This window comes from Neomonachus schauinslandi, chromosome 4 (assembly GCF_002201575.2).
Source record: "Neomonachus schauinslandi chromosome 4, ASM220157v2, whole genome shotgun sequence".
NCBI lineage: Eukaryota > Metazoa > Chordata > Mammalia > Carnivora > Phocidae > Neomonachus > Neomonachus schauinslandi.
In genome coordinates this window covers 178,753,963-178,807,709 of record NC_058406.1, presented here as the reverse complement: position 1 = coordinate 178,807,709, position 53,747 = coordinate 178,753,963, and the positions used below count along the sequence as shown (strand labels likewise).

Sequence of the window (53,747 nt, the reverse complement as noted above, 5' to 3'; positions counted from 1 at the left end):
TGGATATATTTTAAATTTGTAATTGAGAAAGTAAATTTATATGTTCATGAGAACTGCAATTTGAAATCTGCCTGGTGGTAGGCTATTTTTACCGAAACACTGCTTGTGCTACTTGGGAATGTCCAGGCTGACAGCATCTACTAAAGACTGTCAGCCTTCACTATGACCACCTCTCAATGGTTCGAGGTGTTGCACAAAAGACCAACACCAATCCCCAGGTATTGCTTGAAACTTGATGAAGAGGGCGATGTGTGTTAGATGACAAAACTACAAATACACTTACTTAGAGGGCTCTGCAACCCAATCTTTTTTTTCTGATTTCTTAGTCAAATAATTCGCTTGCATTGTTTATTTTGATGACAAATCAATTACGTAAATCCAGCTTTCCCAAATAAAATGTTGTTCTTATTTACAGAACAAGATTATTTGGATGCACTCAGCCAGACAATGGGAAATAATACAAAATCGTACACGCAGACACAACCTCGGTGGTCACTCATTCCAGTCTCCTCCTTCAGTCCTAAATCTCTGTGTCATTCAGTAAACAAGTCTGACTGGTGCAATTAGTAGATGCCATCTGTTGTGGCATCATTTTTCTATTTTTAATATATAATCCACCTTTTTTTCATGGCTCTTTCAGAAAATCTGTGAAGTTTGAACAAGCAGCCTTCCCAAGATGTACCGAATATCTCAACTGATGTTAACACCAGTGGCAAGTAAATGTAGGAGAACTGCTATGCGCAATTATCTTTTGAACGATTAGACTTCTTTTAGCAATTTCCTTGCTTTGATTTTGCTGATACTCATACCATTAACCATCTGTCAGTAGCTTGTGCTTCGTAAGTGCCAGTGTTCGCTTTGGCAATGATTTTGACTTCATTTCTTTCCTTGAGAGAAATGTGGTATTTGTCTTTTTAGTAGAAAAAAAATCACTGGTTTTTTAGATGCCTGTGCATAAATGTGAAAGGAGATTGTTTATCAGCTACTATTAAGATGCAAAACTGTCTATAAAAAATACTGAATGATTTTGATAGCTACTTACAGGAAGTAAGGGAGTTGTTAAAATGGTAGTGGTTTCAAGTTTCTTCCTTCCTCTTGTCATTTTCTCCCCAAGCCCTGCTTCTAACCCCTCCCCCCCCACACACACACCTACAATTTACTCCTTACAAATCAACCAGCCCAATCTGAAAGCCTAAACTTTATCTTAGATATTAATCGTCCACAGTGGAATCAAGTTTCACTGAGCCTATTATAAGTGTTCACACATTACTGTATAAAATCCTGCTTTAGAGCTTAGAATATTAATTAGCTGCTCTTTCCCCAACTGAAATCTGTTGCTATGCCTTTGGTTAAAGTGGATGGAATGGATGGATGTTTTTTTTTTTTTCATTAAGAATATTCACAGGCTTCATACATTGGAAAATCATTTATATAAAACAAAACAAAACTTAATTTATTTTCCTCCACTAATGTCTTCTGCTCGTTATTTTACAATAGAAGTGCCTTAAAATGCCCTAATGAGAGACAGTCTAGGCAGATGATTGAATTCTTCAAATTACTGAGTAAGCTAAAATAACTAGCACATTGGGTCATTGATTTTGGTTTTCTACAGCTTCACACAAGATGCTTTCTTCCTCCTTTTCACGATGAGTCAGTTTGATGCTAATGGTTTATTATTGCCTCATCCTCCACTAAGAAACCTCTAAAGGAATGTTGAGTGAGAGAAGAAACAGAAGATAGAAGCCCGTAGATTATTTCTGGCTCCCCATAAAGGCCTGGTGACAAGTCGTGTTAGTCCTGATTCACTGGATGGCTACACCAGTTGGAATCTCTGCTGAGCCTGGAGCTATTCATACCTTCTTTGACGCCTCCATTAAATGCAGTCATGCATGCTGGGGAGGTGGGATAAATTCGTACTTCTCTCCTGTTTGCTGATGCAGGTTCTTCTGGCTCTGAGAGAAGATATACTGGAGAGCCATCTTCCACATGTGTTTTCCCAAGGTATTCCATGGGACTTTTCTCAAGATAAATCAATCATGTTTCCTCCTATGTGTCTTACTTTGTTGTATTCCTGGTTTAAAAATATTAGTTTTAGCTATCATCCAATTTTGGTATGGGCATAAATCTTTAGTCCCATGTACACACAAAATGAAAACTTTTCTAACCTAATAATGGAATTTGAGGGGGTGACTGTGAGTGCGGGAGCAAATGTGAGTTGTTTGGAGAGCGGAGAAACTGCTGGTTGCTGATGAACAGTTACTTTTTCTCAAATCGGTATTCTCCTAAATATGCTTTACTATCTTGCTTTATAAGAGCAACAAGATTCTACACCAATGCCCAAGCTGGCCAAATTCCATTCTCCACAAAAACACGTAGAGTCTACCATTTTGTTCAAGTTCTACAATGAAGTCTCTTCTTTTCCTTCTTCCTTCTTTCTTTCTTTTTTTTTTTTTTTTTCTGTCTCTTCTCTCTTATTCCTTATGCAGGTCTCATTGATGTTTTCTCTAGCATTTTGTAAAATGTGCCAATGGTATAAAGGAATCATGCATTGGTGTTAGAACCTGCCCTTATTTGTAAATTCTAGGCCTCTTGCTACTATCAGATGAATCAGCCAAGGATGAACAAGAAGGCCATGAGGAACGAGCACATGCTTTAGAGTCAGATAGACCGGAGCTCAAATCCTAGCTCTGTCATTCATCAGCTATTATAAAATGTCCAAGTTATTTGTCCTTCTGCATCTCATGTTTTTTTTTTTTTTTCCCCTACAGTCCAATGAAGATTATAATACTTAGCTTTTGGGGAGGTTTGTGAAAAGTAGATAGAGCATGAAGTATGAGCCAGGCTCATAGTAAGCTTTTAATAAATAATATCCATTTAAAATAGCATTTTACTAACTTTAGCGCATGCATTAATTGTGTACAGGTTTCTACACTTAAAACTTTATCAGAGGGCTCAGTCGGTTAAGTGTCTGCATTTGGCTCTGGTCATGATCCTGGGCTCTTTGCTCAGTGGGGAGTCTGCCTCTCCCTCTTCCTCTGATCCCCCCACCCCCAGTTTGTGCTCTCTCTCCCAAATAAATAAATAAAATCTTTAAAAAATTAAATAAAACTTTATCAGAAATTCAGTAGAGCTTGTGGCATGAGGTGGCCTTTCAATCACACAGGCATATGATTGTTTATCAAACCTAAGGCACATGGAGATTTTTCCAACTGAATAGGAGATTTCCCTGGATACCAAATCACAAACTGCAAGGTCATTTGTACAGCTGACCTAGAGGGAAATTGGCAAAGGCCAAAAAGATCTCTTTGACTGCATGTTCACCCTATACTTCATCTGTGTCTGGTGGCTGCATAGTTGTAATTTATCAATCACAGGGAAAGAGTAAAGATACTGCAATTGGAGGGCTATTCAAAGAAAGGGGGTGGAGACTATAAGCTTCCAACATCCCAGATAGGCTGTTTTGCAATTTTTCCATCCAAGAAAATGGATTAATGTCAAAGATGTAGTTGCATCATATGGTGAATAGACTGATTAACCATAATGTTTTTATCAACATGTTTAAAACAGAAAGAGGCACTAAATACCCTGTCGTTTAATGCTCTCACTAGTGAGAAGATGAAGCCCAGATTAAGAGTGACATTCTTAGGGTGGCAGAAGTAACTGGTAGCCATGAATGCAAAGAGGTATTTTCCTTCACAGTGGCTAGAAATGTGGTTTTTGTGGGACTGGATGTAGTGGTTAGAGGTGTAAAGGACTTTCCTTCTTCCCTCTTCAGTTTTGCCTGTGATTTCCTAGATGGTGACGCTTCCTTCGAATGCTGCTCTGTAGATCTCCTGACAGCCTCCCACTTTGCCTGTCGCCGAAGTCCCAGACTCCTCTCCAATGGCTACTACACTTGGACAGAAGACAGTTTCCTTTGTGACAAAGATGGCAACATAACTCTGAGCCCACCCCAGACCAGTGTCCTTTACAAGGAGAATTTAGTTAGGTAAGTAGAAGGTATTACATAAAAGAATCTGAAGTCCAATCCACCCACTAGTTATTCATTCATTCATTTGCTCATTTAGCAGTGATTTCTAAGAGCCCATTACTGCTCCAGACTGTGGAAGCACAAAGACTAACATGGGGCAAGGACAGCTAACATGAAAACAAACAAACGTGATGAAGCAATATGGGTGTCTGGGTAGAGGTCTGAACAGAATGCAGTGGGGAAAAGGAAAGGAAGCCTATTTCATTTGGGGAAACAGGTTAAAACAAGATTCCTAGAGATAATGAAGATTGATTTGAGTCTTCACAGATGTAGGATGTTAGCTAAAATGGAAGTAGCAAAGGAGACTCCCAGAGAGGGAATGGGCATGGGGCACTGGGAGACCCTGTGCCCTTTGGGAAATGGCAGGTGGTTTGGCAGAGATACAACTCAGGGTGGAAGGGACGGGAGAAAAGACTGAGCAGATACAGACTGAACAGAGAAGCTTCAAGTCCAGCTGAGGGCATTGATCTTTGTTCCGAAGGTAGAGAGGAGCCATTGACAAATGACAAATGACCAGATTTATCCTTAGCACATTAATACTGATTACAATGTAGAGGATGGGTTGCTGGGAGTGTGGATGGGTGAGTAGTCAAAATCTTTCAGAAATGCAAATCAAATTATGTCATCACCATGCCCCTCCCTTGACATACCCAGTGGTTTCCCTTTGCTCTAACATCAAATTCCAACTCTTCACATAATGCTACAATAATGGAGAACCAGTCAAGATTCTTTATTCCCTGCCTTAATTTTACCTCTTCCAGCCTCATTTCCTAGCATGGCCCAATATGAGACTGACTTGTTCTTCAATGAATAGGACAGATCATCCTATGCAGCTCAGTGGTCACCTATCCTCAGAAGCCTTTCTTGACTCCTGATCAGCAATGCCCTTCCTGGTGCTCTCAGATCAGCCTCCAGTTAATTCCGTCAGAGCACACATCCCCTACATAGCATGGTAATGCAGAGCAGAGACTATGGAGCCAGCCTGTCTGGGTCTGCATCCCAGTTATGACACTTACTAGATGTATGACCTCAGCCAAGTTACTTAACCTTTTGTGCCTCAGTCTCCTGATCTGAAAAATGGGGTCACAATAGTACTTCCGTCACGGGGCTGTTCCAAGGATAATGTGTTACTTTATGTAAACCACAAGGAAAGACATCTGGTGTGGGATAAGCTCTGTGAAGTCATTAACTTCATCTGCATAGTTCTTGTCTCTTTCCTGTACTGGTTTGTGAACTTTTTGTACCGAAGGTTTTATTTTGTATCTCAGTATCTTTGATATTGATCCAGGCACCTGGAACACACAGAAATTTAAGGAACTTCTGTGGGATTAACAGAGGGAACAAATGAAATGAGCTTTGCAGATCTGAATTACAGAGATGTGTTCTATGCATCAAATCACTTCCACTAAATTCTTGGTTTTGAACCAAAGGTGGCTGCTATTCATTATGCATCATGCTACTTTCATTTCTCTCCAGAATATTTAGAAAGAAAAAGAGAATCCGCCGTTCCTTTCCTAATCTCTTCAACCTCGGTGCCTCTAAATCCTGGCTGCATGGAAACATCTTTGGTGATGTTGACTCTTCCCTAAGTGAGGACACCTGGTTAGAGGGGGTCAGGAGGCTGGACATGTACCATTTCAATGAAGTCGGTGAGTTTGAATCTCCTTTTCCACAATGAAATATCATTCACAAATAGGCAGTAGCAACCATGTGGTCCTGGACCAATTGCATAGAAAGGATGGGCCACATTTTTAAAAATCACCTAAAGTTCTCTCCACACTACTTATATGATCCAACTACATATGTATTCATGTCATGTGTTATGCAAAATAGCCTAATTTAAATGTGTAAATTATTAAGCTGATAATACTTGAAAAATGTATTTGTACATCTTCAATATGCCTTCTCTATATGGGCTATAGATGGAGAAAAGACACTGAAGTTGGGGTCCAAGTCCCAAGTCCAAGTCCCAAGCAACTGAGATAGTTACTTAATTTGGCTATGTCTCAATTTCCTTATTTTAAAAACAAGATACATATGCAGAGTATAATAATATATATATTCCTGTTGAAATACATGCTATATATATTAGATATACATGTATATCATATATATACACGTATACATATTAAATATACATGATATTGTTTAAACATATTATGCAATACACGTAATACAATATTAATATATGTAAATATGTGTGTATAGGTACACATATATGTACATAAACACAATGATGTGGACTCAAAGTGTATCTTAAAGATTAAATGGGACATGAATGTCAAGCATAGTTCAAACCCTGGTACTCAGTGATTTGTAGTTACAATTATTTTTATTACTAGAATGGAAACAATGGATATTTATTGGGCACCTACCATCTGCCAGGCAGTGTGCTAGGTCTGGGGACACAAGAGTAAATACAAATAACATAACCCCAGCCTTTAGTTTGCTGGGGCAGTGGGGTGAGGTTCAGATCTTTGTCAAATAATTGCACAAATAAATATAAAATAATTATGGTAAATGCCATGGAGAAAAAGTATATGATGTAACGGGAGATTTTACCCAATCAGAAACTCAGGAAAGTTGTCCCCATGGAAGTGGCATTTGAGCTGTTTTCTACAAATTGGGAAGGGCTTCGATGGGCAAAGGGGAAAGGTAACAGCGTTCTGGACTCAAGAGACAAAATGGCTAGGTCTGAGGAATCTAGGGAGTAGGTTTGCTGGGTGAGGGAAGACCACATGCATGGTTTAGAGCATGTTGAGTTTAATTTCCTTTGGGACATAAGGGGCAAGTCAATCTGGAGCTCCAAGGGACAGTGTGAGATAAAACTACACATCCGTGAGTCGTCTCACTCTAGGTGGCCCCTGAGGCCATGGAATGGGTAAGAAAGATTAGGAAGAGGGTAGAGTTGGCAAAGAGGGAGTCTAGAAAGGAGCGTTTTGAATGGGTTAATAGGACAGGATTAGCCTGCTAAAGGGATTGAGAGGAGGCATCCAGAGAGGTGAGAGGAAAACTAAGTGTTGTGAAATGAGAATCAAAGGAAAATAGTGCTTCAAGAAGGATGGGCCAGTCATCAGTGCAAATCATGCCTAGGGGTTAAACAAGATGACAGCCGGTTTCATTGATCTGGAAGTTATTGGTGGTGGAGTGATGGAGGCAGAAGAGACCTAGGAGGGATGCCTAGGTGTCTCAGTTGGTGAAGCACCTGCCTTTGGCTCAGGTCATGATCCCAGGGTCCTGGAATCTAGCCCTGCATCGGGTTCCCTGCTCAGGGAGGAGTCTGCTTCTCCCTCCCCTGCACTCCCCCCCCCCCGCTTGTGTTCTCTCTCACTCTCACTCTCTCAAATAAATAAATAAAACCTTTAAAAAAAAGAGAGAGAACCAGAGGGTGGAGGATGAAGAGTGTGGGAGGTAAGGAAATAGAGGCATGGGGTATTGAGGACCCTTCAAGATGTCTTCTGAAAAGGGAAGGAGAAAGACTTGGTCCCTCATACACACACATTCCACTCTGGTCACACTCATCCACTCTCAGTTTCCTGAATGGACCACGTTCTTCCGCACTTCTGTAGCTGTGCTCATGATGTTCACTCTTCTGAAATTCATTCATTCATTCATTCACTTGGAAGATTTTATTGAGGGCCAGCTATGTACCAGGCACCATTCTACACACTGGAACATAGTGGCAAACAAACTTGTTCTCATGGAACTTGCATCCCCGTGGGGGGAGGCAGACAATACATAAGTTACATAGCATGTTAAAAATGGTAAGTGGTGTGGGGAACAATAGAGGAAGAAGAGATGGGGATTGCAGGTTTAAGTAGGGTGATTAGGATGGCCTCATGAGAATGACTTCTGAGCATTGACTTAAAAGTGGGACTAAAGCATCTAGGAGAGGAACAATCCAGGCAAAGGAAATGCCAGCACAAAGATTCTGGACTAGGAGCATCCCAGGGCTGAGTGTAAGGGGGAGGAGAGAAGATAGGATCGAAGAGGTATGTGGCTGGGTGCAAGTGGGGAAGGACAGGGACAATGGGAGGCCAATTCAAAAGCTCTGCCTTCTACTTTGAGTAAGAGGAGGACCCACTGGAGGATTTTGATCAGAGGAATAACATGATTCCATTTACACATTGACAAGATATCTCAGGCTGCTGTGTTCAGATTAAATGTAAGGTACGTATTGGGGAGCAAGCAAGGAAACCAGTTAAGAGGCTGTTGGAGTGACTCAGTGGGGAGAGAAGAGGAGCTTGAACTAAGCAGGTAGAGGTGAGAAGCAGTAGGATTCTGGATACATTTCAAAGATAGTGCCAACAGGAAAAAAAAAAAAAAAAAAAGCCAAAAGGATTTTTTTATGCGGCCTTAAAGAAAGGAGTCAAGTGTATTTATTTATAAGCTAAGTACTTTACATTTGTCCTGTTTAAGTATATTACCTTGTTTATATACATTATCTTGTTTAAATATCCCCAAACCCCTTAGGAAGTAGGTCATATGATCAGAATTTTTTATAATTACAGTGAAAGTGAGGCTCAGGGTTAACTGACTTGCCCAAGTTCATTTAGTTTATAAACAGCAGAACTGGAATCCAGTGTGGGTCTGTCTGGTTCAAAAGCCCAGTCTTTGCTCTAGTGCCAGTAAGGATTTTGCTTTTCTTTCCAAGATGAAATCCAACATATACCCCACAGCCCAGGCTCAAACAGCAAGCAAGGGGAGTCATATAATACAACAATATAATAATTTAAAGGTATAGTACTTGCATGTCTTACTATTTTTCTCATTCTGCTTCCTGGACAGAAAACACAATGCTACGTGCATTTTTTAAAAAAAAAATTTTAAGTTGTGGAAATTATAGATTCATGAAAAGTTGCTAAAAATAGTACAGAGAAGGCCTGCATACTCTTCATCCAGATTCCCTCACTGGTTACAACTTACTCAACTATATACAGTCATTGTCAAAACCAGGAAATTAACACTGAAACAATATGATTAAGATTTCACCAGTTTTTAAATGCACTTGTGTGTGTGAGAGTGTATTACTAGATCAATTTAAAAACAGAGTAAGTACTTGTTAAATGAAGACATAATTCTTATACAAACAAAAGATTAATTAAATGGAATGTATCCTAGTTCCCACAATAACAAGGATGTATAAACAGGACAACGAGAAGAGAAGGAGGCAGGGCGGTGGGGGATGAGCCTGGAAAGATAGACTGAAGTTATATTTGGAGAACCTTCTGTGCCGTGTTGAGGAGCTTGTATTTTATCCTACTCGATCAAAAGTATCTTAGAAGGCTCTTGAGCAGCGTGATAACATAATCAGATTTGAATTTTCAAAGATTACCTTGACAGTAAAAAGAGAAAGACATGTATCATATGACCTCACTGATATGAGGAATTCTTAATCGCAGGAAACAAACTGAGGGTTGCTGGAGTGGGGGGTGGGGTGGGAAGGATGGGGTGACTGGGTGATAGACACTGGGGAGGGTATGTGCTCTGGTAAGCGCTGTGAATTGTGCAAGACTGTTGAATCTCAGATCTGTACCTCTGAAACAAATAATGCAATATATGTTAAGAAAAAAAAAAAGAAGAAGAAGAAGAAGGTAGCAGGAGGGGAAGAATGAAGCGGGGGAAATCGGAGGGATAGACGAACCATGAGAGACAATGGACTCTGAAAAACAAACTGAGGGTTCTAGAGGGGAGGGGGGAGAAGATAGGTTAGCCTGGTGATGGGTATGAAAGAGGGCATGTTCTGCATGGAGCACTGGGTGTTATGCACAAACAATGAATCATGGAACACTACATCTAAAACTAATGATGTAATGTATGGGGATTAACATAAGAATAAAAAAATAAATTAAAAAAAAAAAAGATTACCTTGACAGTAACATGAAGTGAAGATTGGATGAAGGGTACCAAGTGGGAGCTCAGGGGCAATTAAAACCAACAGGCAGACAAAGGAACATGGATCTGGAAATAGGAAGGAAGAGATTTAACGAATATTCTTCAAGGCAGAATGGACAGCTTGGTGAACGACTGAATGTAACAATGAGAAGTGGGAAGAATCAAAGAACACTGAGGGTCGGCAGGAAAAGTTCAGCCATCATGAACACCTGGAAGGTAGTGCAGGCAGAGTGATGAGGAGAATGGGCGTTTGAGCTGAATGGGCCTGAATTCAAGTCCTGAAACCATCTTTTCCAACCTGAGTGTTCTTGGGCAAGTTAGTTAACCCCCCTGACCTCCATTTCTTCACATATAAAGGAGGATAATAGTAACACATAGAATTATTGAATTATTGTGAGGATGATATGCACTAAGTCATGAAAAGTACACATTAGCATAGAAGCTGGTGTTCTGCTTGGGACTTTTTAGCTCTAAAGAGGCAAAAAAAAAAAAAAAAAAACAGATTTGAGTCAAGAAACGAGACAACAAATTCTATTTCACATGAACTGAATTTGAGGCACCAATGGGAAGTGGAAAGATAGCCAGAGGAAACATAATAAAAGCATTGCAGAACAAGAAAGGACCTAAAGATATTCCTTCGGAAGCCAATAGGAGAAGTTGTAGAGGTCTCTGGAATAAAGGGGTTTACCTATAGAAAATGTGAATGAGCAGAAAGGGGAGTTAAGAAAGGAACTGAGGAGGTCAAACAGAAGCTCCAATCATTATTTCCCCTAACAATGTTGAGTGTCATGGGCCAGAGTTATCCCAACCAATCCATATATTTTTTTAAAGATTTTATTTATTTATTTGAGAGAGAGAGAGCAAGTAGGGGAAGGGGCAGAGGGAGAGGGAGACTCCCGCTGAGCAGGGAGCCCCACATGAGGCTCAATCTCAGGACCTCAAGATCATGACCTGAGCCAAAGGCAGATGCTTAACTAACTGAGCCATCCAGGTATCCCCCAACCAATCCATATTATGTACATCCCCTCTCTCCAGTGTCTGTGAAGGAGTATTACTCATGCGTTTGTGTGTGTGTGTGTGTGTTTGTGTGTGTGTGTTAAGAACACTCAACATAAGACCTACCCTCTTAGCAAACTTTTGTCCGTAACATAGCATTGTTAGCTATAAGTTCTGTGCTGTGCATTAGATTAGTAGGACTTATTCATCTTGTACATCTGAAACATGGACTGCTGAAATCACATAGTATGTCTCCTTCTGTGTCTGACTTATTTCATTTAGCATAATGTCCTTTAGGCACATCCATGTTGGTGAGGTTGTGGAGAAAAGAGAACTCTTGTGCATTGTTGGTGGGAATGTAAATTGGTCCAGCCACTATGTAAAGGTTTCACAAAAAAAAAAAATTAAAAATAGAACTACCATATGATCCAGCAATCCCACTTCTAGGCATGTACTCAAAGGAATTGAAATCAAAATCTCAAAGAGATATCCTCACTCCCAGGTTCACTGCAGCATTATTTATAGGAGCCAAGACAGAGAAACAACCCAAATGCCCATCAATGATGAATGGGGAAAAAAATATGGTATATACATATAATGAAATATTAATCAGCATTATTTTTTTTAAGATTTTATTTATTTATTTACAGAGCGAGAGAGCACAAGCAGGGGGAGCAGGAGAAGGAGAGGGAGAAGCAGGCTCCCCGCTGAGCAGGGAGCCGGGTGCGGGGCTCGATCCCAGGACCCTGGGATCATGACCTGAGCCGAAGGCAGACACTTAACCATCTGAGCCACCCAGGCGCCCCATTAATCAGCTTTATGAAAAAAGGAAATCCTATCATTTGCAACAAGATGGAGAGAATATTATTCTTATCTCCATTTTATAGAGAGGCAAAACTAAGGCAGATTAGACACTTTTCCTGGGGCCACACAACTAATAAGTAGCATAGCCCAGATTCCAACCCAAGAGTCTTGAGCACATGCTCAGAACACTATACCCAGGAAAGGTTCTCTCGGGAAAATTTCTCAGACAGGGAACCAGAAGAGCATGTCATAGAAGAGGAGAATATAAAGAAATGGCTAGTGGTGTACAGCTTAATAAAGAAGTCAATTCAAGTGTCCTATAGTCTTGAAAGTTTCTGATAAATAAGTTATGTAAGGAATCTTTAATCAGATGGCAACATAGGGGTCATTTTACCTACTCCTGGCATCCCTGGCAGATGGGCACAAATGCCTACAGTAATCAGGAGCACTCATTACGTTTTAATTGAGATATAATTCACATATCATAAAATCTACCATTTTAATGTGTACAATTCAGTGATTCTTAAAAATATATTCACAAGGTAGTTTGTGCAACCATGATCACTTTTTAAAAAAATTTATTTTAATTCCAATATAATTAACAGTGTTAAATTAGTTTCAGGTGTAGAATACAATGATTCAACAATTCTCTACATTACTCAGCGCTCATCATAAGTGTACTCTTAACCCCTTCATCTATTTCACCCATCCCCCCACCACCTCCCCTCTGATCACTATGTTTATTCTCTATAGTTAAGAGTCTGTTTCCTGGCTTGTCTCTTGGCTGTTATTGTTCATTTGTTTTGTTTCTTAAAATACACATATGAGTAAAATCATATGGTATTTGCCTTTCTCTGACTGACTGATCTCACTTAGCCTTATATCCTCTAAATCCATCCATGTTGTTGCAAATGGCAAGATTTCATTCTTTTTGATGGCTGAGTAATATCCCATTGTGTGTGTGTGTATATATATATGAAGATATAATGAAGATTTAATGAAATATATATATATATATACACACCTCATCTTCTTTATCCGTGCATGCATCGATGGATACTTGGGCTGCTTCCATATCTTGTCTATTATAAATAATGCTGCAATAAACATAGAGGCCCATGTGTCTTTTCAAATTACTGTTTTTGTATTCTTTGGGTAAATCCCCAGTAAAGTGATTCCTAGATCATAGGGTAGCTCTATTTTTAATTTTTTGAGGAACTTCCATAGTATTTTCCACAGTGACTGCCCCAAGCAACCATGACCCCTTTCTAATTCTGGAACATTTTCATCACCCCAAAGAGAAACCCCACACTCATTACCAGTCACTCCCTATTCCCCGTCCCTCCTTCCCACCCCCAGCCCCTTACAACCATTGGTCTGCTTGCTGTCTCCATGGATTTGCTCATTTTGGACTGCCATGACTTTTTAAGGTGGCCTCTTCCTCTCACTGGTAATACTGCTGCAGCTTGGCTTGCCTATGTTGACCCATTGGGTGGTTTTTGAAAGTTTCCATCCCTTGGTTCTAGGCTGGCTTTCCTGAGTACATGGGGCAAGTCTCTTCTCGGTTCTAAAGCAACATTTCCCAAAGTGTGGGCTGGGGTGGCAGACACCGCTAGGATATAGAAGTCATGAACACCGGGGCGCCTGGGTGGCTCAGTTGGTTAAGCATCTGCCTTCTGCTAGGGTCATGATCCCAGGGTCCTGGGATAGAGCCCCATGTAGGGCTCCTTGCTCAGCGGGGAGTCTGCTTCTCCTTCTTCCTCTGCTCCTCCCAACCCCCACTTGTGTGCTCTCTCTCTCTCTCTCAAAATGAATAATAAATCTTTAAAAAAAAGAAGTCATGAACACTGAATCTCACAGTGACAGAGAAGCTGCAGTCCCTTTTCCAATTCTCTCAGTCCTCGCAACATAACCAAGGAGAAAGTCTCAGTTTAGAATTTTGGTAGCTTTAAGGCTCAAACTCTTGCTAGTCTTTTGTTTTCACCAAATTCTTTTAACAAAGAACAGGCTCAGAGCTTTCTGGTACAACAGTATTTAGGGCAAATTAAATAAAGTCTCATTTTCATTGTACTCAGTTTTACATTTACCTTCTCTTTATGGCGTTTAAGTGATTGACATAAAGTTTCCTTCAAAGGGCAAGATTTAATGAAACAATTTAAAGAAAATATTTAAAAAGGCTAAGAGTAGGCAGGCTCTGGGATACGACAAAAATCAGGAAAATGATGCTTGGATCCTGGAAGTCTGAGACTCGGTGTTCTAAAGGCAATGTTTCACATATTCGGAAATTAACATCTAGTTTTCCCATAGTTGCCTCCTGGAAACATGTCCAAACAATTATAAAGCAATTGGACCACAGCAGTGCTGCACGAGTATGAGATATCTTGCTAAAATTCCCATGGTTTCCAAATATCTTCTAAATATAACAAATCAAACCACCCCTTTCCAAAATCAGTAATTAGGCAAACCGGGTGCACACAGGACTTTGAAATCCCTCATCTCTGCTGTCAACTGTAATCAAATCTTCCCCAGACTTCTTGTTTTCCGGATTTACCCAAGGCCCTGTGACTTTTATCAGCAATTTATTTTTCTCTGGAAATGTTGCCTCGTTAGAAGACTCAAGAAGAATTCAAAATTAAATTGTTCTGCTGTTTTCTCTCTGGGCAAGGGATGCAATCAAAACTTACTTCCCCTGACTTTCTCGTGCCTCGTTTTTGAGACTAAAAAGGATTTTTATTGGTTGCCTATTTTATCCTTAGCTCACCCCTTCTGCAGCTGTGTCTAGACACCTTCCTCATCAGCTGCAATTCATTTTTCAGCCATGGCATTTTGCAGCTCCCCAGACCCCGAGACTGCAGTTCGGGAGACATTCCCAGGGCCTGTGAGTCATACTGAAAGAAGATAAAGCATTCTTGCAGGGAGGACTGATTAGGACTGCCCACTCCACTTCTGCCAGTCCGAGGAAAGAAAGGCAGGACAACCTCAGGCAAAGCTTCCCAGCTAGAGGTCTGTGGCTTTCTCCGGAGCGAATGCCTCTCCTATAAATATCTTTGATGGCAGCATCTGTATGTGGCTTTGTGTTTCCCTCCATGGCAAACAATAATGCCCATTTTATATGCAAGGATATGGAAATACGCTTAGAAGAAACACACCCTTTTAAAACAGAAGTAAGCTAGATTGAATTTAAATAAATCGGGAGAAACAGAATAGAATTAATATCTTCAAATGTAATACAGAAGAGCTGTTTGCTGAAATATCTGCATTAGGATCCTCTCGTTTATTGTTAAGGTTGGAGACAAAAATTAAATGTCAGTTAGGGAAAGTGTACATTTGGGGACAAACCATGTCTTCCCACAGATGAAAATTCCTTGATCATTCTTTAATGTTAAGATGTTTTTGTAGTTTCCTTCTTTAATGCCATCTCTTCTAGAAAAGTCTGCATAATAGTCCAGTACTCCACATAGGACACATTTTTAGTTCATCCAGCTCCCAGTACAAAGCTCTAAGTTTAACAAGGCAGCAGACACAGGGACATTCTGATTACTCTCACATGTCTCCCATCCACAGCTCTGCAGATTTTAGTTAAGCGTCACTCTTCAAGAAATAATCGGCCGTGAAAGTTCTCAGATCTTTCTCGCTTCCACGTGAATTTGACCAGATAGGCTTCTCTCTCTCTCTCTTTTTTTTTTAACAGCTTTATTGAGATATAACTGATTTACAAAGAACTATACATATTTAATGTGTAAATTTGATGAGTTTGAACAGGTGTGAACACCTGTGGCACCATCACCACAATCAAGGCATTAGAAATATCCAACCACTCCAGAGTTTCCCTGTGTCCGTGTGTGTGTGTGTGTGTGTGTGTTTGTAGTAAGAACAATTAATATGAGATCTACCCTCTTAACAAATGTTGCAGAGCACAATACAGTTGTTAAGTATAGCTACTATGTTATTTAGTGAATCTCTAGAATCTATTCACCTAGCGTAACTGAAATTTTATACCCATTGAACAGCAATTCCCCATTCCCCGCTCCCCAGCCCCTGGAAACCACCATTCTATTCTCTGTCTCTATGACTGACGATTTTAGGTACCTCGTGTAAATGGAGTCACGCAGTATTTGTCCTTCTATGACTGGCTTATTTCACTTAGCACAATGTCCCCCAGGTTCATCCATGGCATTGCAAATGGCAGGATTTTCTTTATTCATTCATCTATTGATGAATGCTTGGGTTGCTTTGGGAGCGTGGCCATTGTGCCTGGCGCTGCAGTGCACATGGTTCAGGACCTCCTCTGCAGCATGATCATTACTGGATGATCCCTACGTTTCACTTTCTGCTGTTTCCTTTCTCTATGGCAACCAGCAGAGATGCTTCTGCAGACTGCGTTTTGTCAAGCGGCCGCAGGTTGTGGGTGGGATGGTGGGAGGGAGACTGCAAGGTTGGCAGAAATTCCCTGGTCCAAAGGCACCAGCTCATTTGCTCAGTATCCAGGCTGAGTGGGAGGGGAGCCCCACATGCAGAGTCAGCCCACCAGCCTGGGCTAGGAGGTGACTCTCCCTGCTTAAAGCCTCAAACTCAAATCAGCTTGAGCCTCCATAAAGGTGAGCACTGACCCCTGTCTCTATGGCTATGACCCTGTTACAGTGGCCCAAGTTGTTATAGCGGCTTCTCATGTCTCATCCTCCCTGCCCCCCTACCAGAACTCTCTACTTATTAACATACCTTACTGAATGCTAACAATACGTTCCGCATTATTGCTGGTGTCTGGGGCTGGGGCAGGTGAAGTGTACTTTTTCTCATGGTGCTTTTAGTCTCGCAAGGGAGGCGGATATTAAACAAAAATGACACAAATTACGTATTATATAGTATGTGTTTATATAATAATTATGACATCATAAATTATGATTTGCCCTGTGAAGGCGGAATGTAGGGTGTTTTGACAAGAGTAAGGGCAATCAGGAAGATATAGAAAATGTAGGAAAATACAGATGTTCTGTGCGCGTAAGTGCTTACCAGAGTTGCTGAAAGAGCACTAATGATCAACATTCCTTCTACACTTGGGTCTGCTCCCTCTGTGACAGGGTTTCACAACCTCAGCATTATTGACACTTGGGACTGGACAATCCCTCATTGTGAGGCCGCCTGTGCATTATAGGATGGTAACCGCATCCCTGGGTTCTATTCACTAGATGACAGTAGCAACTCACCCCCCCCCCCCCAAACACACACCAATTTGTAACAGCCAAAAACGTCTTCAAACATTGTCAAATATCCCTGGGGGCAGAAATCTCCTCCAGTTAAGAAGCACTGTTATATGAGGACCCCATGTATTTTGGGGGTTCCACAATCATTCCCAGGAGCTCGGAGTCTCTCATTGCTGAGCGAGCCCTTCAACACAGAGCAGTCCTCACATTACATTCATGCTCCAAATTGCCTGGGAATATATCATAGCAACTGAGTGTGACCCATGAGGCCCTTCATGACCGGACCCCTGCTTAGCAGTCCAGCCAAGATCACCTCCTAGGAGTGCCCACACTCACATGCTCCCCTATTTAGGCTCATAGGAGAACTCGCTCTTCAGGGAACACCCTCCTTCATGTTCTTGCATGGGTTAATGTCTTTTCTTCTTTTCCTCCTCTTCTCTCCCTTGTCCTCTTGCTCCTTCCCCTCCTCCCCTCCTATTTATTCTGTCTCTGCCCTTCCGTCTTCCTGCTGTCTCCCTGGAAGAACTCCTACTCATCAAGTTTTCACTTAAGTACAATCTCATCTGTGAAGCCTGCCTGGATTCCCCTGATGGACTCAGACACTCCTTCCTAGACTCTCACTGGATGCCTTCTGCTGCCCTTCATGGTAGCAATGACCCCATACTGCATCCTAATTGTTGGCGTGTATGTCTGTCCCTCTCCAGACCACAGCCTTCTTGAATAAAAAAAAAAAAAGTTAAGATGTTTATTATATTTTATCCAGCATTTTAAGGTATTTTATAGAGGGAGAATGTCCTTCACAGCTATTATCTTTCTCCCCCACCAGAACATAAGGCACATGAGGGCAGAGACATCATCTTCACAATTGTATCCTAGCAGCTGGGTCAACTCCTCATATAGAATCACATCCAGTAAATGTTTGCTGAATGAATGAATGAATGAATGAATGAATGAATGAATGAATGAATGAATGAGAAATAGAAGGACTTGGCTCTGCTATAGTTTGGTACAATAAAGATGAGAGGCGGGGGCACCTGGGTGAATCAGTCAATTGATTGTCAGACTCTTGATTTCAGCTCAGGTCATGATCTCATGGTCCAGAGATCAAGCCCCGAGTCATGCTCCTCGCTCAGCAGGGAGGCTGCTTGAGATTCTGTCTCTCTCTCTGCCCCTGCGCCCCCCAAAATAAATAAATAAATCTTTTAAAAAGAGAGGCTCATGTACTCATCACACATCTCTCAAATCCATCTGTACAACCCCCAATGCACTCAGGGATTAAGAGTGAGATATTTTATCCGTGAGTCTTCTTCTATACATGAGTCCTAGGCTACTAGTTCATGATCATCAAGGCCACCTAGATTTTACCATATACCAAAACCACATATTACTTTATCCACCTGAAAATGCCACAAAGTGTGCGTGTCCAGTGGCACCCTCACCCAGGGCCACTCCAGCACTCCACTGTCTGCAGCATAAATTCCGGACTCCTCTACTGGGAAGTTGGTGCCTCCTGTGACCCACCCTCCGTCTCACTTTCCAGCCTCATGTCCAACCGGGTCCCTTTGCTCTAACCACATTGGAATGGGCCTCCTTCACTACACTTTCATGCCTCTGGCCTTTGCTCGTCTCTGCATTGAAGAGTCTTTTCCTCTGGGGCCCTTAGATGAGGACAGATTGAAATACCACCCGACCCGGAGACCCGTCTCCCATCGGACTCCCAAAGCGTTGCAATGGGGATGACCATTGGCTACTGTGCCTGGAAAGTCAATGACCACATGCCCGCACACGCACACTGAGCCCTTCTTTTCCAGGAGGGGATTCTGACCGTTCCCTGACGGATGCCTGGGAGTCAGAGCAGCCGAATGCAGCCTCCTCCCCCAACCATGCGGTGTCTCCGACTTCGAGACAAAACTCCCAGGACGGGCCTCTTCAGTCTCATGTGATGGCTTCTGAACATTTCCCGGGGAACATATTGGATCATGCAAGTGAGGTGTTTTTTTTTGTTTGTTTGTTTTTTCATCTTTGCCACACCCAAAGAATTCTTCCTTTCAGGGCCAAAGAATGAGTTAGAGATGACTAAGGTGCACTTGGGAACGGGGTCAGCCTGTGGGAGCAGGGGAGGACCCTGGCGCTGCAGCGGCGGGTGACGCATGCACAGAGGAGGTGCCTGCTTTTGGGGTGTCATCTTAGAGACACCAGAAGGACTGGATTTGCAACATTTTATTTCTTTTTTAAAAACCCCAAAGGCATTTGGCAAAATGTTAAGCTTTGCTAAAGCTGGGTGATATGTACACAGCTGTCTGTGATTTTATGTTTCATGCTTAGCTGTGTGTGTGACATATTCTATAAGAAGAAAAAGAAAGGGGGCACCTGGGTGGCTCAGTCGTTAAGCGTCTGCCTTCGGCTCAGGTCATGATCCCAGGGTCCTGGGATCGAGCCCCGCATTGGGCTCCCTGCTCAGCAGGGAAGCCTGCTTCTCCCTCTCCCACTCCGCCTGCTTGTGTTCCCTCTCTCGCTGTGTCTCTCTCTGTCAAATAAATAAATAAAATTTAAAAAAAAAAAGAAGAAAAAGAAAGGAAGGAAGACAGAAGTCTGGCAAGGGAAAGTCGAAAGATATAAAGATATTGGTATTTCCTGTCAAGAGTAAATCTGAAATAAATTCAACAAGCATGTTCTTCAACCTCCAGTTTGCCAACATCAGATTAATCGTGTTTGCGCACAGCGTGGCATCAAGGCTCTGTCCTCAGCTTGCCAAGGTTCAAAGCCCAGCCCCCACTTGTTAGCTGTAACTCAGAAGCAGTTCACTGAACTCTCTAAAACAGCATTTTCGTCTGTAAATGGAGATATCATAGTTCCTACCTGGTCATGACTAAAATGATTGGAGGAAAGCACTTAGCATCATGTGTCCTGTATCCTAAGTACTCAAAATGTATGTGAGATTATGATTACATAAGACTGAGGTTAAACAGGAAAGAAAAAAAATCTCCTCTTTGTCTTCACAAAACCATGAATATGCACCTCACTGACCATCCTTCCTTTCCCAAAGGCCACTACCCCCCCACTCCATTTTGTTCCCAGGAAAGCTACTAGGTAAGTATTCAAGGCTTTTGTAGTTCTCTTCCAGGCGCTGGGATGACAGAGAAAGCAACTTTTATTGTTTAGACAGTTTCCAGGTGATCCACAGCCACCTCCTTCAGGGATCCCACCCTGTTCTCTGGGAAGACTCCCACTTCAGTGACTCTTTTTGTGCTCCTCTAGCTTTCAAGGTTTCCCTCTCTCATGCCCATTTCCTGCACTGCTCTTGCATATTTATTTCTGTGCCTTGTCCACCAGGCTGTGAGCTACTTGAGGATGGGCAGTATGTCTCAGTTATCTGTGGATTCCGACCTGCCCACATAGCACCTGGTACAGAGCGGGTGCTCCAAAACTGGTAGGCCAATTAGCTGTGCTATCTCCATTTTACAGATACGAATACTCAAGTTCAGACAGGTCAAGCAAGCCTTTGTACATGTGCTTTGCTGTGTCGTGTCCGGAATGTGTCTCCAGCCTGCTGTACCTAGAAGAACCTACTCCTTCAAGGCCCAAATCAAAGAACACCTCTGTGGGGTCTTGTCTGCCCCCTTCTTGGCTGGTGGAGGTAACACTTCCCTCTGCTTCCCTAGCCCTCTGAATGTATCTCTACTGAAAAGATTTTCCTCTTCTTCTTCTGGCTATGAAGGCCCAGCGGACAAGTTCTACATCTGATTCTATTCTATCTCCTTCACAGGTAGCTTGTGAGCACGCAGTCCAGGTGATGTTCTACCTGCTAGGACACACAGGCATGCCTGACATCATCTCTGTCAGTTAGGATATTCTGAGTTCCACTGGATGGAAACCCAACTCAGATGAAATTTATTGGTTTATTTATTTAATGAAAATTCCCAGCATAGATTTCAGATTTCTGTCAGTCTCTACTTCTTTTGTTTCTTGTCTTCTATGTCAGCTTTACTCTTTAAAAAGGCTATGATTACTTTATGGTGGTTCTTGGTGGCCTTGTGCCTGCAACTTCCCAGATTCCAGTCCAGCAGAAAGAGATTATAGCCTTCTCGAGTTACAATAAGAAGCCCAATTTCAATGGTTCCGGAAGGGTCCCATTTACATGGCAAAACCAATCACTTTGTTGATAAGTCTGTGAAGCTTCAAATGGCTAGAAGTGGATCGAATGCTGGGAGGGAACTCGGTCTCCAGGTGAACCATGCACTAAGAGAAGGGAGAGGAGGCTCCCCAGGGGCACCACCCCAGTGCTACCAAGGAACAGCAGATAGATCCTGACTATTTTCATTGAGCTTGCAAGCAAGTGGGGAAATCTAGAGAAAGCAAACAGCAGTTTTATTTATTTTTATTTTTTAAAATTTTACTATGTTATGTTAGTCACCATGCAATACATCATTAGTTTTTGATGTGGTGATACACGATCCATTGTTACAAACAGCAATTTTAATTCAGTACGTTAAGATTGCTGATGGAAATGCATGAGGGATAATGGGGGTACAGAGAAGGAGCGAGCAGCTGAGGGCCACAGGGGAGTTGAAGGAGTCAAGGAGGGCTTCTTGAAGGAAGTGACAGTTGAACTAAACCAAACTAGATACTAAGTAAATGGCTACTGATGCAATGAACTAGTGAATACCTTATATCAAATCACACAGTCATATCTTTGTAGAATTTGAATTTAAACCAGTCTCTGTTCACTGTTCAAGTCTAACGATTTTAGCAGTTTGTCAAGCTGGACTTGTTTCTGTAAGGAGATATTTTCCAAATTCCACATCAAATCAGAGTCAGCTAAGGATACAAACACACTTTCGATTGAGTGTTCGGTCGAGCCCACAATGACTTACTGAATTCCCAGCATACATGACATACTGTACATTCGCAGTGACATCATCCACAACTGCTGTATTTCGCATTTTGCCGATCCTCAGTACTCCAGCCACACCATGAACCAAGTGGGCTTTGTTAGCTGACTCAATCTTCATTCATGGCAGAAATAGAAGAAATAAAGACATTCACAGCGCAGAGTCATTCCAAGTTTTAAACAACTGCTGCAAAATTGAGCTTTTGAATCATTTGGCGGAAATTACGCTGAGGTCTGTTTATCCTTTCCTTTAGATATTTATGGGATCGTCCTTAAGGCAGCTCTGATTTCTTTTAGGTGACTTGAGCAATACTCAGGTTCACGATTGGTTTAACTCCTATGATTATAACTGCTGTAGGATTTCATGTCATTTCCACTGTGGGTCTATAACACTGAAATATTTTACCAACAGCAGAGTTTTGCAAGGACAAATAGTTCATAATATATGTTCTCTTTTTTGCCCTCTAGAGACTCCCAGTATGCAAAGTCGCAATTGTCTTTCCCTGCCCCATTTTAGGCAAAACATTGTGTTCTGGCTAGACATGGTTTTTAAATCTTGGCTCTGACGCCTCAGAGCTGTGTAACCTTGGGCAAGTTTCATCCTCTCTCAGTCTTGGCCTTCTCGCGTGCAGAGAAATGACAGTGGTCCCTACCTCCCTCACAGTTTGTTGTGTTGATTCAGTGAGGTATGAAGACTCTTTGTGAATTATAAGGCACTCTACAAATTTTAGGCATGATCCTCATCATCACCAGAATGAGATTTCTGACATTAGCATATATTCCACAAAATCTTTCACCAGCATTACAGTAAAAGGCAAGCCCCAAACTGTTTATGTAGCATAATCATTTCTTAAAGACAGAAAAAAAATTATTATTTGCTAAAATTATCTAATGAATGAATCTGTACAACATTTGATAATTTTATCTTGTTACTTAATGGCAAATTGCTTGAACTGACATCCATTTGAAAATGTGTTTTGTGGGGTTTCTTTGGTGTATAAAAAAGAAATGTTATTACAATTTTGTTGTTCCAAGATTATCAGCAATGGTTTCTAATCCATTTATTTTTATTTTTCCTATTAGAAACCAGTTTGTGGCGAGAGGTCTCCTTTCCAGCAATTCTGCTGGCTGTGTGCTTCATCATCTGTGCATGTGCAAGGTAATTCAGATTTTATTTTCATACAGCAGTGTTTCATAATTAATAAAGCTGTAATTGATTGATAATTTCCTCACCTGATTTGACAATGCATTTTCAGTAGCTCCGTGGTTAAGATTTATTCATTTGCCTGTGCCCCTTAAGTGCCCCTTTTTCTATCACTTCCCCACTCTCATTATCTCACAAAGTGTACAAAAGACAATGGATGTTGCTAGGAATTAGATTTTATTACATATGGTCCTTCAGTCCTCAGTGACTCCGTGCTACAGATGAAACCTGAGTAACCCTGCTTAGAGTTCAAGGGCACTTGAAGTCCCAGTAAGGGCATGTGGAGTCCCCCCTGGGACTCCATTTTCTCATTACATTTTTATATCCTAACATAAAATATGTGCTCCAGGGAAGCCCACTCAGCATCTCAGATCACATAATGCTCTTGCCTGATTACAGGCATGTTTCCATTCTACCCGCTGTCCAGCATGCCATTCTTGTTCTTTTCTTGCCCAAGTCTCTGGGGCAGTGGTCAAGTCCCTTCTACCCTAAGTGTACTCATGCCTCAGGCCTTTGCACTTGCTCTTTATTCTGCCTAGTACAGCCTTCTCTAGAAAGCCTCATAACATGTGTCCTTACTTCTTTCTGGAATCTGTTCAAATGTCACATCATCAGAGAGACCTTCCCTGACAACCCTGTATAAATAGCATACCACTCTCTATCATACACGCCTAGCTTTACTTTTTCTTCAGAGCACTTATCATCACATGATTTATTATATGTTCACCTGTTTAAATGTTAATGATCTATCTCTCCCTGCAGGAATGTGAGCTCCATGAGAGTGGAGACATTGTACGTCTCCTTCACATCTGTATCCCCAGTGCCAGGGGCTCATCAGTATTTGTTGAACCAATGAAACAGGGATAAATGGTCCAGACCTGGGGTTTTGGGGTGCTTGAACTCTGATAAGCAAGTGTTGCTTGCTCTCAAGGCCCACCTCTTGAGGGCCAAATACCTCACATCACTTGGGAGAGTTGTGTTTTTAAATACAAAGTCCTGGATCTCAACCCTTGAGATACTAATTTAGATCTAGTGAAAATCTGTATTCTAAAACAAGCATCCCAGATAATTAAGAGGTTTAAGTAGTATCAAGTATTTTTAGATCACAATGGGACCAAAAGAACAAAAAGTGGGGGAGGTCCTGTGGTTAAAAATAAGTTTGCAAAATTCTGCATTGTCTACCCCAAGTCATAGAATCATGTGTGCATTAGCATAATATAGGCCCAGTGAAATAACATAGTGAAGACACATGATTACCTTTATTTATCTTAGTGTTTCCAAACTGTAGTTGATCATGGAAACTTTTATTTCATGGGACTAATTAATGAAATGTTCCTCTTAGGTTAGTTCCTGTAGATACTACTCCCCTCACCCCACTAAGAAGGGGCTTAACTCCCCATCCATTGAGTGTGAGTTGCATTTAGAAACTTGCCTGCAAAAAAACAGAGCATGGAAAAGGGGAAAAAAGGAAATTTACAGCCGAAAAACCTGGCAAATATGACCTCAGATGCTCAGATGGTCAAGGTGAACATCAACAGGGATAAGTTATACTGATACCTTGTATCCTTGATACAATGTAATGAGAATGGTGCTTTGTCTCTGTGGGCTTCCAGACCCCAGTCTAACCAGAGAAAAACTTAAATTGAGGATGTTCTATATATTATCTGACCAGGACTCCTCAAAACTGTCAAGGTCATCAAAACCAAGGAGAGTCTGAGAAATTGTCACAGCCCAGAGGAACCTAAGGAGACATGACTGAATGTCATGAGGCATCTTGGATGGCTTCGTGGAACGTGGATAAATTAGGGAAAAACCATAAAGTCCAAAAGTCGTGTGGAGTTGAATGTGAAGTACCAATGTTGGTTCCTTCATTATGACAGTATGCCATAGTAGTATAAGATGCTAATCCTCAGGAAAGCTCAGTGAGGGGTAAATGAGAACCCTTTGTGCTATTTTTGCAACTTCTCCGTAACCCTAAAGTTATTCAAAAATTTTAAAAGGATTATTTAAGTAAGAGATTGGTTAAGAGAAAAATTATTGATATGTGTAATAACATGGATGAATCTGACGCAAGAGTCTATATGATTACAGATACATGTAAAATTCAAGAAAAGGCAAAATGAATCCATTATTATAGCTATAAGGATAATGGTTAATGGGGTGCCTGGGTGGCTTAGTCAGTTAAGCATTTCAGCTCAGGTCATGATCTCGGGGTTGTGAGATTGAGCCCCGCATGGGGCTCCGCACTGGTCATGAAGCCTACTTAAGGTTCTGTCTCTTCCTCTTCCTCTGCCCTCCCCGACCCCCTCTCTATCTCTCTTTAAAAAAAAAAAAGAAGAAGAATGGTTAATTCTGGGGGAAAGATTAGGAAGGATGGCAAAGGAAATGTTAGAACTGCTGGAAATATTCTCTATCTTGATCTGGGTAGGGAATACAGGAGTTCAGTTTAAAAAAAAAAAATCCAAATGTGCAATTTAAGTGCTTTATTGTACATCTCTTAAGTCTCAATTAAAAAATTTAAATGCATACAAAGAGATGTTTAAAAGGGTATTCATCAACATTTATTAATGGCTGCTTTAGGCCAATGGAGTTTTTTGGTGATATTTTCCTTTCCCTTCTGTATTTATTTATAATTTCTTTCAGTGATTCATGTTTTGAAAATAAAAACAATAAGGAAATTATTCTTTTAAAAAAAGATCCACCCTGTGGGACACCTGGGTGTCTCAGTCGGTTAAGCGTCTGCCTTCGGCTCAGGTCCTGATCCCAGGGTCCTGGGATCAAGTCCCACATTGGGCTCCTTACTCAGCAGGGAGCCTGCTTCTCCCTCTGCCTGCCACACCCCCTGCTTGTGCGTGCCCTCTCAATCTCTCTGACAAATAAATAAATAAAATCTTAAAAAGAAATTCCACCCTGTGAAACAATACCCATCAGATTGGTAAAAACCTAAAATTTTAACACACTTTCTGGGCAAGGTTGTAAAGCAGTTGGCATATGGATTTTCTCCTTTGTTTCTTCTAGACATTTAATACTTTTGTGGTTACATTTCAGAACTATGACTCATTTTGAATTACATAGTTAAATTTTGTGTTGAGGTGTGATGTATATGAGGTGTTACGTTCATTCTTTTGCATGTGGATATACAACTGTTTCAACACCATTGCTGAGAAGGCTATCCTTCTCCATCAAACTGATTTTGCTCCTCTGATAAGACTCAGTTAACTGTACCCATATGGGTTCACTTCTGGTCTCTCCATTCTCTGCCATTAACCTCCATGTCTATCCTTTGGCCAATGCCACACTATATTATTGTAGTTATAGTAATTCTTAAAGTAAATCACAAGCCTTTAGTTAGTCTAAAAGAATGTTGGAAATGCATAATTAGTTTGCTAAACCTGAGAAATCCTGTTGTTTCAGATGGTTTCTGGGAGGAATATTAGCCAGTGTCTTCACATGCTCATTGATGATAACTATTGCCTGTAAGTAACCACTTCTCAAATTATTCCTCTGATCCTTGTATTTTATTCCAATTCTGGTCGTTTAAAAATAATTCTTAAATATTTTCTCTTTCTTAACCAAGACACTGTCAAGTCGTTATTTCTTGGCCTTGCCAGCTATGTCAAAGCCACCATCTATGCTCAGTAAGTATTGGCTGGACGGAGATGACTATAATCTGTGCTCGAGAATGCTTTTCGCTGAGTAATAGATGGCAATGACTACATACAGAAAAGGTCCTGATCATTTGTCCTGAAGAATACTTCTTGTTCATGCTAAAATCTAATAACATTATCATCCTGTCTCTTAAATTCCTACAAATTCCTCAAAATAGAGAATTAAGCTTTAAGGCGGTAGGACTTAATAAATAACATGAATTGAAAAATTTTAAATCGTTTCAGAGTGCTTTTATAGATTCATAGCACTGCCCTTTATAAATACCTCCTATTGAGAGGCCTTTATCTTAGAGTTTCCCAAGTAGCTGGCAAACTGCCCACGAAATGGTCTCAGTTACAAAGTGTGGTTTCTCTGCCATCTCTCACTCACTTAACGATCCCCCTGTGTGCTGACTGCCATGGCTCATCATATTTCAAAGGCTTACTGGGGTCTGGGTGAGATGCTCACAGAATTTCAAACAGTCTGCAAAACACCATATCCCATCACGAGATGGATTGTGTTAATTACCTTCTCTTCAATATGGCTGCCAGAGGCCAGCTCCCATAGCTTGGAGACGGATGGATGTCTGTAATTCAAATTAGTTTACTGGCCTTTGCTCTTGACAAGATGTTGCCCTATTTATGAAATCATTGTGTTAATTCTGAAATCACAATGGGACTTAGGGAAGATTTATTTTGCGTAGAACTCTAGCCAATATTGATTTCCTGACACTCTGAGTGATGTTTCCCTTTGTTTCCTGGCATTCCAGGTTTCTGGGGGATAGGCATTGATAAAGCTAAGATTTGTTTAACCTCATAGTTAGAAGAAAAGTGGGTCCTGAGGCCACCCAAGAAATTCTTACTCTTTAGGCCTTGTATAATAATGACATGAACTCCTCTAACTTCCTTTTCCCTCTGGCTGCAGGTCACTCTCTAGGTCTGCAGAGACTTAGGAGTACACCTCGCCTGGCACTGATGACAGATTCACATGCACACTCAGTTTTCTGGGCTGAGGTGTCACACTTTTCAGGACTGGACTAAGCAACAATGTCTAAAGGACAGATTTTCACACAAAGAGCCATTTTGTAACTCAACTTTCAGAAGTAAAAACATTGTCATTGCTTGTCAGATGGTGCAAATTGTTCAAATCCCTTCTCTTTGGGTTTTAAGATGAACTTGTACAATTGATCAGAAAGATGGCAGAGAGGGCGCCTGGGTGGCTCAGATGGTTAAGCGTCTGCCTTCGGCTCAGGTCATGATCCTAGGGTCCTGGGATCGAGTCCCGCATTGGGCTCCCTGCTAGGCGGGGAGCCTGCTTCTCCCTCTGCCTCTGCCTCTCTCTCTCTCTCTCTGTGTGACTCTCATGAATAAATAAATAAAACATTAAAAAAAAAAGATGGCAGAGAAACCATGAAACCTTGTTAAGAACTCTGTAATGAGAGCAGAGTTTTTCAATGCATTGCATGGGGACATCTGCTCTAGAACCAACTGGAGAGCTTCTACCGTGATTCCAGCTCTTCTGAATCCAAATTTCCAAGGGGCCTTCATTTTTAACAACCTCTCTAGGTAATTCTTCGCACATTAACTGTGAGAACCTTGGAAAGATGGTTAATAAAATCTTTACCCCTTGATTTCTAAAGTGGCATCACTTAACCTACTAAATCTTTGTTGAGAACTTATGATACATTCTATGCTATACTGAATGTCCAGTTCCGCTCAACAGAAATTTATGGTCTTTCCTAATGGTCAGACATTGCCTCTAGGTGCCAAGGTTGCCATGCCAAGGCCTTGAGATTTCAGAGTCTAAAGAGATATGTAAAGGGCAAGGTGAAGTCGCATTTAGTATGGTAAGTGCAAGTACAGAGTTAGCACAGAGGCTAGGGGAACACCAGGAGGGAGGTTTTGCCAGACTGGGAGAGATGGGGACATGTGGAAAGGGAAGGCTTCTTTGAATGCCAATATTTGACCTGTAGGGCAAAGTGTCACCTGTTGCTTTCAGAGCACTTCCCCCTGTTCTGAGCTCCTTGTTTTTTCTCTCCTAAAATAAATGAGATCAGAATGAGGATGATATTTCTATCCTACACACTCTCATCTACAGCCTCAATAAGATCCCTCCTTTAATTATTTGTGTCCATACTTACCTTGTTCTTCTCTTGTTCCCTCTATTTTTGTCCCGTTTGCTGCCCCCTCCCCAGCTTCTTGTACACATACTGTTACATTTAAGACCTATGAAATCAAGGACTATTGACTTCATTCTTGTATCCATCTCAATATCTTGAGAATAGTAGATATGCCATGAATATTCATTAATTTGAATGTATTTGCTGCATCATTTCTTAAAATACTTCCTTTATAACCAAGAGCTCTGTGTCTGTATATTAAAGATTTTGCAACCCTCTCCCTCACACATAAACATATCCAGAAGCTAATAAACCAAAGACATGGTTATTAACATCTAGAGGCAAGGATGACTCATAATGCTCCTCCAGCAATCAAGGATGAAAATCTAAGGGGGTGGAGTGCGAGCACTTAATTCAGCTCAACAAACATTAATGGAGCAGCCGTCCCACGCCTGTTCTGCACTGCGCATTGTAGATTAGATTAGGGGTCTATTCTTTCACACTTTATACTTCTCAAGTCCATCTCTTTTCATCCCATGATGCAATTTTCATTCAACCACCTTCTTTGTTCAATTTAAGGCCTATGAGTTTGGGGACTGTCTATATGGCTCACCACTGACCCAAGTGTCTCTTTCAAATGAAGGTCATCACAGGTATCCCATGTTACCAATTATGTGTTAGCATCAGCAGGGTGCATTTTGCACATTTATGACTTCATAGTAAGGTAAAATCTGTTCCCTCTGCTCTTACATGTTGAAATGTGTGTCTCTATAGTTGGTGAATGAATGAATAAACTTTAGGGAGTAGAAACATGGGGAAAATCCTGTAAGGATTTCTGTTCTAGAGGAAGTGGTGCAGGTGGGGAAAGAAAACAATATAAAATGGTGGTTAACTAAGTACCAAGCTGGGATAAAAATAAAAGTTACTCCAAGTTGAGGCTCCACTCTTTCTACTTATGATTACTCAAGCTAGTGTGTGTGTGTGTGTGTGTGTGTGTGTGTGTGTGCATGCACAGTGATTGCAGTAGTTATCATATTTCCTGTCTATGTGGATGAATCATGCATTTCTTTTCTCTTATCTCTGATCTAGGTTTGCCAAAATTTGACAACCATTTAGGAGTGTCTCTGATGAATGCCTTCAATCTGAATATCCAGAAATTGTCTGATTTGCAGTCTGCTTGGAATCAACCGCTTTATTGGAGGGGAGTGAGGAACTGGATAATTGAGAAAAAACATTTTTATTTAGTTATGTGTTTTTTTTAAAAAAAATCTAATTTGTGCCCTCATAATTGTAATATGCTCATGAAAATAATATTAATTTGTCTCCTTCACAAGCACTAGCAGTTGAAAGGGAACAGAATAGGAACTGTGATAGAGAACCAACCACCTGGGTAGATGTTTTCAAACATCAATTTTCATTTAGAGAATTCTATGAGGCGCTTGTAACAATGCAGATTCTTGGGCCTGCCTGCAAACACCTCTCCCTTACTGAACTGCTTTAATTGAATAATGTAAACAAGTTTCTATAATCAATACCAACTTGAAAGTAAATAAATCGCAGTTTGCACATAAAATACAATGTGGAAAAAAATTCATCATCCTCCCCGAAGAGCAGCTGGATGGGGGTTGGTGTCAGCAGATGGAAAATGGGCAGGAGAGAGCCTTTCTTTGGGACAGCACATTCTTCTTTTGAACCATTTTCTTTACAAAGTTTTCACCCTTCTTGGGGCTCATGATTACCTTTCACTTAAGTGCAATTAAAATAAAGATATAAGAGAAAAAAAAATCTTTAAGGGCCAAAAAAAAGAGAAAAACACCAGAGTGCCTTGAAATGCATAAAAATGGTGCAGTCACCCAGCCAGCTGAAGGGTTATAGAAGACGCTCCCTATCATTGCTCTTGCTTGGAATATGTTCTTGAAGGAAACGTAGCCTGCAGTTCAATGTTGTCCTGTTTGATAGTCCCCAGCTAGACACCTGTGTGGAGAAAATTGTCTTTGCTTAAAATGGTAATATCAAGATATCAGTCTTTATATTATTTGTATTTAGTGAATTTCATTTGAAAAAAGTACTGTACTAGTGAATAAATGAGTTCATCAGCAAATTATATCTATGTATCTGTCATCTATCTATCTATCTATCTATCTATCTATCTATCTATCTATCTATCTATCATCTAGCTATCTATCTCTCATAAGAGCAATCATGGTGGCAAGTCATTAATTGGACACTGTATTAGTTTGCTATAGCGGTTGTAACAAATTATCACAAACTGGTGGCTTAAAATGACACAAATTTATTGTTTTATATCTCTGGAGTCTATAATCAAGGTGTTGGCAGCACTGTTTTCCTTCTGGGGGCTTCAGAGAAGAATCTGTTTCCTTGCCAGTTTCAGCTTCTGCTGGCAAGGTGGCCCCTTCCTCCAGCTTCAAAGCGCACAACTTGCTTCCAGCATCACATCACCTTCTCTTCTTCTGCAGTGAAATCTCTCTCCACCTCTCTCTCAAAGGACATATGTATTCATCTATAATTATGATTTCCCCCGGAACATCAAAGACTACGTGCATAGAATAGGGCACACGGGAAGAGCAGGGAGGACTGGAAGGTCAATTACCCTTACCCCTAGAAATGACTGGAGGATTACTGGCGAGTTAATTAGTATCCTGGAGAGAGCACATTAGAGTATCCTGGAGGATCCTGTGGCAATGGCCAAGAGATATAAGGCAAATAAACTGAAAAAAGCAATGAAAAAAATGGGGAAAACCCAAGAAATTGTATCATTAATGTCTATGTTGAAAAGCGGTAACAGCCTACTTACAGGAGATTTCAAGATTTTTTAGAGATATATTATTTAGGATATGTGGAAGTATTGGAAGCATGCTGGCAATATGAAGAGACTTGATTGATTCTTAAAATAATAGTGATTAAAAATGTATAATTCAGTATTTTATAGTTTCTTTAATAAAGTCAAAAGTATTTAAAAAAAATAAAGGACACGTGTATTTACATTTCAGTTCCACTCTGATCGTCCAGGGTAATCTTCCCATCCCAAAAGCCTTAACATAATCCTGGCTGCAAATCCCTCTTGCTTGCTCTAGAAGGTAATATTCACAGGTTTCAGCGATTAGGACCTAGATGTCTTCAGGGACCATTAGTCAGCCTGCCACTGTCTTCAGCTTGGGATAGATTTGCACAATGATTTAGTAGATCTGGGATGTGTCCCATACATTTGTCCTTTTAACAAGTAGGGAAACTGATCAGAAAGTGGTCTCAAACCACATTCATGGGATGCTTTGAAGAGGGATTTAATGGGGAGCTAATTGCATAGAGAGCCTTTCATTTTGATGCTCTATCAGGAGAGCACGCCTTGAGAATTGCTTGTTTCCTATGTTCCTGTGTTGTGTACACGTTTATACAGGGTCACTGTATTTACATGATTTCAAAGTTAGATGAGGAAATAAAAATAATTAGGGCACCTGGGTGGCTCAGTCAGTTAAGCGTCTGCCTTCGGCTCAGGTCATGATCTTGGGATCCTGGGATCTAGCCCTGCATCCTGCTCCTTGCTCAGCAGGGAGTCTGCTTGTCCTTCTCCCTCTGCCCCTCCCCACCCCAACCCTGCTTGTGTTCTTTCTCTCTCTCTCTCTCTCTCTCAAATGGATAATAAAAAATAAAATCTTTTTAAAAAAAGAAATAAAAATAATAGTTTATAATTATGTCATATTTTATTTTGTCCAGGACCTTTCCTCTCCAATTATATAAGATTCTTATCACCGCTGTAACAAGTTGCCACAGACTTGACGATTTTAAAACAAAATAAATTTATTATCTTACAGTTCTGAAGGTCTGATGCCCCCAAAAATGAGTTGTAGGAGTCTACAATCAAGATGTCAGCAGGCTGTATTCCTTCTGGAGGCTCCAGAGAAACCCCATCTCCTTGCTCTTCCAGATTCTGGAAGCTGCCTACATTCCTTGGCCCTCAGGCCCTTCCTCCTCCTTCAAAACACATCCTTCTGCTTCTGCTGTCACATCCCCTTTTCTGACTTTGGCCTTCCTGCCTCTTTCTTATGAGGATTTTTGTGATTATATTGAGCCCACCCAGATAATCCAGGATAATCTCTCCATTTTAAGATCCTTAACTTAATCACATCTGTAAAGTCCCTCCACCATGAAGATAACATAAACAGGTTCAAAGTACAGTTGCTACTGACTGCATATCGCTTCTGCAAAAATCCTAAGACAAACCATTCTAAGTCAGGACCAGTCGGTATACACACCAATATATATCTAGATCTACATCTAGATCCATCTAGAGCTACATCCCTCTCCCTCTCTCTCTATCATACATCCTATTGGTTTACTAGCAGGTATTAAAACCACGATTTTAGGGGCGCCTGGGTGGCTCAGTTGGTTAAGCAACTGCCTTCGGCTCAGGTCATGATCCTGGAGTCCCGGGATCGAGTCCCGCATTGGGCTCCCTGCTCGGCAGGGAGCCTGCTTCTGCCTCTGACCCTCCCCCTTCTCATGTGCTCTCTCTCTCTCTCTCTCTCTCTCGTTCTCTCTGTCTCAAATAAATAAATAATCTTTAAAAAAAAAAAACCACGATTTTATAGCTAAGTTTAGAGAGATTTGATAACTTTCCCAAGCACAAAGAAAGCAAAGTAGGAGGTCTAGATATCACACCCAGGTCTGTGTGACCCCTCAATCCTTGCTCTCCCCACCATTGATTACTGCTGGAAAGATGACAAGAGAAGGGCATGGCACCTTGAAGATCAAATACTGCCCCAGTCATTCTCTCCAGAAGTACTAACTCCAGAAAAAGCTTTCCATGAGGCAAGAGGTTAAATGAAAAGAGTCAAACTGTGACCTTCACCTTCTTTCTTGTACCTTTAGATGCTCAAATCTAGTTTGTCAGAGATTTTACATGAATGCGATGTCACAGGAGAGAGAAATCACCCAGCGCTGCCTGGTCTGCTTGAGGACCACTCCCTGTAGGGGCTTCTATAGCCATACCCAGCTCATGGAAAACCTGCCATTTTGATGGAGCATCTACTATGTGCTAGATGGTGTATCTGCCTTATCTATAATTCCCTCCACGGTCCTGCCAAGGATTACTTCATATTGCAGCTGCCGTAACTGGCAAAACCACGTAATGCCTGATGTGGACGAGGTAGCTCTCCGTTATCTTTTAAACATGCCATGGGCCCCCAAGATTTCCCACTTAATTGCCTCGGGCTGGGAAGTGACATGTCTCTTCCCTTACACTCTACAAATAAGGATTAGGGTCACACAACTATGGGCGGAAAGCCGGGAAATGTAGGGGAGCATGTGGATGTTTGATGAGCTCTAGCAGAGTCTGACACAGTCACATTTTAAAGATGAGCAACGGTGGATCTCAGAATGCATCATGCTGTCGTCGCACAACTCATAAGTGGTGAAGCCCGGATTCTACGCAGGTCATTAAAACTCCAGTGCCATTTCCCCTCAGTGCTTCCCCAAGTAAAATCTACTGTAGTTACTTCAAAACAACTCAGATGCAAAATGACCTGCCTGTGCCGCAGGGGATGCCAACCACCCCCCCCATCCTCCCCAAAAGGAATCCCACTATTGCTCATGCAATACAGCAAAGCAGACACCTGCTAACTTGGCATACTCTGCATCAATGCCACATTTCCCTACCAGGCCTTGATGAAGGCCCGATCATGTATTTTTTAAAAAATCTATCCCGCTGTGATGGCTGTATCCCCTCCATCTGTCCCATGCTGGGTGAAATGGGTTACAGCTGCAAGCTACACCTGCCATGGAGCCAGACGGGGTACCTAGGGGGTGGGCAGCAATTTAGCAGGTGGATACTAAAAGCTGGCAACCACTTTGCAAAAATTTTTTTATCCTTCTGTAGCCTTAAAAGAAATAAAAACAAAGAAAATGCAATACAGGAGTGTGGGGCGGGGGGTTGGTACAAAAGCTGGTGCCTCAGGACTTTTATTTTCAATGCAAAATGTCCTTTTTCATTTGCATTGTGGAGAGAGAAGGTGGCCCATCCTCCACCCCAACCCAAATTGAGATGGCACACTTTTGCGTGGGTGAAACTCAAGCTGAGTCTGCAAGGGATCTGCTGTGGGCAAGGGGACAGAGCTGAAGCTCAGTGCTAAAAACTCCAGTGCTTCTTCTCGCCTTTCTCCTTCTCCTTTTTAGTGAAAGGAAAAATCTAGAAGCATATCCTAGAGCCTTCCACCTTCCCATCTTCCTGGTTTCTTTGTCTGCAGAATCACATCCTTTGAACGCTGACTAGCACTAGTACAACGTGATATTTGGGCGGGAGGAAGACCAGAGCTGGGGCTGGGCTCTGTTGTGTCACTTTGGACAAGGTATTTCATCTTTCTGAGCCTTAATTTTCCCACCCATAAAATGGGATAAAATTATTACCTAATTATTACCTAATTCACAGCATTTTTTTTTTTTTGAGTAGCAAATGAGCTTAATACAGTGCTAGATATATGGTAAGCTCTTCCAAAGTGGAGCCGTCAATATTATTACTACTAGTAGTAGTAACAGTAGTAGTAGTAAAAGTCATTTTTCTAACTTCCTGGACCATGTGAATTTTTCAGTGACTGGGTGTGACCCTAATCCTTATGTGGTAAGGTGGTAGATTGAAGAGACAAGCCCTGGTCTGAGGCTGGGTGAAGGCTAAGCCAGTCTAGCTGAATAAATACTCCTTCCAGTGTTTAATGCCAGGCAGAGTAGTGGAAAGACGACATGAGTTTTGAAGTCAGACAGACAGAGTGTGACTGAGCTTCTCTGCCATTTATAGCTTTGTGACATTGGGCCTGTCCCTCAGCCTCTCTGAAACTCATCTATACAACAGACCTGAGTCCATGTCTTGTGGTTCTCTCTGAGGTGGAGGGGACTATCACTTTACTGTCATGGAGAAGACCAAGCAAGAGAAAGTGAACTTACAGTGGCATGAGAAAGGAGTCCCTTTCATGAAATGACTAATCTGATTTTTCTTTATTTTGAAAGTGATTCACCATCAGTTTGTTTAAACAGAAATAAGAACATCCAAATAAACAAGAGAGAATGTTACTCATAATCCCTCAACCCAGAGACAGCCACTGCCAACATCTTGGTGTTCATCCAAGAAAACTGTCTTGGTTGCAAGGTTGATGAGATACGAAAACAAGCCACCCAGTGAGAAGGACTTTGGGCATGGAAACAGCCACCATCTGGGGTCAAACGTGTGGCCATTGTCCTGTTGGAAGCAGAGGGCTTGGCAGATGACAGGCCCAGCCCCCTGCTATGATTTATTGAAAGGGCAGCCATCAGCTGTCACTCTGTAGGAAAGGCACCTCACTCCCCAACCCCAGTGTGGAGTTCAAGATGGCCACAAAAAAGTTAGTTTTAAAGACCCTTTATCAAAAAGGAAGCAGGACATAAACTAAAATCTAGTGTGTCCAGTATATCACCGTGCCCTCCTTCTCTCCCTCCCCCTCCCCCTTCCTCCCTCCTATCCTTCCTTTCCCTCCTCCCTCTCTTCTGTCCCTCTCTCCCTCCCTCCTCCCCCCTTCCCTTTTCTCCTTCTTTCCCTTCTTCCTCCCTCCCTCTCTCCTTCCCTCCTTTCCTTCCTTCCTTTTTTTTTTTTTCCTCTCAGCCCCTGTGTTAGTTCTGAGCTCCGTGAAGCCCAGGGTTTATAGAAAAATGAGTGATGTAGGCAAAGAGGCAGTGACCCCAGTGTGATGAGCAGTAAGACAGAGGTGACTCCAGGTAGCCACAGAGACCTCCTTAGGGAGTGTGCAGTGCTCCCACCTCTGCCTGGATTACAAAGAGACAAACAGCAAACCTTCCCTGGTGTCCTCTGTACTCCATTGCACAGCATTCTGCCCACTGGCAGAGGGCTGGTGACCATCTTTCCCCATGACTACAAGCCCCAGGAGGGCAGAGACCACTTCCACCCTCAGCGCCCAGGCAGTGCCAGCTGGGGAGATGCCCCCCGAACACTGACGAGACAGATGCTGTTGAAAGAATGTACAAGCTGAGGGGTGTTTCTTATGACTTCTATTGTCTTATTCTGCCTCATACCCCTTCTTCCCCTCTTTCAAAGACCACTCCCTCAATCTGTGGGTTTTGGGAGGGCTGTGATCTCAAACCCAGACCACACACCCTGGGGAGCATGGAGGCATGAGGCACACCTTGGCCAATCAGATTCTCTTTCTCTCAGGGACAGGGATGATTAGAGGAGGGGCTGGAGCTAGCCTGGGGCCAGGGCGGCGCTCCACCTGCCACCAGCTCCCCCCACAGCCTGGTTGTCCAGTGCTTTCTCTGGAAGTCTCTGAGGAATCAGTGTCTTTCCAATAGATCCTTCCTTCTACCTGAAGTTAGTCGGAATACATTTATCCTGCCTGCTAGAAAAAATAATCTAATATATGCTTTTTTCCTTTAAAATTTTTAATTGAGGTGAAAGTCACATAACGTAAAATTAAAGTGCATAAAAACATAAAATAACATAAAAAATAAAGTGGCATTGAGTGCAGTCACAGTGTTGTGAAGTTACCACCTCTACCAAGCTCCAAAATATTTTCACTACCCCGAAGGGACACCCTGTATCCATTGAGTAGTCAGTCCCCGTGCCCCTTCCCCCAGCCCCTGGCAACCACTGGTCTGCTTACTGTCTATGGATTTACCTTTTCTGGATATTTTATATAAATTGAATCATACAGTACCTGACATTTTGTGTCTGGTTTCTTCTACTTAGCGTGATATTTTTAAGGTTTATCTACATTCGTTCCTTTTACGGCTGAATAATATTCCATAGTACGGATATACCACTTTTGTTCCTCCATTCATTCACTGATGGGCATTCACCTTGTTTCCACCTTTTGGCTATTGTGCATCCTTCTGAAATACTCTTGAAGAAGGGGTATGAGTTTGGAAGGTGAAGAAAATGGGAAGGGACATTTGAAGACCAGGGAACAACTTATTTCAAGGCAGAAATTTTCCTACCTGGCGAGTTCTGTTTCCAACGTTCCAGGCTACAGCCTAGTCTCCACACAATAGCTACGATGATCTTTCTAAAAGGTACATCAGATCATTTCACTTTCCTGTTGAAGACACCCGTCCCACACTCCTTCTGCTCACTATGCCATGGTCACATGCTGCTCTCCTTTCTGTTCCTACAATATACCAAGCTCATCGCCACCTCAGGGCTTTTGCACCTGCCACACTCTAGCAGGAACACTCTTCTCCCTGAATTTCTCAGGGCCAGCTTCCTCTCATCAGGCAAATACCACCTCTGCAGAGAAGCCTTTACAACCACTCTAGGAATGTTCTCTCCATCCACTCCCACCACCCCACAGAAACTGAACTGTCTCATTTTCTGAAACAATCTTTCTTATTCATTTGTATATGTAGTTTATTACCCGCTTGGTTTGGTTTGGGTCTTTGGCTTCCCCTTGTCTGGCCTCTTTTCTTCCCCAGAACAGAAGCTCCAAGAGGGTCAGGAATTCTTTGATTCCTCAAGGCCAGAGGGTGCTTGGAATTTAGAAAGTAATCAGTAAGTAATTGTTAAAAGAGCAGATGGCTGGACATGATCCAACACAGAATTGGCAAGGAATATGGTGAGGCTGGTGCAGAGAAAGAGAGCAGGAGGGCCATGGGTTGTGGTGGACACAATGACTACATCTAGATTTTCCAAGATGCTTCTTTATACCAGGTTTATTCTAATTTGGCTTTACAAATTCTCTGATTTGATTATTTCTTGGCACTGCAGAAATGGAATGTTTACTTATTATTTCCGTCTCAGAGTCAGCACAGAAACCCTAGCGGGGTGTTATTGCTGAAAGGAGGCTTTGCAAAGGGGAGGCAGCAAAGAGGACTGGAAGAGTCAGGACCCTTGTCTTCTCTTTAAGTGCTGTGTGGCTTTGGACAAATCACTAACCTCTCTGAAGTTCAGGCTTCTCAACAGCAAAAATGGAGAGTATTTGAGGATAATAGCTCTTACTATGAAATGTGAGATGGATTTATAAATACTTACTCTTGTTTCTCCCTCAGAACAACACTGTGAGGTTGACAATGATTATTACTCTCATTTTATTGTCGAGAATCCAAGAGGGTAAGTTGAGGTCAACTGTTAACCACTGGAGGAGCTGAGACTAGGGTCCCAAGTCTGGCTCCAAGTCTAGGATATTTCCCTGCAGACTTCACCAGGCTATTGTGGTGATTAATTATAAATTATAAACATATGCATTCAGTTTTCTCTCCCAGAGTCCTCGTATCATTGAACCTGGAAGTAGGGTGGGTGCCCTCCTTGCTTCTCATGGCCACCTCTGGATCTTTGTCTGTTCCTCCTACCCCCAAATCTCTAATTTTTGAGTTCATTTCATCAGACTACACCATCTGCTGCCATTTCTTGGTGCAGCCAACTACCGACCCCTCTTTACTTGAAGATGTTAGCACCTCCCTAGTTGTCACTCCCTCCAGAATGATTCCTGTCATTCTTCCTGGCGATTTCAATATACACATATATATCCCCTCAAATGCTTTGGCCACCCAGTTTCCTTCATTCTTTTCTTTTTCTTTTTTATTCAAAAAATCAGCTTTATTGAGTTATAATATACATCCTATAAAATTCACTTATTTGAGTGGATACATTTCAATGATTTTTAATGAATTTATAGAGTTGTGCAGCCATCACTACAGTCCAATTTTAAGACATTTTTGTCACCCCCAAATAATCCTCCCTGTCCATTTGCAGTCACTTCTCATTCCCACCCCTCAGCTCCAGCCAACCCCTAATTTACTTCCCTTATCCATAGATTTGCCTTTGCTAGACATTTCATATAAATAGAATCATACAACATGTGACCTTCTGGGTCTGGATTCTTCCACTTAGCACAATGTTTTCAAGGTTTATCTATGTTGAAGCATGAATCACTACTTCATTTTTTTAATGGTAGAATAATATTCCATTATATGGATATAGTACATTTTGTTTGCTGATTCACTACTTAATGGGCATTTAGGTTGTTTCTGCTCATTGGCTATTATGAATAAGGCTGCTATGAAACTCACATACAAGTCTTTGTGGGAATATATGTCTTCATGTCTCCTTGGTATATACCTAGGAATGGAATGGCTAGGTCATATGGTAAATTTATATTTAACGTTTTAAGAAACTACCAAATTATTTTCCAAAGTAATTCCACCATCTTATATCCCCACCAACTGTGTGTGAGGGTTCCAGTTTCTCCACATCCCCACCAACACTTGGTAATGCCTATCTTTCTGATTACAGTTATGCCCTAGAGGAGTGCAGTGGTCCCCATCCTCAGATAGATTTGCATTTCCTGATGGAGAATGATGTTGAGAATCTTTTATGTGCTTCTTGTCTGACCACTCACTTCCTTTACTGCTTCTGTGCTTCTAATCTTGTCTTCCACCTTAAAACAGTCACACACCATCACAGTCAAACCCTGGACCCTGTCATTACTTCCTTCATAATCGCAATTTTGGACTTTTAACCATCACAGTAGTTCTGGCTCACCACCTCTTCACCTCTAACAATTTTTCAGTGCTATCAGGATCAAATTCTTTTAGATTCCATGAGCTGTCATTAAAGTCATTCCCTTGTACCTTTCTCCATTCATTGTACTTTCCTGGTAAACCCACAACTCTGGTTGCTTCTGAAGCTCCATCTGTTATGCAGTTTTCCACACTCTGAATATGGCTTGAGAGAAAACACACAGGAGGCCTTTCTTTACATTCATAACCTTAACTCTCAAGGTATGGTGATGATGCCTGGCAATCATCTAACCCTGTTCTCTGTATTCACTCTCGCATTCCCCAGGTGACCATTTGCTACCTTATCCTTTCTCCTCAAACCTTCAAGACATCATTTCCAAGCCTCATTTTTAGCTGATGTCTTTGCTTCCTATTTCACTGAGAAAATAGAAACACTTAAGAAGACACAACCAGCCATTGGCACCATATTTATCCACCTACAAGCATCTGTTCCTACTCTCCTTCCTTCCTGTTCTGTGGATGGAAAGTCCTTGCTGCTATCTAAGGCCGACTCACTACTCATGATTGCAACCCACCCCCTCTTATCTATTTATGGAGATTCCTCCAGGAATTGCCCTCTCTTCTACAGTGGTAGCATGCCAATGTGCTATAATAGCACCTGTCTTAATTAAGCCCTCTTTGGATTCCATATCCCTTATAACTGCTCTCTTTCTCCATTGCTTTGCTCCCAGTAGCAGTGAAATTCCTTGGTAGATTTTTCTCCTTAATTTTTGGCCCCCGATTCATCTCTTCCAAGTCTTTCTCGAATCTACTCCCATGAGGATTATAACCCCACCATCCACCATACCAGCCCCTGGCAAAGCTACAACAACCTTCAGTGATGCTTAACCCAATGATTAATTGTTAGGTCTCATTTGACTTGACCTATAGCAGCATTTGACATCGTTCATCAGTCCTTCCTTCTTGGAAGCAATTTTCTTACTCCACTTTCCCTCCTACCTCACTGGTTTTATATCTCTCTTGCTCATTTTTCCACATTTTGCCAACTTTAAGTTTTGGAGTATGCTTAGGCTTAGCCCTGGGATCTCTTCTCTGTCTACACTCACTTCTAGAGTGTTCTCATCTATGTACATGGGTGTCAACACCTCTATTTAAAAACAACAACAACAACAACAACAACACTCCAACTAAATCCCCAGCCTGGACCTCCACGCCACATTCATACACTCAAATTGCCCTCTCAAAGTTTCCACTGAATGTCTAAAACATATCTGAAAATTAATATGTCCAAAACAGACCTCCTAATTCCTACCTCCTCCAAATCTGCCCCTTTACCATCTTCACCATCTTAGTTCATGGAAATGCCATTCTTCTAGTTTTCCAAATAAAAAGTTCAGTAGTCACTCTTGACTCCTATTATTAGTTTTCTAAGGACTTCTGTAACAAAGTACCACAAACTGGGTGGCTTAAGTGACAGAAATTTGTTTTCTCATAGTTCTGAAGGTGAGATGTCTGAGATCAGGTGTTGGTAGATCTGGTTCCTTCCAAGGGCTGTGAGGGAAGGGTGTGTTCTAGGGTCTTTTCCCTGTGTCCTCACCTGGTCTTCTCTCCGTATGTGCTTGTGTCCATCACATTTGGAGTAACAACCTGTCTCCTTACAAGGTTCTACCTAGTTATTTGCCTCTGACCTACCTGTTAACATTTCTCTGTGCATCTGCCCCATCATACTAGCTGCCTTATTCTGTCCTTTAGCAGGCCAGCCTCTTCCTAGTCTGAGAGATTTTGCTTTTCTCTATCCCTAGGAACAATCTTTCCTTAGCTCTTCACATATCTGGCTCCTTCTCATGCTCAGGACTCACTCCATATGTGACCTACTCTGATTATCCAAAGTAGCCACCCTCCAGACTAAATTTACTGCCCCATTTTTCTTTCAAAACACATATCACATGCAATGATCTTATGTAGTATTTATTTGTTTACTTGTTTGCTATCTATTTCCTTCGATGAGTATATGTGTTCCATCATGGTCAAGACCTTATCAGTCTTGGTCACCACTCTTCCCCAGCCTAAGGGCTCGATACATGTTTGCTGAAAGAGAAAAAAAAAAAAAATGAGTAAATGGGTTAATGGGAACCTGAAATGCCCACTGAGATTAGGAATCTTTACACCAACTACATCATGCTCTTAAAACAATTATTTGGATATGCGTGCACATGCACTGGACACACACACACATCCAGATAGAGGAGACAGAACAGATAGAAGATCAGATTAAAAACAGAGTTTGGAATAGACAGTGTCAGTCCTCTTTGTTCATGTAACCAAGTCTCAAAAATACTACTTGTCTCCAGATGAAACGGGAAGCTATGAATTCTAGAGGATTTGGTAGGGAAGGCCTCCCTCTGCTTTGGACAAATGGTGCCCAGCCAAGCTATGTGACAAGGAAGGTGAGATCATTTTCATCAGCTGCCACCAAACTTGAAAAGGGTTGATTGATATGACAAAATCTTTTCACAAAGAACATAAATCAAAGAAGATGACTGACAGTGAAGTAAACATTTTAGATCTAGAGTAATTAGGAATATATTAGCAATTAAAATAAACTTATTATCATTAGCAAAATTGGCAGTTACTTGCAATTTCCCCAAGGGCCTCATTTCAAGTTTATCCTTGTCGATTATATTAAGGCAGGATTAATGTTTTTGGAGATACAGTTTTAATTTTTGTGGATTTCATTTTCTCATGTCTCTGCCCATAGTTAGTAGAGCTCAGTGGTTCTCAAACAATGATTGTGTGGTTTTCTATGAGCTGGACCCAGGTGTTCTAACACTAAAACTGAACAAAGCTGTTGTTTACCTTGTTCTCAGAGAAAATTAAGTTAGTGGATATAATTTTTTTTTTAGTTTTTGCTCCTATAATTTTTTTTAGGCCTCAGCACCTGTTACCACTTGTCTTCCAGGAAGTGCTAAAAAAATGACAAAATGCCTGAGCTTGAAACAAATAAATAAACTAATCAAGGGAAAACTAATCAGCAGCCTTCTGAGATCAACTGCATCTTCCTCCAGTGGAAATGTATTCTGATGGGTCTGGCTCTTTGCATGGTAACAGATGCAGGACTGACCCCTGTTAGTCTAACCACCCACTGGCTGTACCCAGTGGTCTACTTTGAGACAACCGCATTGCCCTCCATCTTTCCTCACACATAATAATAAAAATGGAGATGTATCAAGCACTTACTATAGGCAAATACTTTACATGTTCTTTCCTGTAAACCCCACTGAGACCCAATCAAGTAGGCACTTTACTTTTCCCATTTTATATATGAGGAAACAATGAGGTCAAGTAAATTGTGTTAAGCCCCAGTACTTGAACCCTTACTGGGGGGGTAGGATATCCTGGTAACTCTCCTCTGAGTATATTCAAATTAGTAAAAGTCTTTCCTAAAATGCCAGCTCTTAATTTTTATTTAAGTAGGTTCTACACCCAGTGTGGAGCCCAGCATGGGGCTTGAACTCATAACACTGAGATCAAGACCTGAGCTGAGACCAAGAGTTGGACACTTAACTGACTGAGCCAAACACATGCCCCTCAACTCTTACTTTTATTAAGCTAATGGGGATGGGCAGAAATTTGGAGGCCAGGAGCCTGAGGTAGCCCTACTGCTTTGGCAGCCTATGTAAGTAAACTAAAACCGAAGCCAGAGTCAATTCCTATAATGACTCAAGGTGAAGAAGTTGAAACCTAAGGACAACCAATTGCAGCCGATTAAGCTTTCCCAAATAAGGCAACTGTCTAAGCTACAGCCAATCAAACGATTTCCTTTCTTTGCTTCCTGTCTTCTCTATAAAAACTTTTCCACTAGCTTCTATGAGCACGGCACTCTTGACAACTCAGTTTGGCACTGCCTGATTCAAATCCATGTTTGCTCAAATAAACTCTTGAAAGTTTTAATGTGCCTCAGTTTATCTTTTAATAGATAGATGAAGAATATAAATGAACGAAGAAAATAAAAACATTTAATACTCGATTTTGAGATGTGGTGTTGTACTTTCATTTGATTGTGGGAGTGTCTCATGTTTGGGGAACTCACATCCAATAACACCAATTCATATCCATAGATATAGATCAAGGAAGCACTAGAACATTATCTACTTGTCCTATTCCATCTCTTTTCTCATTCTGTCATCAGGTGTAGCTGGGAGAAGTCATCCCTCAAATGGATATAATAGGCCAATTTAAATAATGCTGTCCACCTCCAATCTCCCCTGAGAAAAGCAAAACTGTTAAGTCTGATTTTCTTAGATCTTTTCCATTGGGTTGATTCAAAATAGACAGAGTTTCCTCATCTATAAAAGGGGGTAATAATAGTACCTACTTTAGGATTACCATTTATGGAGGAGATTATTTTGTTTTCAAAATATGAATAGTTAACCCTTACTGAATGCTTCTTACACGGCAAGAACTCTTCTAAGAATTTTACATATATTGTCTCAATTACTCCTCATAGTGCCTGGTATATGGAAGGCACTTGATAGATATTTGCTGATGGATGGAAGGAAGGAAGCAAGCAAGCAATTGATATTATAGAGGTGCTGGTAAACTTGGGAGCTTATTTACTTGTCATAAAGATGCAATGGGAAACTCTTCCAAAGGAAAATTAATGCAAAGCACATACAAATTGTAACCACAGTATTAGTTACACATCATAAAAATACTAAATTATATATAATAGCAAAAATAATAAGAAACAAATAGCTTTCTAGGTCAATGTCTCTTGAATTTATCCAGCACAAAAGAAGCAGGAGGATTATTTTGCTGTATTTGGAAATTAAAAAAAAAAAAAAACTTTTTGAGATTTACCTCTCCTACTTATAGACACAAAAATAATGTAGTTGTTTCCCCAGGAAGCCCCACTCATCTGGTTATATTTCCAGGAGCCAAAGAAACTCGTCTGTTTTGAAAAATGATTTGCATAAATAGACACATACCGTGACTCTAAACAACTCATTCAGTTGGAGTAAAATGAACTTCACTTTACTTGGAGCTGTCGCATTGTGATTTATTTTTCCATTTCCCTTCCATCAGTGGACTGTAACAATCACAGCACATTGTACTGTCCTTTGTGCCCCATGGGTCTTTTGTTTCTAAGAAACACAGTGATTGTGATGTTGGGTTGAGGAAGAACACAGCATAATCAGCCCAGCCTGGCCCATGACAAATTATGAAGTAGATATTCCTGGTTTCTCTGTTTTATCATTTGAGGCTCTTCTCTGTTCCACCAGAGTGGTAGAACAATTGGTGAAGACCTAGCTTCCCAAAGGAGCTCTTATCCTAGATTTTGGTGAAAGGTCCTAAGACAAGGAAATGTCCAATGACCAAAAGAATGAGACACTCTTCCTGGGTAGCCTGATAGATCCCCTTAAAATATGGACACTTTCATGGTGATCCTACTTAAGTCATGAGATGTATCCATCCAGGATGCCAAGCTGTTAGAGAGATTGACTCACTGACTTATTCATTCAATCATTCAACAAATATTTATTAAGCACCTAGTGAGTATCAGGAATTGTGCTGAGAGGTAGGATTCAGAGATGAAAAATAAACTCCCTCCCTGCCTTCAGGTAGCACTGCCTCAAAAGTAATGCAGTATGGAGTGCAGTTTGGGGCATAAAATTCTGGTAATATAATCTCACTGGGCCTCAGTTTCCTTGTCGACAATATGTAGATGATAACATTGTCTATCTCCAAGGGTTAATGTGAGAATTAGTTAAGACTTACAAAACACTGGGCCGTGTTGAGTACATGGTGCTTAAAAACATCCTAGAGACTTTTATGCAGTAGAATGACAGCATTGTTTGTTCACTTGTGTATAAATGGGTAGAATACCCCAGTTCCACAGATATTAAGTTTCATGTGAAACAGATATTAAGTTTCATGGGAAAAATTCAAGGCCCTTTAGACCCCTAGAGAGTTTAACAGTGAGGTTGAGAGTTTACGAGTGGGTCTTTCTGAAGGTGAGAATAAAAGTTCAGAGCCAGCATACCACATACCTGGGTTACAACTGGTCTTGAGAACTTTCTAGAGTCCCCGACCGTCTCCTCTTGTCTCTTCTGACCCAGAAGCCAAGGTCCTTCCTACTGGTCCTGACTTCATGTCTCTGTTAGCTCAGAAACTTCCACTTGGATTATCCCCCAGTACCAGCCTCCTGCCAGAAATAGATCTTTTTTAGGCTTGATGAACCTCTCACTGTCAAATGCGCAAGTTCAAGCATAGGCATTTTTGCTAAACCAGCCTGCTGCTGAGGGCATGTCATCTCCTACGTAAGCAATCAGACACCAGCACACAGATCTCTCAGTGGCATAGCCATAGATTGCCTGCACTGTCAGTTCCATGTGGAAATGGGGAGGTGTTAGCTCTGGAAGGTGGAGTCATCTGTCTGATGCCACACAGTAACACATCTGTGGATTTGAACCAGGTCTCCAATGCCAGAGTTCACACTCTTCACCCCACACTGTGTTGCTTCCAAAAAAATAGCGAAATGATGAGAACCAGGCTTTTGGGCAGGGGCAGAGGATGTCACCTAAATTTATAGTTTGGGTGCCTTTGAGAGGCTCCTTGGAACTCCAAATAGTTCTCTCATGGTGGGGAGACGGCGCCTGAAATCCCACCATTCTAGTTCAGTTCCTTTGGCCTGACATTTATGGCCTCCATTATCCCTGCTCTAATCACATCCATGCAGTTGTTTCCATTGCCAAAATGACTGGCTTCCCAGCCCCTCCTTCACGCCACCCTGTTCAACTTTCCTGCCTCTTTGTCACAGTTCATGCCCTTGTATCCACCTGACAAACACTGATAATTTGCAACAGTAAATGCTCAACAGGTGTCTGCCGAAGGAATACATTTCTTCAATACATTACTCTATGAATCTTCTTTTATTTTTTAAAGTTTTATTTACTTATTTTAGAGAGAGAGAAAGAGTGCACAAGCAGGAGGAGGGGCAGAGGGAGAGGGGAAGCAGACTCCATGCTGAGCAGGGGCTGGAAGCAGGTTAGATCTCATGACCCTGAGATCATGACCTGAGCCAAAACCAAGAGTCAGATACTTAAGCAACTGAGCCAGCCAGGCGCCCCTGGATCCTCTTTTATAATGTAAACATAACACACATATCAAGATAAAAACATGGACTTTGTACTATTTACTGTGATTGGGATGGGAGAAATTTTTTAAAAATATTTTACACATAGCACTTTCTCTTTTTTTTATTTTTTGCAAATGGATGGAGGGCAAGAATTACTTTTGTAATAATAATACATTAAAAACAAAACCATAAAACTCCTAGAAGAAAAGATCAGGAGTAAGTTCCTTGGTGTTGGTAATGATTTTTGTCGGGGCGGGGGGAGTTTGACACCAAAAGCAAAAGAAACTGAAACAAAAATAAACAAGTGGGACTACATCAAACAAAATGAAAAAGGCAATCTACAGAATGAGAGAAAATATTTGCAAATTATGTATCTGATAAAAGGTTAATTTGCAAAATATGTAAAGAACTCATGCAACTCAATAAAAAATATTTTGTGATTTAAAAATGGACCGAAAATCTGCATAGATATTTTTCCAAAGAAGACGAACAAATGGCCAACAAGTAAATGAAAAGGTGCTCAATGTAACTAATCATCAGGAAGATGCAAATCAAAACCCCAATGAGATATTACTTCATACCTGTTATAATATAAAAGACAAGAAGTAACAAGTGTTGGCGAGGATGTGGAGAAAAGGAACCCTCTTACACCGTTGGTGGGAGTGTAAATGGGTGCAGCCACTGTGAAAAACAGTATGGAGATCCTCAAAAAATTGAAAATAGAACTTATCATATGATCTAGCAATTCCATTCCTGGGTACTTACCTGAAGAAAATGAAAACACTAATTCAAAAAAATATCTTTTTTTTTTTTAAGATTTTATTTATTTATTTGAGACAGAGAGAATGAGAGACAGAGAGCATGAGAGGGAGGAAGGTCAGAGGGAGAAGCAGACTCCCTGCCGAGCAGGGAGCCCGATGCGGGACTCGATCCCGGGACTCCAGGATCATGACCTGAGCCGAAGGCAGTGGCTTAACCAACTGAGCCACCCAGGCGCCCTCAAAAAAATATCTTTAAGGACATGCAATGTTCTTGCAGCATTATTTACAATACACAAGACATGGAAGCAACCTAAGCGTCCACCAAAAAATAAAGGGATAAAGAAAATGTGATTATACATATATATAATGAAATACTATTCAGTCATTTGAAAAATTATGTGTATATTGGAATACTATTCAGTCATCAAAAAGAAGGAAATCTTGCCATTTGTTACAACATGTATGGAACTTGAGGGTCTTATACTAAGTGAAATAAGTCAGGCAGAGAAAGACAAATACTGTAGGATCTCACTTATATGCAGAATCTAAAAAAAAAACAAACGAACTCATAAATATAGAGAACAGATTAGTTCTGGTTGCCAGAGGCAGTTGGCTGTGGGCAAAATGGGTGAATGTGGCAATAAACAAACAAACAAAACAACTTTTGGGAGGTGTCATCCATTAAAACCCTCACATATGAACACATAAAGATGAAAGAGGATGAATTAGTGATGTTCTTCCTAGTGCAGAATTGGGTAAAACCAATTAGGCACTTTTGGGGAGGGGTCTGGGGAAATGCGAGAGGAGTAGTGAGAATTACAGGAGATGCACTTTCTTCTTCTTCTTTTTTTTTAAATTTTATTATGTTATGTTAGTCACCATACAATACATCATTGGTTTTTGATGTGGTGATCCACGATCCATTGTTTTCATATAACACCCAGTGCTCCATGCAGTAAGTGCCCTCCTTAATACCCATCACCGGGCTCACCATCCCCCCTCCCCCCTCCCCTCTAGAACCCTGTTTGTTTCTCAGAGTCTATAGTCTCTCATGGTTCATCTCTCCCTCCAATTCCCCCTCCCCATTTTTCCCTTCCTTCTCCTAATGTCCTCCATGTTATTCCTTATGTTCCACAAATAAGTGAAACCATATGATAATTGACTTTCTCTGCTTGACTTATTTCACTTAGCATAATCTCCTCCAGTCCCATCCATGTTGATGTAAAAGTTGGGTATTCATCTTTTCTGATGGCTGAGTAATATTCCATTGTATATATGGACCACATCTTCTTTATGCATTCATCTGTTGAAGGGCATCTCGGCTCTTCCCACAGTTTGGCTATTGTGGACATTGCCGCTATGAACATTGGGGCGCATATGGCCCTTCTTTTCACTACATCTGTGTCTCTGGGGTAAATCCCCCGTAGTGTAATTGCTGGGTCATAGGGTAGCTCTATTTTTAAATTTTTGAGGCACCTCCACACTGTTTTCCAAAATGGCTGTACCAACTTGCATTCCCACCAACAGTGTAAGAGGGTTCCCCTTTCTCCACAACCTCTCCAACATTTGTTGTTTCTTTCCCTGTCCACTTTTGCCATTCTAACTGGTGTAAGGGGGTAGGAGATGCACTTTCTATTCTTTACAGCTAAGAAAGTGGTGGGTAGGGAAAGTGGATGGAGGGTAGTGTTTTTGGAAAACTTGTTAGCAGGCATCCCTGTTGAGCTGTAACTTCAAGGACATGCAATCCAACAATGCAACTACCCTTTGTATGGAGGCTGTTTTTTTAAAAATGTCTTTCATGGGATGCGTGGGTGGCTCAGTCAGTTAAGCCTCTGCCTTCATCTCAGGTCATGATCCCAGGGTCCTGGGATTGAGTCCCACATCAGGCTCCCTGATGTTCTCCCCCTGCTTGCGCTCTCTCTCTGACAAATAGGTAAAATCTTAAAAAAAAAAAAAAATCTTTAGTCCACTCAAATCATCTCTTTAAAAACATTCACAAAGATCCTTTGAAGTTATTATTATTCATCTTACAGATGGGGAAACTGGCTAAGGAAGTTTAAGGTCACCCGGCTAGCGAGGCGAGTGGCGGCCACACCCTGACCCCCTGGCTCGGGAGGGCGTCAACTACCCAGACAAGGCAAACGGGAGGGCAGGATGAGAGGCACGCCCGGCAGGCAGACCCACCAGGAAGCGAGAGCCCTGTGGTCTTTAGCCTGGCCAGTTGATTTGGGGAAAGGGAAACAGTCTGCGGAAGGTGGAGTGGGCACGGGGAAGAGAACTCGGTGTCCGGGTGAGCCTCTATCTATGCTACGAGCCCTCTCTCGCGGAGTCCCTCCTTCCTGTTCCTCCCGGGCGCTGGAAACGCGGCGGAGCCTGGCCCCGCGCAGCCGCCGTAGAGTCGCCGTTGCCATGGCTCCCAGGGTTCGGTGCGGACGCGCAGAGGCGTGACTGGGAAGCGCGAAGGAAGACCTCAGGGTCCGGGTCTTGCTTCCCCCGCCCGCGAGCCGAAGAGGTGCCATGGGCCGGAGTAAGCGTCCCCTCCCACCTGCCACCCTCGATTGTCCCCCTTCCCGGCGTCGTCCCGGGTCCCAGGGGACACAGACCACCACCGCCCCTTCCCGGCCCGGGCACCCCGGCCCACCTGGGCCCTCCGCCCTCCGCAGGCCCGGCTGTGCCAGCCTCTCTGCCCACCAGCCCGGCGGGCAGCTTAGCTTCTGCGAGCCTCAGGTTCCTCATCTATAAAATGGGTGGGCGAGAAAGGCAAGCGACTTCATGATAGGGGCTGGTGGAAGGCGCAGGGCTTGGCGTCAGACGTGCCGGGTTCGGGCTGCCTGTCGTCCTGCTCGCCCTGTGGTCCTGGGCTAGTCACTGTCAGAGCTGCACCCTTCGCCCTCGGGGATGGCAGTGTACGCGGTGGTGGAGGGAGCCCGCTCGGGAACCCGCCTCCTCCGCCTACCAGCCTGGAGACTTAGAGCCAGTGACTTCACCCATCTGGGCCTAAACCTCATCTCCAAAAGGAAGGCAATGATAGTATTGTTTTACAAACCAGGCTAAGTGTTATCGAAGTGTTTGTTTACAAATACACCCACAGAATGTGCAAAGTGATGGAATTAACATTTATATTGGATTGAACCATTTGCCTACCAACACCGTTTCCGATCTTACTCTCCTTTGTGACAATTTTGTACAGTTCAGCCTAATTGCTCACTTACCATAAAAGTGCATTAATTAATATTTTTAAATCAAGAGACTGAGCTGGATGATGGGGTTTCTGCCCTGGAAGAGCTGATGGGTTGGTGGAAGGGGCAGGTGATTTGTAAATAGTAAAAGCCCCATTCCTAAACCACTTACTCGTATTCCCTCTTCTCTAAAGCAATAGACAAAAAAATTAGACCAACAGCAGTAAAAATTAAAGGCAAACTTTGTTTCCCACCCATGTCATCCTTAGATGTTACAAAAGAAAAATGAAAACCTTTGTCCACACAGACATTTATAGCATATGCTTTCATAGTAGCTAAGAAAAGGGAAACAATCCACATATCCGTCAACATTTGTTAATGGATTAACCAATTGTGAGCTGGACATGGCATGATTCCATTTATTACCTGGCCCCCAACATGTCCCCACTCTGATAAGAACACTTGGCAATGCTTTGTGTTTCCAGATGTTAATGACAACTCAAATCCTGTGTCCAGCAGGCGACAATGTGATTTGGTATTCCCCCTTCCCCAATGTATTGTTATTCAAATAAATGGCCAGCAGTCCTTTTGGAAAGGATTGGATCAATCATTGCCATGTACTCTTGGGGACCCTGCCTCTCTTTTAGTCAGTGGGTTGTCAGATAAAAATACAGGCCACCCAGTATTTTTATTTGCTAAATATGGAAACCCTAGTTTCAGGTCCAAAAACTGACTGAGGTCTGGAAACTAGGCAAGAGATTGTGAATTTTTATTGAGCCAATTGTCCTTAGCCTTCCGGTCATCAATCCTTGTTGTAGTTTGATCACACAGATGGCATAGTGCCTTTGTTGGCTGCTCATCTGTATTGTTCTTAGGAATGTCATGTTCTGTTCTCCATCCCCATAGCCCTCCGTGGATGTGGACCACTGGCCCCCACTCCAACCTTGTCCCTCATTATGGCATCTGTCCACCTAACTTCTAAAGTTAAATGTCCCTACTTGGCCTTCATTGTTTCAAGAGTCTGTCATCCCAGTTTCTATCAATTAGCCCACGTCTAGAACAACATCTCCCCTGGTTAGCCTTGGCCTTATATTCGTCTGGTTTGGGACTCAGGTTAAAGCTGGCCTTGTAGAATTATCTCAGGAAGTATTCTTAAATTTTCTTAAATTCTTAAATTCTCTTAAATTTTATAGAAGCGTTTGTGTACAGTGGGTATTATTTTTCCTTAAATGTTTGGTGGCATTTATCAGTGAAGACATCTGTGCCATGGTTTCTTTGTGGGAAGGTTTGAGTTACGTATTCAATTACTGTAGTAGATACAGGGTGGTTTGGTTTATCTGTGTCTTCCCACATGAGCTTTGGTAGTTTGTGACTTTTAAGGAATTTTCCCATTTAATCTAAGTTCTTGAACTTATTAGCATGAAGTTCTTACTAGCCTTTTAATACTATATAATCTATATGATGTCGTGCTTTCATTCCCAATAATGGCAATTTATGTCTTTTCTTTTTTCACTGATCGGTTCGGCTAGAAGTTTACCAATTTTATTTTTTAAAGCATTTTTATCGACTTTTCTCAATTGTTTCTGTTTCCATTTCATTGAGTTTGGGTATAATCTTTGTTATTTACCTTCTTCTGCTTACTTTGGGTTTAATTTATTCTTTTTCTAGTTTCTTAAGGAAGAAGCTGATGTTTGAGACCTTTTTCCTTTCTTTAGGCATTTAGTGCTGTAAAATTTCCTCCAACTTATGTTTTAGCCATATCCCACACATTTTGATATGGCTTTTCATTTTTTGTTCTGTTCAAAATACTTTATCTCCCTTTGGATTTCCTAATGCCCAGTTTTGTTCTGTTTGTTTGTTTTTTATGTTTTTTTTTTTTCATGTATTCTGGATTTTAGTTGTTTTAGGCTGGAGGTTCAAAATTGACCCTATGACTCCATCATGTCTGGAACCTGAAGTCCCTGCTCCTCTTGTGATTAAGTGCTGGTCCTGGTTCTCTGCCCTCTCTACCCTCTGGTTTCAGGAAGCAAACCTCTTTAGATGCTGCCAGTGTGGTACTCTGGCTTTTTTTAATGTCCAACTAATCACACCCAGGCTTTCTTTATCCAGCAGCAGCCACCCAATGCAACTGTCCTTTAAGTTTTTAAGTTACGATTTCCCCCATATTTCTCTACTACCTAATGTGTCATGTCACACTTACTAGTGCATTCCCTTCCATTAGTATCCTATTTGCTATAGGTTGAATGTTTGTGTTCTCCAAAATTCATATGCTAAAATCTCTCTTTCTCTTTTCTTTTTCTTTTCTTTTCCTCTCTCTCTCTCTCCCTCTTTCTTTCTTTCTTTCTTTCTTTCTTTCTTTCTTTCTTTCTTTCT

The 53,747-nt window shown here is 41.6% G+C and overlaps 2 protein-coding genes across 2 annotated transcripts in view; both read left to right on the top strand.

The window, feature by feature from the left end:
- The first annotated feature begins 676 nt into the window (after positions 1-676).
- Positions 677-30,790, top strand: TMEM71 (transmembrane protein 71). Its single transcript, XM_021688715.1, has 9 exons — positions 677-716; positions 1,941-2,001; positions 3,776-3,988; positions 5,507-5,679; positions 22,901-22,976; positions 26,436-26,497; positions 26,599-26,659; positions 28,432-28,515; positions 30,709-30,790. The coding sequence occupies exons 1-9, from the start codon at positions 677-679 to the stop codon at positions 30,788-30,790; spliced, it is 852 nt and encodes a 283-aa protein (XP_021544390.1).
- A 19,922-nt stretch (positions 30,791-50,712) lies between these two features.
- Positions 50,713-53,747, top strand: part of DNAAF11 (dynein axonemal assembly factor 11) — a 69,609-nt gene continuing 66,574 nt past the window's right edge. The window contains exon 1 of the mRNA XM_021688466.1: positions 50,713-50,722. Within this exon, the coding sequence (XP_021544141.1) occupies positions 50,713-50,722 (10 nt within the window). The remainder of the gene's footprint in view (positions 50,723-53,747) is intronic.

Bases quoted from the DNA above. Each gene is read 5' to 3' on its own strand.
- TMEM71 (XM_021688715.1), top strand. From the start codon at position 677: ATGTACCGAATATCTCAACTGATGTTAACACCAGTGGCAA. The intron at 717-1,940 runs GTAAATGTAGGA...TTGCTGATGCAG, and splicing joins GATGTTAACACCAGTGGCAA to GTTCTTCTGGCTCTGAGAGA. The intron at 22,977-26,435 runs GTAATTCAGATT...CTGTTGTTTCAG, and splicing joins ATCATCTGTGCATGTGCAAG to ATGGTTTCTGGGAGGAATAT.